This window comes from Pristis pectinata, chromosome 3 (genome assembly GCF_009764475.1).
Source record: "Pristis pectinata isolate sPriPec2 chromosome 3, sPriPec2.1.pri, whole genome shotgun sequence".
NCBI lineage: Eukaryota > Metazoa > Chordata > Chondrichthyes > Rhinopristiformes > Pristidae > Pristis > Pristis pectinata.
The window spans coordinates 136450025-136509589 of record NC_067407.1 but is presented as its reverse complement, the minus strand read 5'-3'; the positions used below and the strand labels follow the sequence as shown (position 1 = coordinate 136509589).

At 46.2% G+C, this 59565-nt stretch overlaps 1 protein-coding gene across 1 annotated transcript; it reads right to left on the bottom strand.

Moving 5' to 3' along the window:
• Positions 1 to 27232: 27232 nt before the first annotated feature.
• On the bottom strand, positions 27233 to 36682 carry abracl (ABRA C-terminal like). The gene is made up of 3 exons (XM_052013119.1): positions 36538 to 36682; positions 31068 to 31134; positions 27233 to 27603 (listed from the first exon to the last, which is right to left on the bottom strand). Exons 2-3 carry the CDS (start codon positions 31126 to 31128, stop codon positions 27419 to 27421), a joined length of 246 nt encoding a protein of 81 aa, XP_051869079.1. The 5' UTR covers positions 31129 to 31134; positions 36538 to 36682; the 3' UTR covers positions 27233 to 27418.
• Between the last annotated feature and the right edge of the window lie 22883 nt (positions 36683 to 59565).

Below are 59565 nucleotides of genomic sequence, written 5' to 3'. Positions count from 1 at the left end.
CCCAACGATTGGTTGGGTGCGCTGTCAATCACACGGGTCCCAGGAAGAGGCCCGCCCACTCTGCCTCCGACCGGCGAGATCGACAACGGGCGGGTTTCAGCGGTGGAAACCCATTGACTTGCAGAACCTGCAACCTGGACCCAGTTCAGCTGCAGGAAGAGCATTAACAGAAAATGTTGCAAATGCCCAATAGGTCTGGCAGCATCTGTGGAAGGAGATGTAAACGTTTTAAGGTCGAAGACTGCATCCGAACTGGGAACCAAGTTCACTTTAAGTTGCACGAAGTAGAGAAGAGATGGTTGAGATCTCTGGCGGCTTGGAGCTGGGGTTGCTCAGGTGTGTCCGCTATTTGTGGTTGGTGGATGCTCAGGGTGTGTGGTCTCCTCTGCGAGAGACCCTGCGCAGATTGGGTGAGTGCAGATTGAGCACCTCCGTACAGTTTGCGGCGGACGGCCCCCGAGTTTACAAACAGCGTGGAAACAGGCCCTTCGGCCCATCCTGTCCATGCCAGCCATCAAGTACCTGCCCTTGCTGATCCTATTTTCCAGCTCTTGCCCCATGGCCTCTAAAGCCTTGACCTTTAATGCTCAGTCGTTAACTTATCGAATGCTTACTCTTAGCAGTGTGGAGGAACAGAGGGATCTTAGGGTCCACATCCATAGATCCCTGCAGGTTGCTGCGCAGGTCAGTAAGGTTGTTAAGAAGGCGTATGGTGTGTTGGCCTTCATTAGTCGGGGTATTGAGTTCAAGAGCTGCGAGGTGATGTTGCAGCTCTATAGAACTCTGGTCAGACCACACTTGGAGTATTGTGTTCAGTTCTGGTCGCCTCATTATAGGAAGGATGTGGAAGCTTTAGAGAGGGTGCAGAGGAGATTTACCAGGATGTTGTCTGGATTGGAAAGCATGTCTTATGAGGATAGGTTGAGTGAGCTAGGGCTTTTCTCTTTGGCGAGGAGGAGGATAAGAGGTGACTTGATAGAGGTGTACAAGATGAGAGGCATAGACTGAGTGGACAGTCAGAGACTTTTTCCCAGGGCGACAATGGCTAACATGAGGGGACATAATTTTAAGGTGATTGGAGGAAGGTATAAGGGGGATGTCAGAGGTAAGTTTTTTTACACAACGCACTGCCAGCAGAGGTTGTGGGGGCAGATACATTAGGGACATTTAAGAGACTCTTAGATAGCCACATGAATGATAGAGAAATGGAGGGCTATGTGGGAGGGAAGGGTTAATAGATATTAGAGCAGGATAAAATGTCGGCACAACATTGTGGGCCGAAGGGCCTGTACCGTGCTGGTGTGTTCTATGAATGTTGTGGAAGCCTCTGTCTCCACCACTCTTTTAGGCTGAACATTACAGATTTTAACCACCCTCTGGGAGAAAAGTAAAGTTCCTCAAATCCATGGCTGCTGGTTATAGATGCCGACGCTGAGGGGAAAACCTCACATTCTCCCCTTACTATGCCCCAAGTAATTTTGTAAACCTCAATTAACCTTCCCTTGCCTCCTCCCTCTTCCCCAGCCAGCCTTCCCTGCTCCAAGGAGAATAAACTCAGCAGAGCCAGTCTCTGAAACTCTCCATCCCAGGCAACGTGCTGCTGAGTCTCTCCAGTGCAATCACATGAGATCGCTGTGGTCTAACCAATGCCTTGTATATTTGCATCATACCTGTGTTACTCTTAGATTTATTCCCTGGCTTGTGAAGGCTGGTATCCCATACCCCTTCTTAACCACCTTACCTATGTGTGCTGCTGCTTTCAGCTATCCTTGGGCACATAGACTAACGTTCCTCTATTCCCCAGTACTTCCGAGGGTTCTACCATTTATGGTGCATTAAAATGTATCATAGAAAATGGAACAGCACAGATTGTCTATGCTGATCATGATACCAATTTAAACTGCACACCTGTCTTTACCTCTTGCTGCCTTGGTGAAGCAGCCAGCATAATCAAAGACCCCACCCACCTGGGACATTCTGTCTTCTGTCCTCTTCCATCGGGTAGAAGATGCAGGAGCCTGAGGGCACGTACCACCAGGCTTAAGGACAGCTTCTACCCCACTGTGATAAGACTATTGAATGGTTCCCTTAAGCTATGAGATGGACTCTGACCTCGCGATCTACCTTGTTGTGACCTTGCACCTTATTGCACTGCACCTTCTCTGCAACTGTGACACTTTACTCTGTACTGTTACTGTTCTTACCTGTACTACCTCAATGCACTCTGTACTAACTCAATGTAACTGCACTGTGTAATGAATTGACCTGTACGATCGGTATGCAAGACAAGTTTTTCACTGTACCTCGGTACAAGTGACAATAATAAACCAATACATCTGCCTGCACGTGGTCTGTATCCCTCCATTCCCTACCTGTTCATCTGCCTGTCTAAGTGTCTCTTAAATTGTATCTGCTTCCACTGCTTCCGCTGGCAACGCATTCCAGGCGCCTACCGCTCTCTCTGTTTAAAAACAAAACTTGCCTCGCACATCGTTAATCTTTCCCCCTCTCATCTTAAACCTATGCCCTCTAGTATTTGACATTTCCACCCTGGGAAAAAAGACTCCGACTTCCCACCCTATCTTTTTCCCAGGGCGACAATGGCTAACACGAGGGGACATAATTTTAAGGTGGTTGGAGGAAGGTATAAGGGGGATGTCAGGGGTAATTTTTTTTTTTTTTACACAGAGTGTGTGGAATGCACTGCCGGCAGAGGTTGTGGGGGCAGATACATTAGGGACGTTTAAGAGACTCTTAGATAGACACATGAATGATAGAGAAATGGAGGTCTATGTGGGAGGGAAGGGTTAGATAGATCTTAGAGCAGGATAAAATGTTGGCACAACATTGTGGGCCGAAGGGCCTGTACTGTGCTGTAGTGTTCTATGCTTCTCATAATTTTATATATTTCTATCAGGTCACCCCTCAGCCTCTGACATGCCAGAGGAAACAATCCTAGTTTTTCCAAACACTCCTTATAACTAATACTCTCTAATCCAGGCAATATCCTGGTGAACCTCTTCTGCACCCTCTCCAAAGCCTCCACATCTACTAGAACAGGACACAATATTCTAAATGTGGCCTAACCAAAGTTTTATACAGCTGCAACTCAGTGCCCCGACCAATGAAGGCAAGTATGCCATATGCCTTCTTTACCACCCTATCTGACATATACCTCCTTTTTCCTAACCAGAGACTCAACGGCCCTTTTTAAAAGCCTCCTATTTTACCTACAAACAGCCTCTCCCCATCAGCCTTTGCAAGTTCCTCTATAATGCTATCAAAATTGGCCTTGCCCCAATATACAACATTAACTTGTGGACCAGGTCTATCTTCTTCCATCACTATTTTAAAACTAACAGAATTATGGTCAATTGACAATGTCAATTCTTGTTACACTTCTCAGTGATCTGCTTCAAGTTCCTAAGGCATCCATATCACTAGCAACCTCACCTGGTCCTTCCACATTGATGAGGTGACCGAGAAAGCACATCAGTGTATCTGCTTTCTTAGGCATTTGAGAATTTTCGGCTTGTCCATGAGGATTCTCTCAAATGTCTGCAGATGTGCTACAGAAAGTATCCTGATGGGTTGCATCTCAGCCTGGGACAGTAACTGCTCTGCTCTGGACTGTCGGAACCTGCAGGGTGGGAGACACTGCCCAGTCCATCGCAGACTCGTCACTTCCATCCAGTCCACCTTCATGGTGCATTGCATCAGGACGGCTGACAGTATCGTCAAGGATGGCTGTCCACCCTGGCCATTCCCTTCTCTCTCTTCTACCTTCTGGGAGAAGACACAGGAGCTTGAAAGCCCGGACGACCACACTCAGGAACAGTTTCTTCCCCACTGCAGTCAGACTTCTGAACCAATCACCTCTTTCACATCCCCTTCCCAGTGGTGCCGCCCTGTTCTCAGACTTTTAATTTGGTTAATCCATTATTGACACTTTAGCGTTTCTTTCTGCACTACCTCAGTCTGCACGACTATCTTTGCACCATTCTGCTGTTTTGCACTTGTCACTATTGTATTTATTATTACCATGTACACTGTTTACTCTGTGAGCTTCATGCAAGAAAAGAATTTCATTGCACCCTGATGTACCTGACAATAAACTAATCTAAATCTGACATGTTCTGCTGAAAGGTCATCGACCTGTAACATTAACTTGTTTTTTCCCGCTGCTGCAGTGTGTTTCCAACATTTTCTGCTCTGATTTTGGTTTTCCAGTTTTGCTTTTAGATTGAAGGCAGTTCCTCTTTTAAAATAACATTTAGAGAGTTTTGTTTGTGCCCCAGATGTACCCTTTGTTAATCATTAGCCTTTACCATCCACTATCAGTCAGCATCACCCCATTTGTGTTACTCAACTTGTCCTTCACATTATCACACAGCTTCACTTCTTGTCCTGTCCATCTTAACAGTCCCGTAGTACGATAAGATGGACTCTTGACCTCACAATCTACCTCATTACAACCTTGCACCTTATTATCTACCTGCACTGCACTTTCTCTGTAACTGTAACACTTTATTCTGTATCGTTTTACCTTGTACCACCTCAATGTACTGTTGTAACGAATTGATCTGTATGAACGGTATGCAAGACAAGTTTTTCACTGCACCTCACTACATGTGACAATGATAAACCAATTTACCAAAACAGCTGGAATTAAACAATGAGAAACTTCTTAAGTAGCAATGTTTCAAATACAGGGGCTAAGGCAGAGTGACCACAGTAAGAGCTCTGTGGACATTGACAGAGAAAAGGACAAAACCCAAAAAGTGCAATAAAGGACAGATGTCACATTGATAGGACAAACGAGAGCTAAGCTAAAAAGAGAAAGTGGAGAGGGGGAAGTGAAAAAGGAAATACGTCAATGAGAGGATTTAAGAATGGTTCACAGCTGGCAGAAAAGGAAACCCTAAAGTCTTCTGAAGCGATATAAATAGAAAACAAATAGAAGAATAAATGTTGAAGAGATTCGGACCTCAGAGGAGATCTATACAACATTGGAAGCCCCACCATAGACTATTCTGGTTAGGCATCTGCAATGCCACAAGTTAGCACTAGAGGTATGGTACACCTACCTACTCAGAACAAGGAATGATAGAGAAATTGGGGGGGGGGGGCGCGATGTGTGAGGGAAGGGTTAGATAGATCTTGGAGCAGGATAAAATGTCGGCACAACATTGTGGGCCAAAGGGCCTGTACTGTACTGTAGTGTTGTTGTGTGAAATGGTTCTTCAGGATCAAGGACTCTGGGCGCGAGCTTTGTAGACCTAAACTAGTTTGATCACAAAGGCAAACACAGGACAGAATGGATGGGAACAGACACACGCTCACTCATGCACAGGATACCATGAACATGAGAGGGGATCGCAACTGGGGTAAAATACACACTCATATATATATACACACACACACTGATACAAACAAGCACACAATAACAATGTACAACTTCAGGATGTAACACTGTCCCACACTACCATTGGCCCTTAATGCTCCCTGAGTCTGAGTGAAATGCTCCCTGACCATGTGGTGATGCACTCTTACCAATGATCTCTGCAGCGTTGTCTCACTACTCCTGGGGTCGTCAAAAAAGGAAGGGCTAGTGGATGCAGCCCTTTTTATGGTGCTAGGAGGCTGGGTGGAGCCTCACTGTTGTGATTTAAACAAGCCAATGGTCTGGGGGGGGGGGGGGTCAAAGACAAAGGTTCCTGCCACAGCCAATGGTCAGGCAAGTTCAGAGACAAAAGGTACTCTCACACCTGAGGGGTGGGTGGAGCTGCACCTTGATTGACAGTCGTATCACTTCCAATCAGAGGAGCAATGCCGTCCTCTGGTCAGCGGGGGTTATTGTCGTTACTGTCACGTGAAGCCATGTGGATTCCTCACAACAAGTGTTCTATATTCAGAATCTCTGAAGAGAAGGTGTTGTATGAGCAGGATAAGTATTTCAATAAAATACTTGGTTTCAATGAAAATCTTCAATCAGCCATATATTAAGTACAAAAATCAAATGATGTAACAGTGATAGATGTATTGCATCTTAAATTAGCATGTTGCGCACCAATTTTCATCTCCATAGAATAACAGAATCTTCAAAAGGCTATTTTGCCTGTGCCATCCCTTTCAAAGAGCAGTCAATTGGTCTCACTCACCTGCCTCTCCTGACAAGTTTTCCTTTGACGTGGTGTTTGTTGACGATAGTCCTGTCCAGGTGAAGGAGGACGACCCGAAATGTCGACTGTCCGTTTCCCTCCCACAGATGCTGCCTGACCCGCTGAGTTCCTCCAGCTGTTTGTGTTTCTGTTCCAGACTCCAGCATCTGCAGTCTCCACACATGAAATTTATATAAGCTCGCATTTTCTTGATCAATTATAGGTGGGACTTGGTCAAATGCCTTGTTAAAATCCATGCATACTACACCAAATGCCCTACGGTCATTGATAATCCTTGTTTCCCCCTCAAAAAAAAGTTCAGTTAAGTTACTTTTTTTGGGGATCTGAACATTTATTGCCCATCCCTCATTGCCTGTGAGAAGGTGGGGGTGAGCTGCCTTCTTGAACCGCTGCAGTCTTTCTGGTGAAGGTGTTCCCACAGTGCTGTTGGGGAGGGAGTTCCAGGATTTAGACTCAGTGATGAGGAAGGGATGGAGATATCTTGCCAAGGGCGGGGGAGACTTGAAGGGAAACACGTAGGTGGTGATGTTCCCATGCGCCTGCTCCCCTTGCCCTCGGTGGTAAGGGTCACAGGTCTGGAAGTTGCTGTTGGACTGTGGAAGTAAGTGCAGTGCATCTTGTGGATGATACACACTGAAGCCATTCCTTATTGGTGGTATTGGTATTGGTTTATTATTGTAACTTGTACCGAGGTAGTGAAAAAACTTGTCTTGCATACCGATCGTACAGGTCAATTCATTACACAGTGCAGCTATATTGAGTTAGTACAGAGTGCGTTGATGTAGTACAGGTAAAAACAATAACAGTACAAAGTGTCACAGCTACAGAGAAAGTGCAGTGCAATAAGGTGCGAGGTGGAGGGAATGAATGTTTGAGGCGATATGTAGGGTGCCAATCAAGTGGGTTGCTTTGTCCTGGACGGTGTCAAGTTTCTTGAGAGTTGTCCCAGCTACACTCAGCTGTGCAAGTGGAGAGTATTTCATCATGCTTCTGATCAAGTGAGGTGGGCTGCACCTGCACTGGAGCTGGACCAATATCCTGGCGGGGATTTTTTGCTAGTGCTACTCAGGAGGGTGTAAACTAGTCCGGCAGTGGGGTGGGACCCAAAGTAGTGGTGTGGTAGATGGGAAAGTTGAGGCAAATATAGAAGTTAGAGCGAGAAAGTCCAGTAGGCAGGGACAGGACAGGGAGCAAGGCAGGTCTGATCGGCTAAGACAGAGACACAAGAAATTCTGCAGATGCTGGAATCTGGAGCAATACACAAAGTGCTGGAGGAACTCAGCAGGTCAGGCAGCATCCATGGAGGGAAATAAACAGTTGATGTTTCAGGCCGAGACTCTTCATCAGGACTGGAAAGGAAGAGGGCAGAAGCCGGAATAAGAAGGTGGGGGGAGGGGGAAGAGTACATCTCCTATCCATCTCCTCTCCTCCTCTCCCCCATCCTTTATTCCACGGTCCACTGCCCTCTCCTACCGGATTCCTCCTTCTTCAGCTCTTAGCCTCTTCTACCCGTTACGTCTCAGCTTATTACTTCCCCCCTCCCCCACCCACCTACCTTCCCCCTCTCACCTGGACTCACCTCTCCCCTGCCTGCGTGTGCTCCTCCCCCTCCCCCCCCCAACTTATTCTGGCTTCTGCCCTCTTCCTTTCCAGTCTCGACCCCAAACATTGACTGTTTATTTCCCTCCATGGATGCTGCCTGACCCGCTGAGTTCCTCCAGCACTTTTTGTGTATTGTGTCTGATAGGCTAAACAGCATTTATTGTAATGCAAGAAGCCCAACAGGTAAGGCAGATGAGCTCAGGACATGGGATTGTGATGTTATAGCTATTACAGAACCATGGCTGAGGGAGGGGCAGGACTGGCAGCTCAATGTTCCAGTGTACAGGTGCTACATATGTGATAGAAGTCAGGGTAAGAGAGGAAGGGGAGTTGCGATATTGATTCGGGAGAACATCACGATAGGCCTAATGGAGGGTATTCGTGGGGGAACATCCAGTGAGGCTGTATGGGCAGAACAGAAATATGAAGAGGGTGATCACTTTGATGGGATTGTACTATAGGCCCCCAATAGGCACGGTAGTGTAGCGGTTACCATAACGCTATTACAGCGCCAGCGACCGGGGTTCAATTCTGGCCGCTGTCTGTAAGGAGTTTGTACGTTCTCCCCGTGTCTGCGTGGGTTTCCTCTGGGTGCTCCGGTTTCCTCCCACATTCCAAAGACGTACGGGTTAGGAAGTTGTGGGCATGCTATGCTGGCGCCGGAAGTGTGACAATACTTGTGGGCTGTCCCCAGAACACTCTACGCAAAAGATGCATTTCACTGTGTGTTTCAATGTACATGTGACTAATAAAGAAATCTTATAGTCAACAGGAATTATAAGAGCAAGTGTGCAGGGAGATCGGAGAGTTATAAGATTAATAGTCTTGCAATAGCATTTGATTTTAATTTCTCTAATATTGACTGGGATTGCCAGAGTACTAAGGGATTAAATACCTCTCATCTGTATTTACTGTGGAGAAGGTCATGGAAGTGAGTGAGTTCAGGGAAGAGAACAGTAATGTCTAAAAACATATCAACATTACAAAAGAGGTGTTGGTGGTCTTGAGGCACATAAAGGTGGATAAATCCTGGGTCCTGACCAAGTGTATCCTCGGATGAAGCAAGGGAAGAAATGGCTGGGGCCCTAGCAGAAAGTTTTGTATCTTCCTTAGCTGTGGGTGAGGTACTGGATGACTGGAGGGTGGTGAATGTTGTGCCTTTATTTAAGAAGGGCCGCAACTATGGGCCGGTGAACCTAACATCAGTGGTGGGAAAGTTACTAGAGGAGATTCTGAGAGATAGGATCCATCTGCATTTGGAAAGGCAAGGACTGATTAGGGGTAGTCAGCATGGCTTTGTGCGTGGGAAATTAATCGTGTCTTCTGAATTTGATTGAGTTTTCTGAAGTGACCAAGAGGATCAACAAGGACAAGGCGGTAGATGTTGTCTACATGGGCTTGAGCAATGCCCCAAATGGTGGGCTGGTCCGGAAGGTTAGATCACATGGAAGCCGGGGCGAGTTGGTCATTTGGATACAAACTTGGCTCGGTGGAAGAAGTCGGTGGTAGTGGAGGGATGTTTTTCAGATCAGAGGCCTGTGACCAGTGGTGTGTCACAGGGATCAGTGCTGGAACCCCTGTTGTTTCTCATAAATATTAATAATCTGGACAAGAATATTTGCAGATGACTCCAAAATTGGTGGTGGTGGTGGACAGTGAGAGAAGTTTGCCAAAGGTTACAACAGGGCCTAGATTAAGTGGAAAAGTGGGCAAGAAAATGGCATATGGAATTTGACTCCGACAAGCGCAAAGTGATGCATTTTGGAACGTTAAACCAGGGAAGTACATACACAGTGAATAACAGGGCTCTGGGGAGGTGTTGTAGAACGGAGAGACCTCGAGGTACAAGTATGTAGTTTCCTGAAAGTGGTGACACAGTTAGACAGGGTGGTGAAGAAGGCATGTGGCATTGCTGGTCTTCATCAGTCGGGGCGTTGAGTACTGGAGTTGGGATGTCATGTTACAGCTGTGTAAGATGTTCATGAGACCACACTTGGAATATTGTGTGCAGTTCTGGTCACCACACTTTTGGAAGGATGTGATTAATCTAGAGAGGGTGCTGTAAAGATTCACCAGAACGTTGCCAGGATTGGAGGGCTTGAGTTATCAGGAGAGACTGGATAGGTTGGGACTGTTGACCCTGGAGCAGAGGAGGTTGAAGGGTGATCCCTTATAGGGGTTTATAAAATCATGAGGGGCATAGATAAGGTGGATGGTCACAGTCTCTTTCCCAGAGTAGGGGAGTCTCAAACTAGAGGGCATAGGTTTAAGATGAGAGTGGAAAGATTTCAAGGAAATCTGAGGGTGGTGGGTATGTGGAACGAGCTGCCGGGAGAAGTGGTATGGGCAGATGTAATTAAGATAAGATAAGATATCTTTATTAGTCACATGTACATCGAAACACACAGTGAAATGCATCTTTTGCATAGAGTGTTCTGGGGGCAGCCTGCAAGTGTTGCCGCGCTTCCAACGCCAACATAGCATTCCCACAACTTCCTAACCCGTACGTCTTTGGAATGTGGGAGGAAACTGGAGCACCCGGAGGAAATCCACGCAGTCACGGGGAGAACGTACAAGCTCCTTACAGACAGCAGCAGGAATTGAAACCGGGTCTCTGGCGCTGTAATAGCGTTACGCTAACCGCTACACTACCGTGCCTGCCCATTACAAGGTTTGAAAGGCACTTGGACAGGTCCATGGATAGGAAGTGTTTAGAGAGACGTGAACCAAATTCAGGTAAGTGGGACCAGCTCTGGAAGGCACAAGCATAGTGATTGCATCTGATTCCACTGCCTCGTCTGGCAGCACATTGCAGGTGTCAACCACTCTCTGTGTGTAAGTCTTACCTTTCAGATCCCCTTTAAAACTCCTTCCCTCCCCTTAAACCCATGCTCTCTTGCTTTTGAAACCCCTATCATTGGAAAAAAAATCCTGACTATCTACCCGACCTATGCCTCTGATTTACTTCTATCGGGTTGCCCCCCCCCACCACCCCGCCTCAGCCTCCTTTGTTCCAGGGAACACAAGCCCAGCCTCTCCAATCTCTCCCTATAACTAAAGTCCTCCAATCCAGGCAGCATCCCGGTGAATCTCCTGCACTCTCTCCAGTGCAATTACATCCTTCCCACAGTGTGGAGACCAAAACTGCACACAATAGCCCAAGTTAGGTTGAACCAGTATTTTGTAAAGTTGCAATATAATGTCCCAGATCTTATATTCTGTACCCCGACCTATGAAGACAGACATTGCCATACACCTTCGCCACCCTATCCATCTGTGAGGTGAAGAAACAGAGATCAATTCAAGTTTATTGTCACAGACATACATACCCGGGGTATAAATGCCTTGAAAATTAGCCTTTTGCGGCAGCAGCACAGTACATTACAGACATGAGTTAAATTATTAAATAATTTAATAGCCAGGGTGGTGAAGAAGGCATGTGGCACGCTGGCCTTCATCAGTCGGGGCGCTGAGTATTGGAGTTGGGATGCCATGTTACAGCACGGGGAATGTTTTTTACTGGGAGAGTGGTGGATGCCTGGAATGCGTTGCCTGATAGGGTGGTCGAGGCAAACTCATTGGAGGCTTTTAAGAGGGGCTTGGATGGGCACATGAATGAGAGGAAAATAGAGGGATATGGGCATTCTGTAGGTAGGCGGGATTGCCTATGTCGGCACAACATTGTGGGCCGAAGGGCCTGTTCTGTGCTGTTCTATGTTCTAACTTACATGACAAAATAATCATAACGACACTAGTGCAAATCAAGAGAGAGGGAAAGAAATATGGTCCAAGGTAGTGTAAAGTTTTCACATCAGTTCAAGAACCTGATGGCAGTGGGGAAGAAGCTGTTGTTGAACCTTGAGGCGTGGGTCTTCAGGCTCCTGTACCTCCTGCCTGATGGCAGCATCGAGAAGAGGGCATGGCCCGGATGGTGGGGGTCCCTGATGATGGATGTCATCTTCCTGAGACATCGGCTCTTGAAGATGTCCACAAAGGTGGGGAGAGCTGTACCCGTGATGGAACCGGCTGAGTCCAATGATACAAATATCTAAATACTAGAGAATCATGGGGATGGGGAAGGAACAGTGTTTGAGGCAGGTCGTGGGCTTGTTGAATGGCAGAGCAGGCTCAAGGGGTTGAATAGCCCACTTCTGCTTCTGTCTCTTCTGTTTTTAAAATGTTTGCTGTCCTAAATGAACCACTGAATCCTATTGACCTTGTGTGTGTTCTCTCATCTGCAATCTGAGTCCTAGTCTGGCCAAGCATCACACTTCAAGTTCCCACCTTCCATGGAGAAGCTGATTCCAATAACTCCTTTAAAAAGTTCAAGTTCCCACCTTCCATGGAGAAGCTGATTCCAATAACTCCTTTAAAAAGTAAGTTCGACAGGTTTATGGATGAAATGAGGGAGTGCAAGGCAAAGCAACCTACTGGACCAGCACAGGTATGAAGGGCAGAACATTCTCTGTTGGTCCAGTAGGTTTCTTTAATTCCATGATCCTTGTCTCTGTTCCCTCCAGTTTTGCCTTCTTTTGGCATTGGTATTGATTTATTATTGTCACTTGTACCAAGGTACAGCAAAAAACATGTCTTGCATACCATTCGTACAGGTCAATTCATTACACAGTGCAGTTACATTGAGTTAGTACAGAGTGCATTGAGGTAGTACAAGTAAACACAATAACAGAATACAGAGTAAAGTGTCACAGCTACAGGGAAGTGCAGTGCAGGTAGACAATAAGGTGCAAGGTCACAACAAGGTAGATCGTGAGGTCAGAGACCATCTCATTGTATAAGGGAACCAACCTGAAATCCACCCCCAGATTTTCAATGGCCTGCCTTTGGCAACCACATCACAAGATATAAGAGACATAGATAGGGGAGGCAGCCCAGGTTCGAGATGTCAGATACTGGAGAACATGCATTTAAGGTGACAGGGGGCAAGTTTAAAGGAGATGTGCGGGGCAAGTTTATTTTACACAGAGAGTGGTGGGTGCCTGGAACGGTCTGCCGGGGTAGTGGTGGAGGCAGATACAATAGTGGTGTTAGGAGGCTTTTAGATAGGCAGATGAATATGCAGGGAAGGGAGGGATATGGATCATGTTTAGGCAGAAGAGATGTAGTTTAATTCAGCATTGTGTTCAGTATAGACATGGTGAAGTGAAAGCCTGTGCTGTACTGTTCTATGTTCTAAACTCTAGAATCCTCTCCCTGAATCGCTTTCCTTAAGATGCTCCTTAAAGTTTACTTCAAACTTTTGGTCAATTGTCTTTAATAGTTCCTTGTGTAGCTCAGCATCAGGTTATGCTCCATGAGTTACTTCACTACATTAAAGGCACCCGTACTGTTTCAATTCATTCATGGGTCTTGGGTGTGACAGGCATGATGTGAGCATTTGGTGCCCATCCTTAATTGTCCTTGAGAAGGTGGTCACATGAGAACACAAGCAGTTGACCACCGGGCCCCTCAAACTTGCCCGATCATTCAATATGATCATGGCTGATCAATGCTGGCCTCACCTCCTCTTCTGTGCCAGTTCCCCATTAACCCTCAATTCCTTGATCTTTCGAAAATTCATCTATCCCCACCTTAAATATATCTGATGATCCGGTCTCCACCACCCTCGGGGGGCAGAATTCCAGAGAGTCACCACCCTCTGAGAGAAATTTCTACACACCTCAGTTTTAAATGGCCGACCTCTTGATGACTCTCATTCATGAATCCCATGCTGGTGAAAACAACCCGACACTTTGTTTAGAGTCATACAGCACGGATACAGACCTTTCGGCCCAACTAGTCCATGCCGACCATGAGACCCAACCAACTAGTCCCAATTTCCTGCGTTCAGCCCATATCCCTCCAAGCCCCGCCCCTCCATGTGCCTCTCCAAGTGCATCTTAACTGATACCATTGTACCTGCCTTAACCACTTCCTCTGGCAGCTCGTTCCATATACTCACCACCCTCTGTGTGGAAAAGTTGCCCCTTAAGCCCCTTTTAAATCTTTCCCCTCTCACCCTAAACCTATGCCCCATAGTTTTGGTCTCCCCTACCCTGAGGAACAGACTGCTCCCATCCACCTTATCTATGCCCCATTTACCCTGTCAAGTCCTTATATGCATGAATAAGGTCACCCCTCATTCTTCTGATCTCCAAGGAATGAGATGCGTTCTTGAACTGCTGCAGTCCTGGTGAAGGTATTTCCACAGTGCTGTTGCACAGAAGGTTTCAATGAGATGGCCTCTTTAGTCCTTCAGAATCCTGTGAAGTTCAGGCCTTACTTTGGTGAGGCTGCACCTGCAGTATTGTGTACAGTTTTCAAGTTCATTGTCACAGGCATGCAGAGGAGATTTACCAGCATGTTTTCTGGATTGGAGAGCATGTCTTATGAGGATAGGTTGAGTGAGCTAGGGCTTTTCTCTTTGGAGAGAAGGAGGATGAGAGGTGACTTGATAGAGGTGAACAAGATGATAAGAGGCATAGATCGAGTGGACAGTCAGTGACTTTTTCCCAGGACAACAATGGCTAACACGAGGGGACATAATTTTAAGGTGATTGGAGGAAGGTTTAAGGGGGATGTCAGGGGTAAGTTTTTTACACAGAGAGTGGTGGGTGTGTGGAACGCACTGCTGGCAGAGGTGGTGGGGGCAGATACATTAGGGACATTAAGAGACTCTTAGGTAGACACATGAATGATAGAGAAATGGAGGGCTATGTGGGAGGGAAGGGTTAGATAGATCTTAGAGCAGGATAAAATGTCAGCACAACATTGTGGGCCGAAGGGCCCATACTGTGCCGTAGTGTTCTATGTTCTATGTATACACAAGGTATAAATGCCATGAAAATTAGCTTTTTGCAGCAGCAGCACAGTACATTACAGACATCAGTTAAGGTAAACAAATTAACAAAAATTATCTATAATTTGTAACCCTGTTATAGGAAAGACATCATTAAGCTAGAAAGAGTGCAAAGAAGATTCACAAGAATGTGGCCTAGACTCGAGGGCCTGAGTTATAGGGACTTTATTCCTTGGAGCATGGTGGTGACCTTACAGAGGTGTATAAAATCATGAGGGGCAGAGAAAGTCTTTTTCCCAGGGTTGGGGAATCAAGAACTAGAGGGCATAGGATTAAAGTGAGAGGGGAAAGATTTGAAATGGACTTGTGGGGCAGAGTCTTCACACAGAGGGTGGTCCATATATGGAATGAGCTGACAGAGGAAGTGGTTGAGGCAGATACATAGAACCATAGAACAATACAGCACAATACAGGCCCTTCGGCCCACCATGTTGTGCCGACCTTCAAACCACACCCAAGACTATCTAACCCCTTCCTCCCACATATCCCTCTATCTTAAATTCCTCCATATGCTTATCTGACAATCTATTGAACTTGACCAACGTATCAGCCTCCACCACCACCCCAGGCAGTGCATTCCACACCCCAACCACTCTCTGGGTGAAAAACCTCCCTCTGATATCTCCCTTGAACTTCCCATCCATTACCTTAAAGCCATGCCCTCTTGTATTGAGCTTTGGTGCCCTGCGAAAGAGGCGCTGGCTGTCCACTCTATCTATTCCTCTTAATATTTTGTACACCTCTATCATGTCTCCCCTCATCCGCCTTCTCTCCAAAGAGTAAGAACAACCTCAGTCTCTTCAATCCTTCACGTAACCACATAGCAAGCTCCCAAACATAGCAATGGCCAACTAATCTATTTTAGCATTGTTGCTTAAGGGACAAATATTTGCAACAGTGAGAACGCTTATCTTCTTTGAATAGTGCTATTTATGTTTTTAAATAACTCACCAGCACCTCCCAATGTGTTTGGTGGTGATTGAATGCATGAATATACTCATAGGATATGCTCTCCCCCCCCCGCCCCCCCTCCTCCCATCGGGCAGAAGATACAAAAAGCCTGAAAGCATGCACCACCAGGCTTAAAGCTTCTATTATAAACAATTGAACAGACCTCTTCTACAATAAGGTGGACACTTGACCTCACAATCTACCTCGTCATGGCCTTGCACCTTATTGTCTACCTGCGCTGCACTTTCTGTGTAACTGTAGCTTCTACCCCACTGTGATAAGACTATTGACCCTTATACAATGAGATGGACTATGACTTCACAATCTACCTTGTCGTGTCCTTGCACCTTATTGCACTGCACTTTCTCTGTAGCTGTGACACTTTACTCTGTACTGTTATTGTTTTTACCTGTACTACCTCAATGCACTCTGTACTAACCCAATGTAACTGCACTGTGTAATGAATTGACCTGTACGATCAGTATGCAAGACAAGTTTTTCACTGTACCTCAGTACAAGTGACAATAATAAACCAAATATTAATACCAACACTCTGTTATTGCTTTTCCATTCTACTACTTTGACATACTTATAGTTTGGAATAATCTTTATGGATGGCAGGCAAAACAAAGCTTTTCACTGTACCTCGGTACACGTGACAATATTAAACCAATTACCAGTTAGTTTGCCTGCCAGACCTGGGGTAAGTCATAGCTAGAGCAGTACTGTGGCACAGCTAATAGAACTGATGCATTGCGGTGCCAGTAACCTGGGTTCAATCCTGACCTCGGGTGCTGCCTGTGTGGAGTTTGCACGTTCTCCCTCCGTCCACGTGGGCTTCCCCTGGGCTTTCCTCTCACATCCCAAAGACATTTGGGATGGTAGGTTAACTGGCCACTGTAAAACGCTCCTAGTGAGTGGGCGAGTGGTGGATGCCGGGGAGAGTCAACAGGAATGTGGGGAGAATGAAGAAAAACAGGATAAATGTAGGATTAGTGTAAATGGGTGGTTACGGTCAGTGCAGACTCAGTGGGGCTGAAGGGCCTGTTTGGTCCAGTATCTCACTATGATTCTACTACGACTAGAACTAGGGGACATAGCCTCAAGATTCAAGGGAGCAGATTTAGGACGGAGATGAGGAAGAACTGCTTTTCCCAGAGAGTAGAGAAGCTGTGGAATTCTCTGTCCGGGGAAGCAGTGGAGGCTACCTCATTAAATACATTTAGGACACAGTTAGATAGATTTTTGCATAGTAGGGGAATTAAGGGCTATGGGGAAAAGGCAGGTAGGTGGATCTGAGTCCACGGCCAGATCAGCCATGATCTTATTGAATGGCAGAGCAGGCTCAATGGGCCAGATGGCCTACTCTGTATTTCTTATGTTCTTATGATTCTATGTAAAGGAACACAAGCATAAATACTGTCTGCGTTTAATGTGCTCCTCCACAAGCAGTTAAGTTCTTGGACATGTTTCATGTAGACATAAATGATCTAAATTACATTTACCAGAGACCCACAAGCAGCAATAGGATAAACGAGATAATGCTGACCAAGATATGAAGAACTCTGGCTCTACCCTATCATAGAGTCATAGAGTCAGGCCCTTCGGCCCAACTCGTCCATGCCCATCTGCCCACGTCTGGCCCATAGCCCTCTAAACCTCTCCTATCCATGTACTTATCTAGATGGGTTTTAAATGTTGCTAATGTGCCCGCCTCAACCACTGTTTCTGGCAGCTCATTCCAAATACGCACCAGCCTTTGTGTGAAGAAGCTGCCCCTGATGTCCCTTTTAAATCTCTCGCCTCTGGTCTTAAACCTGTGGCCTCTTGTTTATAACACCCCTGGGAAAAAAACTATGTGCTTTCACCCTGTCTATGCCCCTCATGATCTTGTACACCTTGATCAGGTCACCCCTCAATCTCCTATGTTCCAGGGAATAAAGTCCTAGTCTATGCAACCTCTCCTTGTAACTCAGGCCCCCAAGTCCAGACAACATCCTGGTAAATCTTTTCTGCACTCTTTCTAGTTTAATAACATCTTTCCTATAACAGGGTGACCAAAACTGTACACAATACTCAAGTGCAGCCTCACCAACGTCTTATATAACTGGAACATAACGTCCCAACTCCTGTACTCAGTGCCCTGACTGATGAAGGCCAGTGTGCCAAATGCCTTCTTCACCACCCTATCTACCTGTGATGCCACTTTCAGCAGACGATGTACTAGTATTCCAAGGTCCCTCCGTTCCATAACACTCCCCAGGGCCCCACCATTCAGTACAAGTCCTACCCTGGTTTGATCTCCCAAAACGCAATACCTCACATTTATCTGTATTGAAAGCCACTTGCCAATTCTCAACGCACATACCCAGCTGATCAAGATCCCCCTGTAATTTTTCATAGCCTGCTACACTGTCTACAACACCACCTATTGTAGTATCATCTGCAATCTTACTAATGATGCCTTGTACATTTACATCCAAATTGTTTCAATTACAAACAGCAAAGGTTGCAGCACCGACTCCTGTGGCACACCACTGGACATGGGCCTCCAGTCTGAAAAACAAACCCTCAACCATCACCCTCTGCTTCCTACCACTGAGCCAATTATGAATTCAGTCCAATATCCACCCCCCCCCCCCACCCAGATCCCATGCAATCCAACCTTCCAGACTAGCCTGCCATGAAGGGGCTTGTCAAAGGCCTTGCTAAACTCGATATGGACAACATCCACTGCCCTACCCTCACCTACCCTCTTGGTTACCTCCTCGAAGAACTCCAAGAGATTTGTCAGGCACAACTTCCCACGCACAAAGCCGTGCTGACTGTCGCGAATCAGATCCTGTCTCTCCAAATGCTGGTAGATCCTGTCCCTCAGAATCCCCTCCACCGATGTCAGACTCACCGGCCTGTAGTTTCCTGGCTTACTTTTGCTCCCCTTTTTAAACAACAGTACCACATTAGCCACTCTCCAGTCCTCTGGACTCTCACCTGTGGCCAGAGATGAAGCAAAAATCATGGCAAGGGCCTCTGCAATTTATTCTCTAGCTTCCCACAAGGTCTGATAATACACCAGGTCAGGCCCTGGGGATTTATCCACCTTAATGCACTTCAAGGCCTCCAATACCTCCTCCCTGTTAATTCATATGTGGTCCAAGACAAAACCCACTCATTTCCCCCATTTCCGTTTTTTCCTTCTTTTTTGGTTATGTGAAGGACTGAAGAAGCTGAGGTTGTTCTTCTTAGTGGTTTGATGGACTGGTTCAAACTCCTACCGCAGAAGATCCAGTAACTATCCACATTTTCCTTGATTCCCTTAATATTCACAGAAGGGCTTGAGATACAAGGAGGGGTTGCTTAGGCTGGGACTGTTTTCTCTGGAGCAAAGGATGCTGAGAGGTGACATGATAGAGGGATATAAAATTATGAGACACATAGATAGGGTAGATAGCTGGAAGCCTGAAGCCCTGAATGAACCAGGAGATTCGCAGTCTGCTGAGGGCTAGATCTGTGGTGTTCAAGACCAGTGATCCAGAACCCTACAAGAAGTCCAGGCACGACCTACGGAAGGCCATTGTAAGAGCGAAAAGGCAATGCCATGTGAAGTTAGAGACACAATCAGATGCACGACAGCTGTGGCAGGGTTTGTGTGCCATTACTTCCTATAAGGCGAAACCTAACAGCATAATTGGCAGTGATGCTTCACTCCCTGATGAGCTCAACACCTTTTATGGACACTTTGAAAGGGAGAATATCACTACACGTGTGTGAATCCCCACAGTGTCTGGCGACCCTGTGATCTCTGTCTCAGAGGCTGATGTCAGAACATCCTTCAAGAGGGTGAACCCTAACAAAGAGTCAGGCCCTGATGGTGTACCTGGCAGGGTATTGAAAATCTGTGCTGACCAACTGGCTGGAGTGTTCAAGGACATCTTCAGCCTCTCACTGCTGCAGTCTGAGGTTCTCACCTGCTTCAACAGGGCAGCAATCATACCAGTGCCCAAGAAGAGCAGGGTGAGCTGCCTCAATGACTATCGCCTAGTAGCACTGTCATCTACTGTGATGAAGAGCTTTGAGAGGTTGGTCATGGCTAGAATTAACTCCCACCTGAGCAAGGACCTGGACCCACTACAATTTGCCTACCACCACAACAGGTCTATAGTGGATGCAATCTCACTGGTTCTCCACTCAGCTTTGGAGCACCTAAACAACAGAAAACATACGTCAGGCTGCTGTTTATTGATTACAGCTCGGCATTCAACATCACCATCCCCTCAGTACCAGTCAACAAGCTTCAAAACCTGGGCCTCTGTACCTCCCTCTGCAACTGCATCCTCAACTTCCTTATCAGGAGACCACAGTCAGTGTGGATCGGTAGTAACATCACCTCCTCGCTGACAACACAGGCACTCCTTGAGGATGTGTGCTTAGCCCACTGCTCCACTCTCTCAACACATCACTGCGTGGCCAAGCACAGCTCAAATGCCATCTATAACTTTGCTGATGACGGCACTGTTGTTGGCAGAATCTCAGATGGCGACGAGGAGGCGTACAGGAGTGAGATAGATCGGCTGGTTGAGTGGTGTCGCAACAACAACCCCGCACTCAACGTCAGCAAGACCAAGGAATTGATTGTGGACTTCAGGAAGGGGAAGTCGGGAGAACACACACCAGTCCTCATTGAGGGGTCAGCGGTGGAAAGGGTGAGTAGCTTCAAGTTCCTGGGCGTCAACATCTCGGAGGATCTATCCTGGGCCCAACACATTGATGCAATCGTGAAGAAGGCACGCTAGGAGTTTGAGGAGATTTGGCACGTCACCAAAGATTTGCAAATTTCTACAGATGTGCGGTGGAGAGCATTCTGACTGGTTGCATCACCACCTGGTATGGAGGTTCCAATGCACAGGATCACAAGAGGCTGCAGAGGGTTGTAGACTCAGCCAGCATCATAGGCACAACTCTCCCCACCATCGAGGACATCTTCAAGAGGCAGTTCCTCAAGAAGGCAGCATCCATCACTAAGGACCCTCACCACCCAGGACATGCCCTCTTCTCATTACTACCATCAGGGAGGAGGTACAGGAGCCTGAACACCCACACTCAATGAGTCAGAAACAGCTTCTTCCCCTCTGCCATCAGATTTCTGAACAGTCCATGAACCCATGAACACTCCCTCGTTATTCCTTTTTTTGCTCTATTTATTTATTTTGTAAATTATAGTAACTTTATGTCTTTGCACTGTACTGCTGCCACAAAACAACACATTTCACGTCATATAAGTCAGTGATAATAAACCTGATTCTGATTCTGTTTCCCAAGGTAGGGGTGGAGGTTTAAAGGGTAAATTGGTAAATTGGTTTATTTTTGTCACATGTACGGAGTTACAGTGAAAAACTTTGTTTTTCATGCCATCCATACAGATCATTTCATTACAACAGTGCATTGAGGTAGTACAAAGGAAAACAATAATAGAATGCAGAATAAAGTGATAGAGTTACAGAGAAAGTGCAGTGCAGGCAGACAATAAGGTGCAAGGCCATGATGTGGTAAATTGTGAAGTCAAAAGTCAATCTTATTCTTGTAGGGAACTGTTTAATATAGTCTTATAACAGCAGAATAGAAGCTGTCAAGGCTGGTGGTACGTCTTTTGAGACTCCTGTGTCTTCTGCCTGATGGGAGGTGGGAGAAGAGAGAATGTCCAGGGTGGGTGGGGTCTTTGATTATGTTGGCTGCTTTACTGAGGCATCAAGAAGTGTAGACAAGAGTCCATGGAGGGGAGGCTGGTTTCCATGATGTGCTTAGCTGTGTCCACAACTCTCTGCAGTTTCTTGCAGTCTTGGGCAGAGCAGTTGCCATACCAAGCCGTGATGCATCCAGATAGGATGCTTTCTATTGAGCATCTATAAAAACTGGTGAGTGTCAAAGGGGACATGCCAAATTTCTTTAGCCTCCTGAAGAAGTAGAGGCACTGGTGAGCTTTCTTGGCCGTGGCGTCTATGTATTTGGACCAGGACAGGCTATTGGTGATGTTCACTCCTAAGAACTTGAAGCTCTCAACATTCTCGACCTCAGCACCGTTGATGTAAACAGGTGCATGTACACTGCCCCCTTCCTGAAGTCAATGACCAGCTCTTTTGTTTTGCTGACATTGAGGAAAAGGTTGTTGTCATGACACCATTCCATTAGGCTCTCTATCTCCTACCTGTACTCTGGCTCATCGTTATTTGAGATTCAGGCCACAATGGTGTGGTGTCATCTGCAAACTTGTAGATGGAGTTAGAGCAGAATCTGGCCACACAGTCATGAATGTACAGGGAGTAGAGTAGAGGGCTGAGGACACAGCCTTGTGGGGCACCAGTGTTGAGAATAATCGTGCCGGAGGTATTGCTGCCTATCCTCACTGATTGTAGTCTATTGGTCAGGATTTGAGGAGTAACTTTTTCACACAAATAACTAGGACTAGGACATATAATTTACCTGGATGTTAGCTGGATTAAAGGACTTTTCTTATGGGGAGAGATTGGAGAGGCTGGGACTGTTTTCCCTGGAGCAGAGGAGGCTGAGGGGTGACCTGATAGAGGTATATAAAATCATGAGGGGCACAGATAAGTTGGATGGTCACAGTGTTTTTCCAGGGTAGTCTTAAACTAGGGGGCATAGGTTTAAAGTGAGAGAGGAAAGGTTTAAGAGGGGACCTGAGGGGCAACTTTTTCACACAGAGGGTGGTGGGTATATGGAGCGAGATGCCAGAGGAAGTGGTAGAGAGGGGTACAATTACGACGTCTAAAAGACATTTGGACAGGTACATGGATGGGAAAGGATTCGAGGGATGTGGGCCAAACACAGGCAAAGGGGACTAGCTCAGGTAGGCAACTTGGTCAGCATGGACGAGTTGGGCTGAGAGGCCCGTTCCCATGCAGTCAGACAGTTATAATGACTCTAATATTCGGAAATGAGTATCAATAGATTTCTGGACATAGGGTAATCAAGGGATATGGGGATTATGCAGGGAAATTTCACTTGAGGTAGAAGATCAGCCATGACCTTGGTGAATGGTGGAGCAGGCTAGATGTGTCATTTGACCAACGCCTTTTCCTACTTCTTATCTTCTTAGTTGAGGTAAGTTTAAGTTGATGGCAGAGGGCAAGAGGAAATCAATTTTTTCTAGAATGCACTGCAATCCCTGAACAAAATTGCTGGAAGCAGACTCAAAAGGGAGTTGAATGAATGTTTGATTTGCAGGGTCATGGGGAAAGACCTGTGGCGATACTAACTGGAGAACTCTTTCAGGCTAAATGGTCAAGATGTCCACTTCTAAAAAAAAAGAACATTTCTTATCTTAGAATAAGATATCTTATCTTAGAATGTGCGAGGCAGGGTTAGTAATTTGATAAGTTGATGAGGGCAAGATGGTAGATGTGGTTTATATGGGCTTCAGTAAGTTCCTTTGATAAAGTTGCAAGTAGTAGACTGCTCGGGAAGGTTAGATTACATGGAACCCAGGGAGAGCTGGCTAATTGGATACACAATTGCCTTGATGGTAGAAAGCAGGGTATGATGTTGGAAGGTTGTTTCTCAGACTAGAGGCCTGTGACTAGCGGTGTGCCTCGAGTGAGTGCTAGGCCCAGTGTTTGTCATCTATATCAACGATTTAGATAATTTGGGTAGTGTAGCAGTTAGCATAACGCTATTACAGCACCAGCCACCCAGGTTAATTCCTGCCCGTTCTCCCCGTGTCTGCGTTCGTTTCCTCCGGGTGCTCCAGTTTCCTCCCACATTCCAAAGACGTACGGGTTAGGAAGTTGTGGGCATGCTATGTTGGCGCCGGAAGTGTGGCAACACTTGCAGGCTGCCCCCAGTACATTCTGTGCAAAAAGATGCATTTCACTGTGTGTTTCGATGTACATGTGACTAATAAAGATATCTTATCTTAGAATGTGCAAGGCAGGGTTAGTAATTTTGCAGATGCCACTAAAATAGGTGGGATAGTGGACAATGAAGAAGGTGATCAAAAATTATGGGGGGATCTTGATCAGCTGGGTAAGTGGGCCGAGGAATGGCAAATGGAGTTTAATTTGGGTTTGTGTGAGGTGTTGCATTTTGGAAAGTCGAATCCAGGTAGGACTTTCACAGTGAACGGTATGGCCCTGGGGAGTGTTGTAGAACAGAGGGACCTTGGAGTACAAGTACATGGTTCCCTGAAGGTGGAATCACAGGTAGACAGGGTCGTGAAGGCAGCTTTCGGCACGCTGGCCTTCATCAGTCAGGGCACTGAGTATAGAAGTTGGGAGGTCAGGGTGCAATTGTACAGGACGCTGGTGAGGCCGCACTTGGAGTATTGTGTTCGGTTTTGGTCGCCCTGCTTTTAGGAAAGATGTTATTAAACTGGAAAGAGTACAGAAAAGATTTACAAGGATGCTGCCAGGATTTGAGGGACTAAGTTATAGGGAGAGGTTGTACAGGCTAGGACTTTATTCATTAGAGCGCAGCTGACTGAGAGGTGATCTTATAGAGATTTATAAACTCATGAGGGGCATAGATAGGGTGAATGCACTCAGTCTTTTTCCTAGAATTGGGGTATCAAGAACTAGAGGACATAGTTTTAAGGTGAGAGGGGAAAGATTTAAGAGGAACTCAAGGGGCAACTTTTTTACACAAAGGGTGGGATCTATGTGGAACGAGCTGCCAGAGGAAGTGGTTGAGGCAGGTACAATAACAACTTTTAAAAGACAGTCAGGTACCTGGATTGGAAAGGTTTAAGTTATGGGCCAAATGCTGGCAAATGGCACTCGCTTGGATGGGGCATCTTGGTCAGCATGGACCAGTTGGGCTGAAGGGCCTGTTTCCGTGCTGTATGACTCTGTGACTCTATGCTGGAAATCTGAGATCTGGAAATATTCAGTAGGTCAGGCAGCATCGGTGGGGGGAAAATGGACAGTCGACGTTTCAAGGTCGAGACCCTCCATCGGGGCTGAAAGATGGAGGGGAGAGAGCTGGAATAAAGAGGTGATGGGAAGGGGCGGGCCAAGAGCTGGCAGGTGATGGGTGGATCCAGGTGAGGACGGGTGATAGGCAGATGGAGGAGGGGGGAGTGAGAACACCCCAGCCCCCCCATCACCCTTTCTTTCCCCTCGTCCACTCACTCCATCTGCCCGTCTCACACACACACACACTCCCCACCTCCCTTATTTGGTTCCATGCTCCACCCTCTCCTATCAGATCCCACCATCTGCAGCCCTCTTGTCACCTCCATGTGTCACCTCCCAGCCTCTGTCGCTATTCCCACCCTCCCCTCCTCCATCTGCCTATCACCCTCCTCGCCTGGATCCACCTGCCAGCTCTTGTCCCACCCCTGCCCCTCACCTGGTTATACCGACTACCTCCCCTCTACTCTTCCAGCCCAGATGGTCTCGACCCAAAACGTCGACTGTCCATTTCCCTCCACAGATGCCGCCTGACCCGCTGAGTTTCTCCAGCTCCTCCAGCACCCCTCTGTCTCACCTGCTCTCACCCGTATCCTTCAACTTAATTCCTCCCTCTTGCCTTCTGCTTACCTGCACCAATTGCCAATCTTAGTTTTAACTTGATGACTGGAGGACTCTCCCCCGAGTTCCTCAGTGGATTTCTTATCAGCTAACAATCTAAAATGCTACGCATCTGGAAACATTTATCTACACAAAGCGCTTCCGTACTCTGAAATATATGCGTCAGACGCCCCACCTCTCCTTATTTTATTCATTTCATTTCTAGAGATGGGTTCTTCAGGCGGACAATGTGAAGCTGTTTGTACAATGATTGTTTTAACAGTGTTTTAACAGAACACTGCCTCATTGTGATGCCACTGTTTCACATTCCAAGCCCACAACACAGCCCCCACAGTCACCAGGATACGTGCCTTCTGCTGTCTGATGAATAATTGCAATGGTTAGGACTTTAATTCCTACACAACTGTTTATCTCCGTGGACCTTGGCTAGCAAAAGTCACTGCTGTATTGAGGTTGCTAACGATGCAGCCAGGGAGGATTATCAGGTCATTTATGTTGAAAAAAAATGCTGCTATTGTTAGACAGAGCCTCTTAAGCAATTACATTCACAAACAGCACGACTGAGAAATAGAAAGGAAGGCTTTGAGTCATAGAGACATGCAGCACAGAAACAGGCCCTTTGGCCCAACGCGCCCCTGCCGACTGTGTTGTCCAGCGAGCTAGTCCCATCTGCCCGCGTTTGGAGGAACTCAGCGGGTTGGGCAGCATCCGTGGAGGGAAATGGACAGTCAACATCTCAGGTTGAGACCCTTCATCTGGACTACTTCAAGTATTTTTGAAATGTAGTCAGTTTTGTAATGGATAAGGTGTACAGCATTATAGTCATTATACAGCAAGGAAACAGGCCCTTCAGCCCATCGAGTCTGTGCCGATCATCAACCAGCCATTTTATACTAATCCTACATTTAACCTCTATTTTCAAATCCTCCCCACATTCTCGTCAACTCTCCCCTACCACTCACTAGGGGTAATTTACGGCAACCTACCAAGCCGCACGTCTTTGGGATGTGGGAGGAAACCGGAGCACCCGGAGGAAATGCACACAGTCACTGGGAGAACGTGCAAGCTCCACACAGACAGCACCCGAGGTCAGGATAGAACCCGGGATGCTGGAGATGTGAGGAAATTGCTCTACCAGCTGAGCCTGTGTCACCCTCTTTGAAAAGTGTGCTTGGTACCTGAGAGGGAAGATGTAGATTTGGTTCAATCCTCATCCAAGAGGTGGCAGTGCAGCACTCCACTGGCACTGTCTGGCTCGTGGGCTACAGGCTCGGCTTGTACTTGAAACCCTCTCTGCTGATTCAGAGGCAAGTGTGCTACTGACTGAGCCAAGTATGACTCAAGAGTTCAACTGGGGGATTGGAAGGAAGGAAAGATTGGATGCAAGATAAAAAACATATAGGAACAGAAGCACAAATGTGTTTAAAAATAATTGCTTTTAGAGAATAAACCCCAACACAGATTAGATGGTCCAAATTGCCTGCTTCTGAGTACCTATATGAAATAAGAGAAAGTTGCATTGCAGGGCTGGAAGTGAGATTTGAAAGAAAACTCAAAATAAACACACCCATCAGAAAGATCTCCTTTACTTCGAATACACAGGAAAATAAGAAGCTGCAGAGAGTAGTGGACTCGGCCCAATACATCACGGGCACATCCCTCCCCACCATCGGGAGTATCTACAGGAGGTGCTGCCTCAAGAAGGCAACATCCGTCATCAAAGATCCCCAGATCCGGGCCGTGCCATCTTCTTGCAGCTACCGTTGGGCAGGAGGTACAGAAGCCTGAAGCCCCACACCACCAGGTTCAGGAACAGCTACTTCCCTTCAACCATTCCGTTCTTGAACCAACTGGTACAACCCTCATCACTACAGCTGAGCAACACTATGATCACTTTGATCACTTTACACCAAAATGAACTTAGGTTTTTTCTGTCCTAATTGTGTTCTTTCTTGTAAAAATTGTGAATAATTTATGTTTAATTTATGTTTTTCTTGTGAATGCTGCTTATCTGATGCTATGTGCCTGTGATGCTGCTGCAAGTAAGTTTTTCATTGCACCTGTGCACACATGTACTTGTGCATATGACAATAAACTCAACTTTGACTTTGACTTTATTAAATGGGTTTTACATTTCAAACAATCCAAATACATATTAGAAATCCAAAGCTTCAATCATACTACAAATTGCATATAAAAACATGTTTATCCTGTGTTTCCAAAGCACTGGTTACAATGGTATCGTCATCTTAGCCCAGAGGCTCTAAACATCCTTCCCGTCATCAATCCACTTCTAAAACTATGTCAACATTGTCATGAACCCCTTGTAGTAGCAGCTCTTCAGTGAAGCTGATCTTCTTCCTCTTTTTAGCCGCTTTCAGAGTCCCCACCAGAGCTTCGAAAAGATTGGCACATCTATCGTCGGTGAACAGCACCCCGAACTTCACCCTGATTTTACCGTCTGGTCCTGGGTGGAGCACAAAGACAGCAGAACATCAGCACCAGCTCTATGTACTATTCCATACCCAGTATCACAGTGCTTTCTGCAACCTAATGTTAGCAGGGCTTGGAACTGCCCAACTGCCCAGCGGAAAATTCACATCTTAAGAATAGAAGGTGGATTTTCAGTCTGTCATGACTGTCCTACTACACAACTAGGAAAAAGTTGATCGGTGTATTGTGACGGAGCTGCATGTGACAAAAATCTGTCAATCACAGTTTGGACATTTTAAATTGACCCCGACCTCTGTGCTTCTTTTTAGGGCGGAGGAAATTTCAATATTCACTACATTTAGTGTAGTGAATTTGATGAGCTCCTCTTGATATCATCTCTGAAGATGCCACATCTGTTCTTCTCTCTATCTTTCCCTTCAACTCCTGACTGATTCTAGTACCGCAGCTGGATCACATCTTTCTGACAAGGCAATACATGAAGACCTAATAATATTCTAGAGGAAACTGAGAGTCATATGTAGGGCAGATTAAAATAATGTGGTGGATTCCTGGCTCTGAAGGACACCAGTGAGCCAGCTTGTTCAACCGCCTGAGAGACCTTCCTGTCCTCTGCCCTGTCTCATCCCACTAATTACCCCCATCTATTGAAGTCAGTTTCTTAAATTCCCTGAATATGAACTTCTGGCATCAATAAAAGTCATTGGCAAAGGCAAAGGAATAAAGTTTTTGGGTTTAGTGTTCATGTTAATATTTTTCAAACTACCTCCAAATCTCCCGCTGAGTTTAGTTTTAGCTCCATTTATTCAACGTCTGACCATAAATGGAGACATTGAAAGCAATGATAATATTTGGAGCTTAGCAAAAGTTTGGAAAGGAGAGCATTAATTGTGCCTACACCGTAAATTACATCCCTAGGTACGAGCTCCCATAATATTATTAAATTTAAACATCCAACATACATTCACTCCTACGAATGGCAGAACTAGTTTCCACTCTAATTCTAATCTTGGCCTCTCAATTCTACCTCTCTTGGTTATTCCATTATTGTCAATTTAGCATCACTTTTTGCAATACTTCAGATTGCACTACTATACTTTGTACCATTCCGCTGTTTTGCGTTCATCACCGTATTTATTGCTGTATTTATTAATACTATGTACACTGTTTACATTGTGAGCTTCACGTGAGCAAGGAATTTCATTGCACCCTGGTCTACATGGACAATAAACTAATCTGAATCTGATCTCTCCACTTTTAGTGATTGCTCTTTCTTATCAGTCGTATGTGCTTTTGACACCATTCGTGACAATACCAGTGAGGTATGGTTACCATATGGAGTGATTTTTGCACGGTAGTGTAGCAGTTAGCGTAAGGCTTTACAGCGCCAGCGATCCGGGTTCAATTTCCGCCGCTGTCTGTAAGGAGTTTGTACGTTCTCGCTGTGTCTGCGTGGGTTTCCTCCGGGTGCTCCGGTTTCCTCCCACGTTCCAAAGACGTACGGGTTAGGAAGTTGTGGGCATGCTATGTTGGTGCCGGAAGCGTGGCGACACTTGCGGGCTGCCCCCAGAACACTCTACGCAAAAGATGTATTTCACTGTGTGTTTCAATGTACATGTGACTAATAAAGAAATCTTATCCTGCATTGAGAAAATTGACAAATATGTCTGAAATAAATGGAACCTGTTCATACCCTGTAAATGAGAATAGAGGAGTGACAGTAAGCTACTTATTCCCTAGAGCCTGTCCAATTCAGCGGCTCAGTTTTGCTGGGTTTTGCCTGCTGTTCCATTGTGGAGCTGTAGGAATTGACCCATGTCAGTGCCCGCAGCTTTGAAACAGACGCAGAAGTCCTGATTTTAATGGCCAAGTTCCAAAGACAATTTCCCAACGCTGGACTCTGCATAGGGTCGAATGGTCAAGCAGGAACTTGCTAGAAATCTCGGGGAATCAGCTCTCAAACCCTGCACTGGGTTAAACCTGCCATAAGCACTTCATTACAATGGCAATTTCACAAAAGTAAGGCAAATTGCATTTATTAAATTGTTTGTATTAATGTTCTTGAGTAAAAGTGATTTTAGTTGATTTATGTTTTAGCATTTTATAGACATTTTAAATTGTTTATTTTGTTTTAATAAAAGTTTCTAAATGTCTAAAACATTGAAAAAAAGCCTAACAATTTGGACAGATGGCAAGGCTGGGACGTGAATTGCCAAGGTCTCTGGAGTAGTTTCTTGGCAGGACCTGTTCTGGCCCACCACGTGACTCGAGTACATTAACCAATCATTCAACTCCAGGGGATCATAGAATTGTCCAGTGCAGAAACAGGCCCTTCAGCCCATCCAATTCCTGCTGACCATCAAACCATCCATTTACGCACATCCTATATTGCTCCCATTTATTAATCCTATATTAATCCCGAGATACAAAAGCCTGAAAGCACGTACCACCAGGCTCAAGGACAGCTTCTATCCCGCTGTTATAAGACTATTGAACAGTTCCCTAGTACAATAAGATGAACTCTTGACCTCACAATCTACCTCGTAATGCCCTTGCACCTTATTGTCTGCCTGCACTGCACTTTCTCTGTAACTGTAACACTTTATTCTGTATTCTGTTATTGTTTTCCCTTGTACTACCTCAATGCACTGAAGTGATGAAATGATCTGTATGGATGGCATGCAAAACAAAGTTTTTCACTGTACCTTGGTACTTGTGACAATAATAAACCAATTTACCAATTGATATGACTGCTTCCTAATCATGTAACTACTTTAGGTGGGAATTTTCATGGACTTAGTCTTCATTTCTGTGACTCCTATTACCTACCTCTCATAGTGCTGCTATGCTGCTGGGGTTATGTTTTAAGTTTTGGTCCCTTTGTTCAATTGCTCTCAGCAGAGGGAAGGCCGTTTGTCCAGTGTACCCATACTAGGATTATTTAATTCCATTACCTATGATACACTCCCCCAAGATACCTCCACCCAACTAACTTACACATTTCAGCCTTCAGAAAATTGAAAATAGAGAGATACAGTGAGGAAATAGGCCCTTCAGCCCAATGAGTCCATGCCTACCATCAATGACCTGTTGTTTAACCCTATCATATTTTATTCTCCCAAAATTCCCATCAACTCTCCCCCAGACTCTACCACTCACCATCACACCAGGGGCAATTTACAGCAGCCAACTAACCAACTAACCCCCATGCCTTTGGGATATAGGAGGAAACCGGAGCACCCGGAGGAAACCCACGCGGTCAAAGGGGGGACGTGCAAACTCCACACACAGACAGCACCGGAAGGTCGGGATCAAACCTGGGTCACTGGAGCTGTGAAGCTGCAGCTCCACTAGATGCACCCAACTGGGGCATTTAAACATGGTTCCTCCTGCTTCACAGTGAAAAAAAACCCGTAAAATAATGCTCAAAACCACCAATTTTTTTAATTCAGTATTTAAATGGCTCTTTAATTCACTGACCTGGAGATCCAAGGCGGCGAATCTCTTCAATCAGAAGACCGATCTCATGGTCAGTATTCATTCTCACCTAAACAGATGCAATCATTCTCATTAACGTGTTGAATATTATGGTTGAATTTAAGAGCAGGGAGGTTACGCTACAACTGTACAGGGTACTGGTGAGGCCGCACCTGGAGTACTGCGTGCAGCTCTGGTCTCCTTACTTGAGGAAAGATATACTGGCTTTGGAGGTGGTGCAGAGGGGGTTCACCAGGTTGATTCTGGAGATGAGGGGGTTAGCCTATGAGGAGACATTGCATTGCCTATACTCGCTGGAATTCAGAAGAATGAGAGGGGATCTTATAGAAACATATAAAATTATGAAAGGGATAGATAAGATAGAGGCAGGAAGGTTGTTTCCACTGGTAGGTGAGACTAGAACCAGGGGACATAGCCTCAAGACTCGGGGGAGTAGATTTAGGACGGAGATGAGGAGGAACTGCTTTTCCCAGAGAGTTGTGAATCTGTGGAATTCCCTGCCCAGGGAAGCAGAAGAGGCTACCTCATTAAATATACTTAAGACACATTTAGATAGATTTTTGCATAGTAGGGGAATGAGGGTTATGGGGAAAAGGCAGGTCGATGGAGCTGAGTCCACGGCCAGATCAGCCATGATCTTAATGAATGGCGGAGTAGGCTCGACGGGCCAGATGGCCTCCTCCTGCTATGTTCTTATGATTAATAGCTTTGTAACAACAGGCCAGCGTGCTCCTAACTTGTCTTGTGTATTTAAACAGGATTTAGATCAGTGAAGGGGAAAGTTGTTGGAAGAGCTCAAAATTTGGAGGGATTTGCTTGAGTAGTTAGGGAAAAATTGACGGTTTAGCAACCAAAGGATAAAAAAATAAGATGAAAAGGCTAAGATGAATATAAGGAAAGAGTTTGTAATGTATATCAGATACATATTGGAAGAGGAAAAAAATGCCAGGGCTATGAGAAAAGAGCAGCGGAATAGAACACATGGACAGTACTTGCTAGAAGCTGGCGCAGGTGTGATGGGCTAAATGGCCTTCAATTATGCCATATTATTCTAGAATTGGTATTGGTTTATTATTGTCACATGTACCGATACAGTGAAAAGCTTTTGTTTTGCGTGCCATCCAGACAGATCATGCCATAAATAATTACATCGAGGTAGTAAAAAGAAAACAGAATGCAAAATCTAGTGTTGCAGTGACAGAGAAAGTGCAGTGCAGGTAGACAATAAGGTGCGAGGGCCACGACAAGATAGATTGGGAGATTAAGAATTCATTTTTTAGTGTATACAAGAATCTGGTAACAGTGGGATAGAGGCTGCCATTGAGCCTGGTGGTATGTGCTTTCAGGCTTTTGTATCTTCTGCCCAACGGAAGAGGGGAGAAGAGAGAATGAGCAGGTTGGGAGGGGTTCTTGATTATGTTGGCTGCTTTCCTGAGGCAGTGAAAAATGTAGACAGAGTCAGTGGAGGGGAGGTTGGTTTACTGGGCTGCGTTCACAAATCTCTGCAATTTCTTCCAGTCTTGGGCAGAGCAGTTGCCATACCAAGCTGTGATGCACCTGGATAGGATGCTTTCTATGGTGCATCTGTAAAAGTTGGTGAGGGTCATTGGGGACAGGATGAATTTCCTTAGCCTTCTGAGGAAGAAGAGATGCTAACTGAAGCTAAACCACAAGTATCGAAGATGGGAATTACAAAACCAAAATGTAAGTTAATGGCGAGCAGAGCAGAGGAACATTCCAAAACCAAAGTACTACAGATACTGTAAATCTTAAATAAAAACAGAGAATGCAAGAAACACTCAGCAGGTCAGGCAACAGAAGGAGAAACAGTTGACGTTTTAGGTTGAAAATGGGATTGCATGGGTAACAGTGAGGCTGTCTCCAATGTCACCCACATACACACCTCTGAGTTCAACTTAAGTCAATGGTATCATTAACTGACACATCCTAAGGGATCCATAGACCTGGAATTTAATGCAGTGCTAAATAAAATCTTACTCTATTTTCCTTCACTCTATCATCTTGAGCATAACAAAGCGTAGATGGAACTTAAGGGAATGTCAAACTCCTTGAAGAAAGAGGTGGTCAAGTAAATGGTTACCCAGAAAATAGAGAATTTACACTAAATCAGATCCCCTAGTCCATCTATTTAATAACTGCATCTGTGTATTAGTGTTCCAAATCTTCAGGAAGGTAGTCAGGTCTTACAGCAGTCACGGGAATCATACGGAGAACAAGATGCTGCTGGTTTTGTTCAAACAAGTCCTTTGTAGAGGAATGCAATGATTGCTTTGTAAACTTTTCTGGCAAACCACAAACCGAGCAGTGCCAGTTTCAAATTACCTCATGTGATGCAGACAAACAAGCTCCGGGGACATATCTGCATAAGATTCACCCTCAGCTCCAAACACAAACAGGGAGTTTCTGCATAACGGACATTGATAAGCTCCACTAACTCTGTAACTCAATTAGTTATAAAATTGTACATCACAGAAACAGGCTCCTCAGCCCTCCTGTGTCCATGCTGACCATCAAGTACTCATTCATACGACAGCATACTAATCAGTCACCCCACGTTATGGGGACTTCATGTTCCTACAAAACTAATCACAATTTTCCGTAATGCGAAGCCACATCATCTGTGCGTGCATCAAGAAATGCAAGTTGAGAAAACAATATTTATTTACTCTTTTCACATAAATTTTACCAGAGCAAATTTTTATTCCATATCTCAGATTTTTGGAAGCGATTTGTGAATTGCGTAAGAGCGAATTTCTATTACCCAAACTACTATAACACGGGGGTTGCCTTTATATGTCCTACCCTTAATTGAGCTCCCAAAATTCATCACTATGTGCTTTTCTGGATTCTATAACATATCCAAGGCCAGTGGAATTATACGGAGTGATGGAAAAGGGAGGGGGACCAGGAGGAAGGTTGGGTGCGGAAGAACAAGGAAGAGGAAAGGGGAAGGGAAAGAAGAAGCAGAGAGATGGTAAAAGAGAGCAGCTCGTTCCATACACCCACCATCCTCTGTGTGGAGAAAGTTGCCCCTCAGATCCCTTGTAAATCTTTCCCCTCTTACTTTAAACCTATGCCCTTGAGTTTTAGACTCCTCTACCCTGGGAAAAAGAATGTGACCATCCACCTTATCTCTGCCCCTCATGTTTTATAAACCTCTATAAGGTCACCCCTCAGCCTCCTACACTCCAGGGAAAACAGTCCCAGCCTGTCCAGTGTCTCCTTATAGCTCAAGCCCTCCAGTCCTGGTAACATCCTCATGAATCTTTTCTTAAATTGGGAGGAGATGGTGAAAGGGAAGGTGAGGTGATGAGTTGGGTGTTGAAGGGTAGATGGTGAATTGGGGGGGGTGAGGGTTAGATGGTGAGTTGGGGGGGTGAGGGTTAGATGGTGAGTTGGGGGGTGGGTTAGATGGTATTGGTATTGGTTTACTATTGTCACTTGCACCGAGGTGCAGTGAAAAACTTGCCTTGCATACCGATCGTACAGGTCAATTCATTACACAGTGCAGTTACATTGAGTTAGTACAGAGTGCATTGAGGTAGTACAGGTAAAAACAATAACAGTACAGAGTAAAGTGTCACAGCTACAGAGAAAGTGCAGTGCAATAAGGTGCAAGGTCACAACAAGGTAGATCGTGAGGTCATAGTCCATCTCATTGTATAAGGGAACCTTTCAATAGTCTTATCACTGTGGGGTAGAAGCTGTCCTTAAGTCTGGTGGTACGTGCCCTCAGGCTCCTGTATCTTCTACCCAATGGAAGAGAAGAGACAATGACCCAGGTGGGTGGGGTCTTTGATTATGCTGGCTGCTTCACCAAGACAGTGAGAGGTAAAGACAGACTCCGTGGAGGGGAGGCTGGTGTCCGTGATGCGCTGGGTTGTGTCCACAACTCTCTGCAGTTTCTTGCTGTCCTGGGCGGAGCAGTTGCCATACCAAGGCGCGATACATCCAGATAGGATGCTGGACAGCTGGTGAGAGTTGGGGGGGTGGGGGGGTCAGATGGTGAGTTGGGGGAGTGGGGGTCAGATGGTGAGTTGCGGGATGGAGGTTAGATGGTGAGTTGGGGGATGGAGGTTAGATGGTGAGTTGGGGGTGTGGGGGTCAGATGGTGAGTTGGGGGTGAGGGTTAGATGGTGAGTTGGGGGGTGGGGGTCAGATGATGCGTTGGGGAGAGATGGTGAGTTGTGGGGGGGTTAGATGGTGAGTTGGGGGGGTGGGGTGTCAGATGGTGAGTTGGGGGGTGGGGGTTAGATGGTGAGTTGGGGGGTGGGGGTCAGATGGTGCGTTGGGGGGTGGGGGTCAGATGGTGCGTTGGGGAGAGATGGTGAGTTGTGGGGGGGTTAGATGGTGAGTTGGGGGGTGGGGGTCAGATGGTGCGTTGGGGAGAGATGGTGAGTTGTGGGGGGGAGAGATGGTGAGTTGTGGGGGCGTTAGATGGTGAGTTGGGGGTGGGGGTCGGATGGTGAGTTGGGGATGAGGGTTTGATGGTGAGTTTGGGGGGGTGAGGGTTAGGGTGAGTTGGGGGGGTGAGGGTTAGGGTGAGTTGGGGATGAGGGTTAGATGGTGAGTTGGGGATGGAGGTTAGATGGTGAGTTGGGGGATGGAGGTTAGATGGTGAGTTGGGGGGTGGGGGTCAGATGGTGAGTTGGGGGGTGGGGGTCAGATGGTGAGTTGGGGGGTGGGGGTCAGATGGTGAGTTGGGGGGTGGGGGTCAGATGGTGCGTTGGGGAGAGATGGTGAGTTGGGGGTGGGGGTCGGATGGTGAGTTGGGGATGAGGGTTTGATGGTGAGTTGGGGGGGTGAGGGTTAGGGTGAGTTGGGGGGGTGAGGGTTAGGGTGAGTTGGGGATGAGGGTTAGATGGTGAGTTGGGGATGGTGGTGAATGGGGTGACATTGGAAGGTGGGAGTAGGGGGGGTAGAGGAACGACAGAACACAATCGAGATGTGGAGTGAGCGGGCGAAAGGTGCAAACTAGAAGGTGGAGTCAACAGACAGATGGTCGGCCACCCCTTTGAAAAGCCAGGTGAATGTGTAAGTGGAGCAGCGCCTGGCGATGCACAGATGGGGACCCGGAGAGCCGCCGCACTCCGGACCGGCACACGTGAGACAATGTAACCGGCGCGGAAGTCCGCGACTTTGCCAACGCCCAGCGTCGGGCGCAACCGGACATGTATCACACAGGCAGCAAAACGCGCAGAAAACACACAGCCTTCTTAGTAAAACCAAGGTTAGCTTAATTTAAAAATAACATGCACCCACTCCATTGCAGTGTAGAATACACATGCTGCTGGTGCCTCAAAATCCAGAAGCATAAAGCATTTAAGATCTGCAAATGCTGGTGATTTCGCCGCTTAAAGTCCCAATCAATTCCCCAGTACAACCACCTGGTCCCCCGTGCACCACAGTTGCAAGTCAGAAATATACATACTTCAGCCTCCTCCGACCGCCTGTTAAATTGATTTCGGTGGACTAACCGACAAGTACAGGAAGTGTTAAAGGCGAGGAAGTTGAGACGAGGGACTGACTCTCTGGGCTGACGTCAGGGAGCTCTCTGTGAGTTGCAGCGGATTTCCACCAGGGTTTGGTTTTTGTGGTTCCCCAGAGTATCCCGGGCGAACGGTGCTGGAACTGCCTGTCCCAGTCGTACAGCACGGAAACGAGCCCTCGTCCATACCGTCCAAGATACCCATCCAAGCTAGTCCTATATGGCTGCATTTGAGCTATTTCCCTTTAATCCTTTTCTATCCATGCACCTATCCAAGTACCTTTTAAATGTTGTCAATGTACCTGCCTCAACCACTTCCTCCAGCAGCTCCTTCCATATAGGGACGACCCTCTGGATGAAAAAGTTGCCGCTCAAGTTCCTACTAAATCTTTCCCCTCTCTCACCTTAAACCTATGCCCCCTAGTTCTTGATTCTCCAACCTTGGGAAAAAGACTTGAGTGCATTCACCCACTCTCTGCCCCTTATGAGTTTATACACCTCTGTAAGATCATCCCTCTATGCTCCAAGTAGTAAAATCCTAGCCTGCCCAACCTCTCCCTATATAACTCAGATCCCCGAATCCTGGCAACATCCTCATAAATTCCTGGATTATGAACTGCATCCCAGCCAGTTATGTTTGCACAGGAAATGAAGTGTGGGAAGGATGTCATTACACAGGAAAGGGTGCAGAGGAGATTCACCTGTATGTTAAAAAACAAACTGCTTTAGTTTGTTAGAAGGAGCAGTTTCATAGGCTGGGACTTTTTTCCCTGGAGCATAGGAGGCTTGGGCGTGACCTTATAGAGGGGCAGGCACGGTAGTGTAGCGGTTAGCGTAATGCTTTACAGCGCCAGTGACCTGGGTTCAATTCCGGCCGCCGTCTGTAAGGAGTTTGTACGCTCTCCCCGTGTCTGCGTGGGTTTCCTCCAAGTGCTCCGGTTTCCTCCCACATTCCAAAGACGTACGGGTTAGGAAGTTCTGGGCGTGCTATGTTGGCGACACTTGCGGGCTGCCCCCAGAACACTCTACGCAAAAGATGCATTTCACTGTGTGTCTCGATGTACATGTGACTAATAAAGATATCTTATAAAATCATGAGTGGCACAGATAAGGTGGATCGTCACAGTCTTTTCCCCAGGGTTGGGGAGTCCAAAACTCGAGGGCACAGGTTTATCGTGAGGGGAAGGATTTAAAAAGGACCTGAGGGACTACTTTCCACACAGAGGGTGGTGGTTATATGGAACGAGCTGCCCGAGGCAGTGGTGGGTACAACTACAATTTTTAAAAGACATTTGGACAGGTACATAGATAGGAAGGGTTGAGAGGGATATGGGCCAAACACAGGCAATTGGGACTAGCTCAGTTAGGCAACTAGGTCGGTATGGATGAGTTGGGCCGAAGGGCCTGTTTCCGTGCTGTATAGCTCTCTGACTCTATGCTAGAGGAACTCAGCAGATCAAGCAGCATCTTTGGAGGTAATGGGGTGGACAACCTTTTGGGTCAAGACCCTGCTTCACAGATGCTGCTTGACCTGTTGAGTTCCTCCAGCCGTTAGATTTTAACATCTGCTGGTTCTTGTGTCTTCTCCTGCACGCAGCCTGGGATGGAATATTTCAGTTATGAATAGACTGGCCTTGTTTTCCTTGGAGCAAAGGGGGGATCTGATAGAGGTGTACAAAATTATGAGAGGGTTAGCAAGGATAGATAGTAAGAACTTTTTCCCGTGGCAGAGGTGTCTCAGACTAGTGAGCATAGGTGTAAAATGAGAAGTATGAGGTTTCGAGGGGATCTGAGGAAAAATATTTTCACTCTGAGAGTGTATGCCATCTGGAACGTACTGGGTGGTGGAGGTAAGTACACTCACATTGAAGAAACATCTGGACAAGGGCTACAGACCAAATGCCGATAAGTAGGATTAGTATGGTTGGTTATGATGGTTGGCATTGACATGATGGGCTGAAGGGCCTGTTTTTGGGCTGTATGACTCTCTAATTGATAGACCCTCCCTGCATATGTTCATCCATGCCCTGTGAATATCCGAACACTCCAAGCAGCAACCTGTAGATGTGCTGGAAGCAGCAGGTCAGGCAGCGTTGTTGGAGAAATATAGTCACCACATCAAGTTAATGATTAGATGTCTTTTTCCAGATCTTCCGTCCTCTGACCCCACACCTCACCCCAGCTCCAACCTTCTCTGTGTTTTTATCATCCCTCCTGACCTTCCTCTCTCCAATGCTGAGCAGTCAATCCTCAACAGAGGCCTCACCTTGGTACCCTGATGCCCTCACCTTAGTGCGTTCCAAACCCAACGATGGCGGGCTCTTCTTCCACAGCCTCCAGGCTTATTTCTTCAGCAAGGACTGCCCTGCACGCCCCTTGTGTCTGCCTGCTCTTGCCCCATTGAACCTATTTCTTCAAACCTGGGCTCCATCCCCCTTCTCCAGTCCCTTCCAACTTACATCCAGGTCACCTCTCATACCCTCCATCATTTCCATAGCTTCCAAGTGTCTCATCTTTACTGTGGATGTCCTGTCTTCATGCATCTCCATCCTCCATTATGAAGAGCTTCAGGCCCTCCATTTCTTTCCTTAACAAAGACCCAAACAGTTCCTCTCCACCAACACTCGGAAGAACTTGTCCTTACCCTCAAAAACCTCTCTTTTGGTTCCTCCCACTTTCCACAGATCAAAGAGGTAGTCATGGGCACTGAAGTGGGCTCTAGTTACACCTGTCTTTTTGTTAACTACATGGAGCAGTCCTTGTTCCAAGCCTATTCCAGCACATCCCCAACATAGAACAATACAGCACAGTACAGGCCCTTCGGCCCACAAAGTTGCGCCTTTTCTGAACCTACTCTATGATCAATCTAACCCTCCATTTTTTGTACATCCATGTGCCTATTTAAGAGTCTTTTAAATGTCCCTATTGTATCAGCCTCTACCACCACCCTCGCAGTGCGTTCCAGGCACCCACCACTCTGTATATCTACCTCTGACATCTCCCCTAAACTTTCCTCCTCTGACCTCAAACTGATGTCCTCTGGTCATAATAGGGGTTTTAACTTTCCAAACATCAGTTGGAGATACAACTACTCCTCCCACCTTGTCTCCTGTACAGATTCTCAATTTTTCCGTCTCCAACGCATCTGTTCTCAAGATGAGGCCTTCTGCTGTAGAATGTCTGGAATATCCTCCTTCTTCCAGTGGCTTCCCCTCTTACACATTTGCTCAATGGACCCCTTACCCACTTCCTCAGTTTCCCATGTCTGCTCTGACCCCCTCTCCTGGTAGAACAGCAACAGAGTTCCCTCGGTCCTTACCTTTCACTCCACCAGCTTCTGCATCCAACACATCATCCTCCGCCATTTCTGCCAGCTTCAACATCTTCCCCTTTCTGCAGGGACCACTCTCTTCAGGACTCCCTGGTCCACTCATCCCTCCCCATCCTCTGGCACTTTCCCATGCAAATGAAGGAAATGTAACACCTTCCCTTCACCTCCTCCCTCACCACCATCCAGGGACCTAAACAGGATACGGTCACCCCTCAGCCTCCTACACCCATCAGTGTAGTGGAAGCCATATAGCGGGCACCGAATGCAGTATGTCATGTTGGAAGAGCTGCAGGTGAACCTCTGCCTCACCTGAAAGGGCTGTTTAGGTCCCTGAAACCAAGAGTAGACTAGGTGGCTGTTTTGTGGAACACCTGTATTCTGTCCACAGGGGTGACCTTAAGCCTCTGGTTGCATATCATTTTAACTCTCCTTCCCTCTCCCACAATGGCCTGTCCAGCCTCCTCCATTGCTATGGAGAGGCCAAATACAAATTCAAAGAACATCTCATATTCTGCATAGGTAGCTTACAACCCAATGGTATGAACCTTGCATTTTCCAATTTCAGGTAACCCATACCCCTGGTGTTCTCCTCCCACGCGCTGACCTGTCCACCTAGTATTTTTTTCTCTTTGCTCATCCTTCCAATCTCCTCCATCCACCTAGTTCCATCCGCCCGTCATCCCCGCTCCATCTGGCTCCACCTACCACCTACCAGCCTCTGCCCCACGCCTCTCCCCCATTTGTTTCCATTTGCCCACCATCCCCTCCCCATCTGGTTCCACCAATCACCTACCAGCTTCTATCCTACCCTCCTACATAGTGCTACACACTGGCAATCTTTCCTGTTCCCTCTCAGTCCTGCTGCAGCGTCTCCAAATGCAGTGTCGACCTGCACCTTTTGCCTCCGCGGATGCTGCTTGGTTGGCTGAGTTCTTCCAGCCTTCTGTTCATTTGTTCTGGATTCCAGCATCTGTAGTCTCTTTTATTTTGATTAGACTGCATTTGGAGTATCGTATTTAGTTTGGCCGCCACACTACAGGAAGAATGTGTAGCAATAGAGAGAGCACAGAAGAGACTCACCAGGATGTTGCATGGAATGTAGGGCTGTAGTGATAAGATTGGATAGGCTGGGTTTATTCTCACTGAAACATAGAAGGCTGAGGGATGACCTTACAAAGGTTTCTAAAATTACGAGAGGCATGGATAGGATAGATGGTCTTTTTCCCAGAGCAGCAGAACTAGAGGGCACAAATTTAAGATGAGAGTGAAGAAATTTAAAGGTGATCTGAGGGCTATGTTTTTTGCACAGAGAGTGGTGGTTATCTGGAATGAGCTGCTAGAGGAGGTGGTAAAGGCAGATACAATTTACACATTTAAAAGGCATTTGGTTAGGTATTTGGATAGAAAAGGCATACAGGTTTCGGGGCTTAATACAGGTGAATGGGATGAGCGAAGGCAGGCATCACAGTCGGCATGGATGAGGTGGCTGAAAGGACCCATTCCTATGCTGTATGATTTCATGATTCCAAGCTCAAGGGGCCAAACTGTCTCCTGTAATCAAGAACACTGTATGAAATAATAATCAATACTTGAAAGAGGAAGAAAACATAATGCAGGATCTGCCAGCTACCCATTCCCAAATATTGACCATCTTTTTAAAGCACGGCAGTCTTCAAAGAATGTGCTATTATTTTCATTTAAAACCTAAACTATAAAACAGTATACCAAACTGTTCAGAAAGGGTACACGAAGGCTTCCATTTTGTTTTAAATCTAGCTGTTTACACATTTCTCTCAGTGGGCCAACATTTCCTCAGTCTTCTAAATGAGGAAGTAGACTGCACTTCTTCATTATTCGCATTCAGTACCAATGTCCTTTGGAGCATCATCTTTATCCAGATTCCAACCACCCTCTGGATGGAAGACCTCTTCCAAGACATCTTCCCTATAAACCCCTTTCTCTTCATCTTAAACCTTTGTCTTCTGATTTTAGATACTTCTGGCATGAGGAAAAGTGTCTAACCATCTTTATAATGGATTTTTTAAAGATGTCACGGTTAAGTATGTGGTTGGGCTTGAAGCATATTGTTGCAACAGAGAATATGGAATTTTGGTCTACTACTGTCAGAGTGAGTGCTTGAAATGAAGTATTCTATTCCTGGGCATGAATATCCTTCAACTTGAAAGGCATAAAACAGAAGAAAAATAGATAAAAACTTATCTGTCTCAACACAGAAGCATTTATTTCACAAGTTTGACAGTTTGTATAATTTATGTGAGTTCCCTGAAAAATTTAAAACCATTTGCAGAACTTGGAGGAGTGAGCGGAGATATGCATTTGTGTCTTGTGCCCAAGCTGACACATGATCTTAGACCTTTAGTAAATGGAGAAAAGATACAGAAAAATATTACAGGAAGGAAAAACCAGTAAGGAAGCGTGAAAGTGATCTTCTGAGGGAGTGACAGAAAGCTGCAGAATCCTAGTCCTTGTTTAACAATAGGTTGCCAAATGTTCAATGGAATCCCACCAATCCAGATCCTTCTTCATAAATGTCCAGGCAGACCACAAGATTTGCAGAAATGTATGCAGTGTCCAAACTTCCAAGCTTTTGACTTAGTATGTTATAGGAGAAGCCCTGGCTCTCCTCCTTAAGCAGTCCCTCTGTATCAATGATGAGTTACTTCCACTCCAGTTCAGATAGTTGTGGAGTAGCTGAAGAACACTGCCAAAGATAGGTGATTCAAGGTTCTCAGCCCCTGCCCTAATACTTCCTCTCCACTCTCATTGGTCAGGAGCCAGATGTTCCCACGAATGAGTGAAGATATTATAACTTTGAAAATACCCTTAGAGTATTTCTTTCTGTCCTCTTGGTAATCTTTTGTTGTGACAGAGCTCAGAGTAGTTGCCTGTGTTGGGACTCTAGTGTTGGGCATACAAGTGATGTGAACCACTCACTGGAGCTGGTTGAACATAATAGTAGCCTCAAAGTTGTGATTCAGCTTTGGTGGGGCAGGTTGACAAAGGATGTTTCATGGATGTTTAGTGTAAAGCCCATTAACTTGCACTAACCCAGACTGAAGTTGGAGTCACCTTATTCGAGAGTGCAAGTGATAGAAATTGAAGAGTTGCCCAATCATCCTGTAGATTAGCTCCACTTCCATAGATAGGTTTTTGGAGGCAAGGTCTTGGAATTGGTTTATTATTGTCACATGTACCGAGGTACAGTGAAAAACTTGTCCTGCATACCATTCATACAGATCAATTCATTACACAGTGCATCAAGGTAGTACAAGGTAAAACAATAACAGAATGCAGAATGAAGTGTAACAGCTACAGAGAAAGTGCAGTGCAGGTAGACAATAAGGTGCAAGGTCATAATGAGGTAGATTGTGAGGTCAAGAGTTCATCATATCGTACTAGGGAACCATTCAATAGCCTTCTAACTGCGGGATAAAAGCTGACCTTGAGCCCGATGGTACGTGCTTTGGGCTTTCGTATCTTCTGTCCGATGGGAGACGGGAGAAGAGAAAATGTCCGGGGTGGGTCGGGTCTTTGATTATGCTGGCTACTTTACCGAGGCAGCAAGATGTGCAGACAGAGTCCATGGAGGGGAGGCTGGTTTCTGTAATGTGCTGAGCTGTGTCCACAACTCTCTGCAGTTTCTTGCAGTCCCGGGCAGAACAGTTGCTATACCAAGCCATGATGCATTCAGATAGGATGCTTTTCTATGGTCATCGATAAAAATTGGTGGGGGTCCACAGGGACATGCCAAATTTCTTTAGTTTCCTGAGGAAGTAGAGGTGCTGGTGAGCTTTCTTGGCCATGGTGTCTATGTGGTTGGACCAGGACAGGTTATTGGTGATGTTCACTCCAAGGAACTTGAAGCTCTCAACCCTCTTGACCTCAGCACCATTGATGTAGCCAGGTGCATGTACACCGCCCCCTTTCCTGAAGTCATTGACCAGCTCTTTTGTTTTGCTGACATTGAGGGAGAGGTTGTTGTCATGACATCATCACTAAGCTCTCTATCTCTTTCCTGTACTCCGACTCATCACTATTTGAGATACGGCCTACTATGGCGGTACCATCTGCAAACTTGTAGATGGTGGTAGAGCAGAATCTGGCCACACAGTCGTGAGTGTATAGGGAGTAGAGTAGAGGGCTGAGGACACAGCCTTCTGTGGCACCAGTGTTGAGAATAATCGTGGTGGAGGTTTTGCTGCCTATCCTGACTGATTGCGGTCTGTTGGTCAGAAAGTCAAGGATCCAGTTGCAAAGGGAGGTGTTGAGTCCCAGGTCTTGGAGTTTGGTGATGAGTTTGCCTAGAATTATAGGATTGAAAGTGGAGCTGTAGTCAATAAACAATAGTCTAATGTAGGTGTCTTTACTGTCCAGATGCTCCAGAGATGAACGTAGGGCCAGGGAGATGGTACTCGCCATAAACCTGTTTCAGCAGTAGGCGAATTGCAGTGGGTTGAAATTGTCTGGGAGGCTGGAGTTAATGCATGCCTTGACCAGCATCTTGAAGGACTTCACGATAGTGGATGTCAGAACCAGCGGGCAGTGGTCATTAAGGCACGTTACCTAGTTTTTCCCGCCCCCCCATCCCCCATCCGCATGTTCCCCATTGCTACAGTCATTCTAGCTTGAGGAGGTGTCAGGACATGAATAATTCTACAAAGGAAGATGTGAATTAAAGCTAATAATGTTTTGATTAGAAAATATAACAAATGCAGATTCTAACAGCAAATATATTTTTATTTATTTCTATTTTTTATGAAGCTACCTAAATTACTTCTATGTTATTAAAGTCTCATCTACCTTTAGAAACTTCTGGCAAGCCAAACCCACCCTTCTCCCTAAAAGGGTCACACATACCAGAATGGGAATCACTGCTATGACTCTGCACTACTTGAGCTGTGTGCAGAGCATCCATTTCTCCACAATTCCCGAGTTACATTTAGAGTTCCTGTCTCTCTGTGTAATACCTAGGATGAGCTCAGAGCCTTTAACGGTGCAATACCTGCTCTGTTCAGAGCTACTATCTCCCTGCAATGTATGGGCGATGTTCATAACCTCAAACTCTGCAATACTTGCACTATGTTCAGTGTCTCTGCGCAACACCTGGGCTATGATCAGATCCTCCAACGGTTGGGGGTGAGCTCAGAGGATCTATATATGTGGTTGGGTTCTGAGTATTCAGGTGGTTCACAACATTCTGGGAATCTCTCAAGGGGTGTCAGTAACAATAAAGACAATTTTAATCACATTAAATAATCGCATTCATAACCCTGAATGAAGAGGGGTTTGGTGTGGAAGGAGGAGGATTCAGGTTGGAAAATAATCTATTGCATAGGGCAGCACGGTAGTAGACAGTTAGCGTAATGCTATTACAACACCAGCAACCCAAGTTCAATTCCAGCCACTGTCTGTAGGGAGTTTGTACGTTCTCCCCGTGTCTGCGTGGGTTTCCTCCGGGTGCTCCAGCTTCCTCCCACATTCCAAAGACGTACAGGTTAGGAGCTGTGGGCATGCTATGTTGGTGCCCGAAGTGTGGCCACACTTGCGGGCTGCCCCCAGCACATTCTCAGTAACGCAAGAGGATGCATTTCACTGTGTTTTAATGTATATGTGACTAATAAATAAATAACTTATCTTAAATATCTTATGTAAATCTTAAACATTATTTCAGCTGCTCCACATTTAGTAAACCGGATCACTGACGCACAGTCAATCACAAGACAGTTACACGTTGTTTAATGTAATGGCCATGGATACCCTGTCTGTGAACAATGGTAGTAATTGCTCAGTTCTTGTTTATTATCTGTCAGTTCCTGGCACCACACAAGGCACAATGTAACTGTGCAGCACAGAAAGGGACAAATTGTTAGTCACAGTATTTTTGCTGTGATTCATTTGATTTTGAAATAAAAAGGGAAAATCTTCCATTCCTATGGTGCCCTGCATATTCTTAGGACATTCTAAAGCAGTTTTATGGTCTATGGCATGTGGTATTTCTCAAATGTGGTCACTTCATAATCACAAGATCACAAGATAAGGGAGCAGAAGCAGGCCATTCGGCCCATCGAGTCTGCTCCAAGGAAAAGGGAAAAAGAAATGGGGTGGGAAAAAAAGAAGAGAAAAAAAAACTATTCTAATCCCATTTGCCAGCCTTATCCCCATATCCCTTGATACCCTGACTATTTAGATATCTGTCTATCTCCTCCTTGAATACCCCCACTGATCTGGCCTCCACTGCTGTGCGTGGCAAGGAGTTCCACAATTTCACCACCCTCTGGGTAAAGAAACTTCTCCTCATCTCTGTCTTGAAACTGTACCCTCTAATTCTAAGATTGTGCCCTCTGGTCCTGGACACGCCCACCAAGGGAAACAGCCTAGCCACATCTACTCTATCCTTACCTGTCAACATTTTAAATGTCGCTACGAGGTCCCCTCTCATCCTTCTGTACTCCAGCGAGTACAGTCCAAGAGCCGACAAACGCTCATCATACTTAAGCCCTTTCATTCCTGGAATCATTCTCGTAAATCTCCTCTGAACCCTCTCCAACGTCAGCACATCCTTCCTAAGATGTGGGGCCCAAAACTGCGCACAGTATTCCAAATGAGGCCTCACTAGCGCCCCGTAGAGCCTCATCAACACTTCCTTACTTTTATACACTATACCTCTCGAGATGAATGCCAACATAGCATTCGCTTTCTTAACCACCGATCCAACCTGGTGGTTAACTTTTAAGGTATCTTGTATGAGTACCCCCAAGTCCCTTTGTACTACCGCACTATCAATCTTCTCTCCTTCTAGATAATAATCTACCCGCTTATTTCTGCTTCCAAAGTGTACAACTGCACATTTCTCAACATTGAATCTCATCTGCCATTTCCTTGCCCATTCTCCTAAACTGTCTAGGTCCCTCTGCATTCTTTCTATTTCCTCTATGCTCCCTACTCCTCCACTTATCTTGGTGTCATCCGCAAACTTAGCCACACAACCATTTATTCCATCATCCAAATCATTGATGTACAAGGTAAAAAGGAGAGGCCCCAACACCGACCCCTGCGGCACACCACTAGTAACCGGTAACCAACCAGAACGAGATCCTTTTATTTCCACCCTTTGCTTCCTGCCAACCAGCCAATTCTCCACCCATTTTGCTACCCTGCCCATAATTCCATGACCTCTCATCTTATTAATCAGTCTCTTGTGAGGCACCTTATCGAAGGCCTTTTGAAAGTCTAAATACACAACGTCTACCGCCTCTCCCTTATCCACCCTACCTGTGATTTCTTCAAAAAACTCCAATAGGTTGGTCAGACAGGACCTCCCCTTCACAAAACCATGTTGACTAGGTCCTATCTTGCCTTGCGCCTCTAGGTATTCGGTAACCTCCTCCTTGAGGATAGACTCCAATAATTTTCCCACCACTGACGTCAGACTAATAGGTCTGTAATTGCCTTTGTGCTGCCTCCCACCTTTCTTATACAACGGAACTACATTCGCTACCCTCCAGTCCTCCGGAACCATGCCAGAATCTATCGATTCCTGAAAAATAATCGCCAATGCCTCCGCTATCTCCACAGCCACCTCCTTCAGAACCCGGGGATGCACCTCATCCGGTCCGGGAGACTTATCAGCCTTAAGCCCCTTTAGTTTTCCAAGCACCTTCTCCCTATTAATCTCAATTGAACTCAGCTCCAATTCGTGAGACTCCTGACTAACGGGCACATTGCTTATGTCCTCCACGGTGAAGACCGATGCAAAATATTCATTCAATTCCCTTGCCATCTCACTATCATCCATTATAATACCTCCTGCACCGTTATCAATTGGTCCTATGTCAACCCGTGTCTCTCTTTTATTCCTTATGTATTTAAAAAAACTCTTAGAATCCTTCCGAATGTTGTCCGCCAGCTTCCTTTCGTAACTCATCTTTGCTTTCCTAATGACCTTCTTAGTTTCTCTCTGCAGATTTTTAAAATCGTTCCAATCTTCTGTTTTCCCACTAATTTTTGCTACTTTGTACGCCGCCCCTTTTGCTTTTATTTTATCCTTCACCTCCCTCGTTATCCACATCTGTGCCTTTTTTCCATTCAAAACCTTTTTTCTTGGAATATATCTGTCCTGCATTGTCCTTATTTCCTGTAGAAATTTCTTCCATTTTTCCTCTGCTGTCCCTCCAGCTAACTTACTCCAGCTAATGTTGGAAATGTATCAGCCGATTTAGAAATACAGGTGACCCCCGCAGTATAGGGGATTGCATCCCTAGAAAACAGTCCCTATCATGATTTTCCTTAATGTGAAGCTATTATCATCTGCACATGCATCAAGATATTAGAGTTGGAAAAAAATGCATTTATTTATGTGAATTTCTTGAGAGCAGATTCTTATTCCATATCCCAGATTTTTTGGTGGTGATTTGTAAATTCCATTAGGGCAAATTTCCGTTACCCAAACTGCCATAATGCAAGGGTTGCCTGGAGAGAACAATGTGAAAATATGTTGATGGCTAAATAGTGAGGAGATCAGAACGAAAATACAGACAAGAAAACCATTCATGTGATACAGTGTACACGAATTAACAGGACTGAAGAGCCAGTGATGGAAAATTTAGAATGACAAATATGGAATGAGAAGAGTCAAGCAAGCCCACCAATGGCAAATTTTTGATACCTATATCTTTGCATAAAGCTGCAGCTCCACTACGGTTGTAAGAACATTGGTGACTTTGATAGTAATCCCAAGTTAGCTTCCTCTTTGCCTGAACACCAGGAAATTGGAAGATACCCTCTCTCATATTTACCAGCAGTGCCACTGGATAACTTTGGAACACAGAACATTACAGCATAGAAACACGTCCTTTGGCCCACAATGTCTGTGCTGACCAAGCTGTCAATTTAAACTAATCCCATCTGCCAGCATATGGTTTATATTCCTCCATTCCCTGCCCGTTCATGTGCCTGTCTAAATGCCTCTTAAACATTGTTATCACATTTGCTCCCACCATTTCCCCTGCAGTGCGTTCCAGGTACCTACCACTCTGTGTGTAAAAAAAACTTGCCTCATAAATCTTCCTTAAACTTTCACCCTCTCACCTTAAAGCTATGCCCTCAGGTATTTGGCATTTCTACCCTGGGAAAAAGACTCTGACAATCTACCCCATATATGACCCTCATAAATTTATAGCCTCCAATACTCCAGAGAAAACAATCCAAATTTGTCCAACCCGTTCTCCCCGTGTCTACGTGGGTTTCCTCCAGGTGCTCCAGTTTCCTCCCACATTCCAAAGACATACGGGTTAGGAAGTTCTGGACATGCTATGTTGGCACCGGAGGTGTGGCGACACTTGAGGGCTACCCCCAGAACACTCTACACAAAAGATGCATCTCACTGTGTGTTTTGATGTACATGTGACTAATAAAGATACCTTGTCTTACCTTATCTTACAGCTAATACTTTCTACTCCAAGCAACATCCTGGTGAACCTCTTCTGCACCGTCTCCAAAGCCTCTATATCCTTTGTGTAATACAACAACCAGAACAGCACACAATACTCCAAATGTGGCCTAACCAAAGTTTTATGCAGCTGCAACATGACTTCCCGACTTTTATACTCAACACCCTGACTGATGAAGGCAAGTATGTCACACACTTACTTGTGTGTTGCCACTTATCAGGGAGCAGTTACTTGCAGTGTCACTGGATAATTACCCCAATCTCCAATAGTTACCAGCAATGTCACTTGATAATTACCCCACTCTCCTTCCTCAGCTGATGAAACAGGGCACAATTTGCAAAAGGCCGGTATGCAGGAACAGCAAGAGAAACTAACAGAATGTTATCATTTAATGATGAATAGAAAAGTAACGAGGTAATGCTTGAATTATATAGAGCATTAGTGAGACCACATCTAGAGTACTGTGTTCAATACAGTAAACAGTGTATTAGGTTACTAATGCTTTGGAAGCAGTTCAAAGGTTTATTTGACTAATACCTGAAATGGACAGGCTGCTTTAAGAGTTGACAAGCTAGGCTTGGATCCACTGGAGCTTAGCAGAATGAGAGCATTCTTGACAGGGCAGATGTGGAGAGACTGTTTCCCCTTGAGAAAGAATCTGGAACCACAAGTCATTATTTAAAAATTTGGCGTCACCCATTTAAGACAGATGAAGGGTAACTTTTTTTTCTTTCAGGGGAACTCTCTTTCTCAAAGGGCAATGGAAGAACAGACTTTGAATATTTTTAAGCCAGAGGTAAATATACTGTATACTTGATAAGCAAGAGGGTGAAAATTACCACGTCAATAGGAATATGGAGTTAAGGTACAATCAGATCAGCCAGGATTTTAATAAATGGCAGAGCAGGCTTGAGGCCCTGAGTGGCCTATTCCTGTTCGTATGCAAATCCACATTATTCTTCTTCACTGCCGTGTATGTAAAAAGTGACTGGAATTCACCCGATAACAGTAAAAACAGATTGTCTTGAATTAAATTGCTTTCCATTGATATGTCCACCAGACTTGGAGTGAACCCAGTGACAGAAATTTCACTTTATTCATAAGTTCCAATATCTCTTTCTATAAATTTCAATATAAAGTTGGGTGGGTCTTTTTCCCTTTAATGTCACACTGATTTGCCCTGATAATTTCACACTTCTCTGGGTGTTTCACAATTAGAATAATATAGGATATTTTATTAGGACAGATTTTGGGATCATTGGTTTGTAATTTCCAAAGCAGCTCTCTTTCTAAAAAATGGTTGTCCCTCTGATCCTTTATAGCAAGTATGGTTATAGAAAAATAATCTAGGGTTGCCTATGTTGTAATATGCCAGTTTGATCTGAGAATATATATCATTCCATAGTTTTGATAATTTAGAACAAGGAGGTTTAGAGCAAGTGATCTAACATTTAAAGGCATACTTCAAACACAGAACAATATAGTAAACCCTAAGACCATATACTGCTGACTTCATGAGCTAAGACTTACCAAACTCTTCAAGAAGGGGAGGAAGGAAGCAGTTTTGAAGATACACAAGGCATGTGCCAAATAGGAATTTCTGTATTTTATATAATATTAATAGCTGTGAGGAGATCAAGGAGAATAATTTGCATTGAAAGTGTAACTTCTGCAAATTCAAGACATGCAACATTCAACAACTCCGGATGAAACTACTCTTATACTTGTTTATAAAGGCAAACTGCCCCGTAATATTTGCTATCTCTAAATGTATGGTGTAATTCTCCCTCACCAAAAGTTGTTATCTTTTCTCAGCAATTCCCAAGCCATTGTGTCATGCAGTGAATGTTACTTATATCCATTAATGAGCTTTATCAAATCTAGTATTTCATTTCCAATTTAGGTGAGGCAAAATATCCATTTGATGCTGATGTTTAAACCATATTCATAACTTTTATGGTAATATTACATCTGGTTATCTTTCTGTACGGCAAATCTATTGTCCACTTCAAATAGAACATCATTGGCGTTTGCCAAGCTCTTAGAGCATTCTTATTCAAGCTAAGTTCTTGCACTAAGGTTTGTAGATCTTGAACTTACATTGCAATACATCTAAATAGACAACAAAAAATTCCGGAAACAATCAGCAGGTTCAGCAGCATTTGTTTGAAGAGAAACCATATAACTTATTTCTCCCTAACTTGACTCCATCCTCTCTTCTCACTTATATCCAGGACACTTCTAATGCCCTCTATCAATCTGACAGTTTCCAGTTTCCTAGTTCCAAATGCCTCATCTTCACCATGGATGTATATGGACTACACCTCTATCCCACAGTACGATGGCTGAGGGACCACAGCCACAGAGGCCCAACGAGTTCCCCTACACCAACACATTCTTTTGCCTAGCTGAATTTGAACAACTTTTCTTTTAACTCCATTCACTTTTTCCAGATCAAAGAACTCAAAGAGCCCAAGCTATACACATTTCTTTGAAGGAGTCCACGGAGCAGTTCTTATTTCAGATGGGGAATCTTCAACCTGAATTGATAACCCTGTTTCCTTTCCTACGGATGCTTCTGCCTGATCTGAGTGTTTCTAGCATTTTCCGTTTCAGTTCCACTCATGCTCCTCCTTTAGGTCTTTTTCCAATACATCGGTAACCATATTGATGCTGCTTCCCGCACATATACTGAACTTGAAGGTTTCATTACTTTTGTTGCCAGTTTCTACCTTGTCCTCACTTTCACATGGTGCACCTCCAACACTTCTCACTGTATTTCTGTGTCCATCTCAGGGGATAGGGCAACAACTAGCATCCAGTGTAAGCCTAAAGGCTCACATTGCCACCTCAACTATAGTTCCAACCATTCATGCTTCCTATCGGGACACCATTCCATTCTCCCAATTTCTCCAAAGCAAGCTTGAAGAGCAACCCCTTATCTTCTGTCTGAGCACGTTGGGAGTCTTCTGGACTCAGTGTCACATTCAACAATTTCAGGAACTTCCTTTTACTGTTTGTATTAGACCTGCCAGTTATGGTACAAGATCAAGTCAAGTTGAGTTTATTGTCATATATACAAGTATAGTGAGGTACAGGCGCAATGAAAAATTTGATTTTGCAGCAGCATCACAGGCACATAGATTCAGACAACACAGAACATTAAGTTATACAAGACAGTGAAAAAATGAGGCTATGTAATATAAGACATTAGTGCAAACAACGACACTATCGGAGATGGTAGTGCAGTAGGTGGTCCATATTGTTCCATTGCTGAGGTAGGGTTAGGGTTATACAGGTCGGTTCAAGGACCTGAACCGCAGGAAAGTAGCTATTCATGAACCTGGTGGTGTGGGACTTCAGGCTTCTGTACCTCCTTCCCAACAGTAGAAGCGAGAAGAGGGCATGGCCCAGATGGTGGGGATCCTTGGTAGATTCTGCCTTCTTGAGGCAGCACTTCCTGTAAATTCTATCATTGGTGGGGAGGGCAGTGCCCATAGATGGACCAGACTGTGTCCACTACTCTCTGCAGCCTCTGTGTTGGATTTGGATTATCCATCTACAATATTCACTAAGTTTCTGTCTCTACACTGACACTGCCTGATCTACTGGACATTTCCAGAATTCTTCTCATTTCAGGTTTCAGCTCTAACCTACGTTTCAGTGTTGACATTTCCCATGATTTTGTTTTACTTCTTTCTCAAACTGCTTCATTAAGACGGACAACCTCGCCCTGACAGTTATTCCTCTTGTCCTCTCCATCCTTCTCCCACCCTCTGGCAACTTAAAAAAAAGTTTTCTCACCTTCCTGGTCCAGCACATAGACACTACGGCCAAGAAGACACACCAGCACCTCTACTTCCTCAGAAGGCTAAGGAAATTTGGCATGTCTCCAATGACTTTCACCAATTTTTTTTACAGTTGCACCATAGAAAGCATCCTACCTAGATACATCACAGCTTGATATGGCAACCGCTCTGCCAAGACCACAGGAAACTGCAGAGTTGTGGACACAGCTCAGTCCATCATGCAAACTAGCCTCCCCTCCATTGACTCTGTCTACACTTCCCGCTGCCTTGGTAAAGCAGCCAGCATAATCAAGGACCGTTCCCCATCCAGGACATTTTCTCTTCTCCCCCCTCCTATCGGGGAGAAGATACAAGACCCTGAAAGCACGCACCACCATGCTCAAGGACAGCTTCCATCCCGCTGTTACCAGACTCTTGAACAGACCTCTTGTACAATAAAGATGAACTCTTGATCTCCCAATTTACCCCATCATGGCCCCTGTACGTGATTTGTCTCCCTGCACTGCACATTCTCTGTGGCTGCAACACTATTCCCAGGGCGAAAATGGCTAACACGAGGGGGCATAATTTTAACATAATTGGAGGAAGGTATAAGGGGGATGTCAGAGGTTAAGTTTTTTTTTTACACAGAGAATGGTGGGTGCGTAGAACGCACTGCTGGCAGAGGTGGTGGAGGCAGATACATTAGAGACATTTAAGAGACTCTTAGACACATGAATGATAGAGAAATGGAGGGCTATATGGGAGGGAAGGGCTAGATAGATCTCAGAGCAGGATAAAATGTCGGCACAACATTGTAGGCCAAAGGGCCTGTACTGTGCTGTGGTGTTCTATGTTCTGCATGCTGTTTTCTTTTTACCAATCCATGTACTGATGCATGGCATGATGTCTGGATGGCACACAAAACAAAAGCTTTTCTCTGTACCTCCGTACATGGGTCAATAAATCAATACCAACATCTTCTGATGAATTGGACCTGAAACGTTTCTCCCCTCACAGATGCCGCCTGACCTGCTTCCAGCCCAGATGAAGGGTCTCGACTCAAACCATTGACCGTCCATTTCCCTCCACAGATGCCGCCTGACCCGCTGACTTCATCCAGCACTGTGTGTGTTGCTGCTGTTTCCGGTATTCTCCCTTTGCATTTCAGCTGTGTTCATAGAACATAGAACAGTACATCACAATACAGGCCCTTCGGTCCACCATGTTGTGCCGACCTTTAAACCTCACCTAAGACCATCTAACTCCTTCTTCCCACTTGTCCCTCTATTTTAAATTCCTCCATATGCTTATCTAGCAATCTCTTGAATTTGGCCAATGTACCTGCCTCCACCACCACCCTAGGCAGCACATTCCACGCCCCAACCACTCTGGGTAAAAAACCTTCCTCTGACATCTCCCTTGAACTTCCCACCCATTACTTTAAAGCTATGCCCTCTTGTATTGAGCATTGGTGCCCTGGGAAAGAGGCGTTGGTTGTCTCTCTATTCCTCTTAATATTTTGTACACCTCTATCATGTCTCCTCTCCTCCTCCTCTCCAAAGAGTAAAGCCCTAGCTCCCTTAGTCTCTCCTCATAATGCATACTCCCCAAACCAGGCAGCATCCCGGTAAATCTCCTCTGCACCCTTTCCAATGCTTCCACATCCTTCCTATAATGAGGTGACCAGAACTGGACACAGTACTCCAAGTGTGGTCTAACCAGAGTTTTGCAGAGCTGCATCATTACCTCGCGGCTCTTAAACTCGATCCCTCGACTTATGAAAGCCAACACCTCATAAACTTTCTTAACTACCCTATCCACCTGTGAGGCAACTTTTAGTGATCTGTGGATATGAACCCCCACATCCCTCTGCTCCTCCACACTGCCCAGAATCCTTGCCATTAACCTTGTACTCTGCCTTGGAGTTAGTCCTTCCAAAGTGTACCACCTCACACTTCTCCGGATTGAACTCCATCTGCCACGTCAGCCCAGCGCTGCATCCTATCAACATCCCTCTGCAATCTCCTACAGCCCGCCACACTGTCCACAACACCTCCGACCTTTGTGTCCTCGGCAAACTTGCCAACCCACCCTTCCTCCCCCTCATCCAAGCCATTAATAAAAATCACGAAAAGCAGAGGTCCCAGAGCCCATCCCTGTGGGGCAGGATTTTCAATAATCTTAGAATTAGAGGGTACAGTTTCAAGACAGAGATGAGGAGAAATTTCTTTACCCAGAGGGTGGTGAAATTGTGGAACTCCTTGCCACGCACAGCAGTGGAGGCCAGATCAGTGGGGGTGTTCAAGGAGGAGATAGACAGATATCTAAATAGTCAGGGCATCAAGGGATATGGGGATAAGGCTGGAAAATGGGATTAGAATAGTTTTTTTCCCCCACCCCATTTCTTTTTCCCTTTTCCTTGGAGCAGACTCGATGGGCCGAATGGCCTGCTTCAGCTCCCTTGTCGTGTGGTGCTATAATCCGCCCCCGCCCCGCTGCCGCCCATCGCCTCACAAACCGACGCCTTCCCGCCAAAAGCGGAACGGCCGCTCCCGCCCCACGTGGGGGGGGGGAGAGAGAGAGAGAGAGAGGGGCGGGTGTTCAGATCACGTGGGTGGCCCTCGTCCAATCGCAGCCGCCCCAGTCAATCCCGGGATGCCCATTGGCCGAAACGCCTCCTCCTCTCCCCCCCCCTCATATAACCCGTCCTTAAAATCGCGATTTTAATGCCGCGCGTCCCTTTCCCCTCGGGACGACATGAGGGTGACTCGGCCGGAGGGACGGGGATGGAGACGGGGCGTACGGCTGCGGCGAAGAAGGGGAGAAATCCGCCGGCGACGGGATCGCGGGAGAGACTGAGCTCCGCCCCCCTCCCGGCGGAGGCGGCGGCGCGTAGTCTCGCGAGATGACGCGCCTCCCCCCCCCCCCCCCCCCCCCCCCCGAGCGCGGCTCGCCATCTGGTTGCGGGACCTCGGCGGCCATTACGCTGGGAAGACTTTCGGAGGTAGGACAGCGGCTGAGGGGGAGAGGGGGTGGGGAAGAAGCCGTCGCTGCAGGGACGGTTGCGGCGATGGGGAAGACGCGGGGGCCCCGCTCCGGCGGAGAGGCCGGTCGGGCGGCGGAGGGTGTGAGAGCTGGGGAGGGGTGAGGGTTGGGTGGGGGAGCTGAGTGCAGCAAGGCCGACATGGCCGGAGCGGCGGCGTGGAACTACATTTCCCAGCCTGCACCGGTCGAGCCGCGCAGGCGCAGTGTGTATGGAGCAGAAAGTGAAAGTTTGTGAAATCTCTGGAGTGTGTGGAGGGGGGCGCATTTATTTCCCCCTCTGGAGTGTGTGTGTGTGGGGGGGGGGGTGCATTTATTTCCCCCTCTGGAGTGTGTGTGTGTGTGGGGGGGGCGCATTTATTTCCCCCTCTGGAGTGTGTGTGTGTGTGGGGGGGGGGCGCATTTATTTCCCCCTCTGGAGTGTGTGTGTGTGTGGGGGGGGCGCATTTATTTCCCCCTCTGCAGTGTGTGTGGGGGGGCGCATTTATTTCCCCCTCTGCAGTGTGTGTGGGGGGGCGCATTTATTTCCCCCTCTGCAGTGTGTGTGGGGGGGCGCATTTATTTCCCCCTCTGCAGTGTGTGTGGGGGGGGCGCATTTATTTCCCCCTCTGCAGTGTGTGGGGGGGGCGCATTTATTTCCCCCTCTGCAGTGTGTGGGGGGGGCGCATTTATTTCCCCCTCTGCAGTGTGTGGGGGGGGCGCATTTATTTCCCCCTCTGCAGTGTGTGGAGGGGGGCGCATTTATTTCCCCCTCTGCAGTGTGTGGAGGGGGGCGCATTTATTTCCCCCTCTGCAGTGTGTGGAGGGGGGCGCATTTATTTCCCCCTCTGCAGTGTGTGGAGGGGGGCGCATTTATTTCCCCCTCTGCAGTGTGTGGAGGGGGGCGCATTTATTTCCCCCTCTGCAGTGTGTGGAGGGGGGCGCATTTATTTCCCCCTCTGCAGTGTGTGGAGGGGGGCGCATTTATTTCCCCCTCTGCAGTGTGTGGCGGGGGGCGCATTTATTTCCCCCTCTGCAGTGTGTGGAGGGGGGGCGCATTTATTTCCCCCTCTGCAGTGTGTGGAGGGGGGCGCATTTATTTCCCCCTCTGCAGTGTGTGGAGGGGGGCGCATTTATTTCCCCCTCTGCAGGGTGTGGAGGGGGGCGCATTTATTTCCCCCTCTGCAGTGTGTGGAGGGGGGCGCATTTATTTCCCCCTCTGCAGTGTGTGGAGGGGGGCGCATTTATTTCCCCCTCTGCAGTGTGTGGAGGGGGGCGCATTTATTTCCCCCTCTGCAGTGTGTGGAGGGGGGCGCATTTATTTCCCCCTCTGCAGTGTGTGGAGGGGGGCGCATTTATTTCCCCCTCTGCAGTGTGTGGAGGGGGGCGCATTTATTTCCCCCTCTGCAGTGTGTGGAGGGGGGCGCATTTATTTCCCCCTCTGCAGTGTGTGGAGGGGGGCGCATTTATTTCCCCCTCTGCAGTGTGTGGAGGGGGGCGCATTTATTTCCCCCTCGGCAGTGTGTGGAGGGGGGCGCATTTATTTCCCCCTCTGCAGTGTGTGGAGGGGGGCGCATTTATTTCCCCCTCTGCAGTGTGTGGAGGGGGGGCGCATTTATTTCCCCCTCTGCAGTGTGTGGGGGGGGGCGCATTTATTTCCCCCTCTGCAGTGTGTGTGGGGGGGGGCGCATTTATTTCCCCCTCTGCAGTGTGTGGGGGGGGGCGCATTTATTTCCCCCTCTGCAGTGTGTGGGGGGGGGGCGCATTTATTTCCCCCTCTGCAGTGTGTGTGCGCGGGGGGGCGCATTTATTTCCCCCGTCTGGAGTGTGTGTGTAGGCGGGGCGCATTTATTTCCCTCTGGTGTGTGTGGGGGGGTGCATTTATTTCCCCCTCTGGAGTGTGTGTGTGTGTGGGGGGCATTTATTTCCCCCTCTGGAGTGTGTGTGTGTGGGGGGGCGCATTTATTTCCCCCTCTGGAGTGTGTGTGTGTGTGGGGGGCATTTATTTCCCCCTCTGGAGTGTGTGTGTGTGGGGGGGCGCATTTATTTCCCCCTCTAGAGTGTGTGTGGGGAGGGGTGGGGTGCATTTTCACTCAATTGCGGGTGGAAGCTGCAAAATAAAGCTGGTGTGCAGAGAAATGGTGGAAGAGCACCTTGCTCTTTAGATTTGTTCATTGATAAGAAGCAAAACCTAACAAGCTGGGTGTGTTTCAATTAATGGAATGTCACTGGCAAGGCCAGTGTTAATTACCCTTGAGAACCGGTGGTGAGTTGCCACAGTCTCTGTGACAAAAAATCTATCACATTATTGTTGGGTGGTGAGCTCCAGGGTTTAGAGCCAGCGATGATGAATTTGTCATTCTATATTTCCAAGTCAGGATACTGTGAGGCTTGGACAATGTGTAGGTGATGGTGTTGCTATGTGCCCTCTGGTTTGTATTTAAGATGGTGGAACTTGTGAGTTGGAAGCTTTTAAAAATGAAATGATTAGAATTTTGATGCTATTTTGCAAAGATTACTCCATTTTGTAATGGTTGCACTCTCTTGAAGTAACTGTACTAATTAATGTGCAGCAGCATTTGGGAATCCAACTGAGTATCTTCAGTTGTAATCTGGCACGGTAGTGTAGCGGTTAGTGCAACGCTTTACATTGCCAGCGAACCGGGTTCAATTCCAGCCACTGTCTGTAAGGAGTTTGTACATTCTTCCCATGTCTGCATGGATTTCCTCCGGGTGCTCCGGTTTCCTCCCATGTTCCACAGCTGTACAGGTTAGGAAGTTGTGGGCATGCTATGTTGGTGCTGGAAGTGTGGCGACACTTGCTGCCCCCAGAACACTATGCAAAAAGATGCATTTCAATGTGTGTTTCGATGTACATGTGACTAATAAAGATATCTTAGTGAACCTTCTGGGCTTTCAACAAGTATTTAATGTGTCGTTGTTATGTAACTTTATTTTGGTATGTACTGGGTTAACACATTTGATAGCCCTTCCATCTGTGGTATGAGAATGAGGTGTATTATGTAAGACACCATTTATATACCTTGAAATAGAATTATGAAAAGTAAAACACTTCAAATTTTTCTGAGTATGTGTTGAACTGACCCACAGTAGGATAGTGGTCAGGTTTTGGAATTGGAAAGGTTATCTGTAGTTAATGTCTTACCTGATGTTGGATAAAGATGGACTTGGATAGCTTATGTTCATATAACTGGCCTGATAGATGAGATGATACCTGACCATACTGTCAGTGTCTACCATTAGTGTATCAAATGAGACAAAATCAGCAAAAACTAATTGCTTCCTCGTGCTACAATATATTTAAGCCATTGAAAATTTTCATACAATAATTCTCTTG

Bases quoted from the DNA above. Each gene is read 5' to 3' on its own strand.
- abracl (XM_052013119.1), bottom strand. From the start codon at position 31,128: ATGAATACTGACCATGAGATCGGTCTTCTGATTGAAGAGATTCGCCGC. The intron at 27,604-31,067 runs GTCAGTGAATTA...TGCTCCACCCAG, and splicing joins TCGCCGCCTTGGATCTCCAG to GACCAGACGGTAAAATCAGG.